This window comes from Anas platyrhynchos, chromosome 2 (genome assembly GCF_047663525.1).
Source record: "Anas platyrhynchos isolate ZD024472 breed Pekin duck chromosome 2, IASCAAS_PekinDuck_T2T, whole genome shotgun sequence".
In the NCBI taxonomy this organism is placed as follows: Eukaryota; Metazoa; Chordata; class Aves; order Anseriformes; family Anatidae; genus Anas; species Anas platyrhynchos.
The window spans coordinates 43,650,870-43,722,958 of NC_092588.1; positions in this window are offsets into that span (position 1 = coordinate 43,650,870).

Here is a 72,089-nt window from a genome sequence, read left to right on the forward strand (position 1 = left end):
CACATATTCACTTGGGTCATTAGTGCAAAACCTCTTATATAAAATATAAAAATTAAAAAGCCAGAAAAATATTCTGTGTGTTATCCTTCAAAAAAGGATTATGATCTCTGGACTACAGAACATACTCTTATGGCTAGCTTCCTCTGTTGTAATGTAAATAGGTAGGACTAGTTGCAGGTTTTGTTTTAAATGTTGTATCTATATATGTGTTTTAAGTGCATATGCAAATCTTTGTATGAGATACGTGTGTATGTATTCTTATATGTATGGACTTTTATTATGCAGACATTTATTATGTATGTATAATTTTTATTATTTATGCTTGAAATACATTTTTTTCCTGTTCTTGTTTTAAAACTAGCACTTGTCGTTGTTTTGTTCTAGCCTGTTTCACAATAATTGATTTTGTGTTCACTTGTTAATTGGTTTAGTTGTTTCTTTATTGAAATTCATGGATTTGATGATGTCCTGAGGAGGGTGTGTTTTCACGGTAGTCACTAATTGCACAGTGTAAGCATTCATAAGCTTGCAACTTCTTCATAAAGCAATCAACACATTTTAATAACTTCCCGAGTCTCTGCTCTGCTCTCTGAATCTACAGTATTTGTGATCCTGCTCTCAGCTGAAAACAGGTGCCATATTTGTATAAGAAGAAACTCTTTGAAATGAACATATATTTTACTTTTAACAGAGTAATTTCTTGGAGACAAATTTCTGTAATTATTATTATTTATTTCTACAACAGAAGCTTTGGGAGTTTCATAATCAGAGATACATTATTTTACAAGCAGAACAAGAGAATAAAAAACCTTCAAAGCACCATGGAGCCTACAGAGTAAGGGTTAGATTGTTCCTAACTGTGTTAGTCACACTATGAGCTTAAAAATAAATAAAATAAAATAAAATAAAATAAAATAAAATAAAATAAAATAAAATAAAATAAAATAAAATAAAATAAAATAAAATATAAAATAAAATAAAATAAACATTTCGTGTACAGTAGCATGGCTTTCCAAAGGTAGTGTGTGCTTTCTGATAGGAATCCCTTCTTGGCTATTTCTTGGCAATGTGAGCAGGAGAAATATGGAAATAGAGAGAATAAACAGAGATGTTGTATGTCTCTCCCAGTGACCACCAAACAGGGGCAGAAATCATTAGTGTGTAGAAATACACACTGTCAGTCCTTTAGGAGAGCATCTGACTAGGAGCAATGACACATCCTATTACTCAATACCCAGTCCGAAAGCTTACTGAGGGTCTCAGCAGAGGCTGACCAAAGTCCACTTTGTCTCACAGGCTGAAAAGAGGGAATGAAATGAGACCTGGCCTGCTACTGACGCCTCAAAGCTTTTGAAGTTTTTACAGCTGTGTTGTGAAATAATGCACAAATCAAATCAGTCACAGGTTTCTTAGCTTCAGTTTCCCCTCTTTTCAATTCCTTTAGTTGTCTTCCTTACATCTTTTCCTCACCAAACCAGTGTAGCTGCTTTTTATCCTTCAGTAATCCAGTTAAAAAGAGAAAATTTAGGCTATATTCTCTACGTATTACTGCCTGTAGCATTCCCAAATCCTTGCCCTCCACTAGTGGGTTTTGATATTGTTCCCTGTTGCTCTCTTTGTCTAAATAAAATCAGACTGAGCTACACAGCTATATATTCCCAGCTTCTCTCAGCAGCTTTCTTGGTAATAAATTCACAAATAACTACCATATACAAAGTTATTGCTCACTTAGTATTATCATAGGTAAATATGTTAATTATAAATAAAAAATTATAAATATTTAAATTGTGAGTATGAAAGAGTACCACTTAGGAAACCTGGCTCAGGCTCTCACTTTAGCATAACCAGACATTCCATTGAATGATTAGCACTTCTCTGTATTCATTCTACTACCACTGGCCTGAAGAAATCTGCCTTCCTCCATAGACATCAGGAAAAGAAGGTGAAATGAACAGCTTAAAGCTCAAATTTGGCATGGTTGACAACATGCTCAGCTGAAAAAAAAAAAAAAAAAAAAAAAGAGAGAGACAGAGAGAGAGAGAACTATAAAATGGAGTTACATACTTGCTGAAAAATAATCCATTCCATTGCTTCTAACTCTCTTTTTAATTCCCATATATCTATCCTATACTTAAAGATCTTTTTTTCTTTTCTTTTCTTTTGTTCCTGTAATCCAGATAATTCAGACATGCATTGCTAACATATATTTTTTACCTTATCAGCGATTTTATGTAGCTATGTATCATGTATCTGTCCAGATGCCTGAGAAGGAAGACAGACAAACTATCAAACTAATTGGGAACAGAATAACCCATGTTCACTTAATACATTCACTAGATATGAAAGTTAACTAACTCTCTGGATAATTTCCTAGCAAGATATCTGTGGGGATATGTTCTGTTGTTATTGTTGTTGTTGCTGTTGTTAAGACTCTAATTATTGTGTAAGAATGTTTTTACCAGTTTCAATAATCTCATACTTTCTATAGAGATACACAAGAATATTTTGTACCTGTCGGCTTTGTAGGCAGACGAATCACATTCCCATTGCTGTGATTCTCCAATCTATTCTTTACACTTAATTCTCCACCATCCCTTTGTCTGACAATCCCTGAATCACATGTTTAAATCCCACCTCAAAATACCTTCTGAGAAGTGAATATCATTGCTTGCCCACCAAGGGAAGGGAAGGGAAGGAACAGAGTTGGTCAGACTAAATTTTTACTGAGAGGGAAGGGAAAGGAAAGGAAAGGTGTTTTCCAACTACTTCTAGAAAATGATTTCTGAGGAAAAAAAAAAAAAAAAAAGTTGTTTGTTTGTTTCTTTGTTTTGTTATTGTTTAGAAATATCCTCATAGTCTGATCATCAAGTCTTTATGTTGTCTTAAATAACACAATATTGCATGGGCATGGGGACTGTTCTTTTCTTTATTTCATGCACTGAGAGATCCAGTGGAAAAAAACACAGTAATTTATATCCTTCCATCCACACTGTAAATTATAAGCTCTGTGTTTAAACAAATTCAAAAACACTCTTTCTTTTGTTGTTGTTTTGACTTTACTTTCTGCCTGAAAAAGAAGTTACATACCTGGACAATGTTGGCACCAGGTGAGAAAAATACAGCTGTCCTTCCTGTGAAATATTCTTGACTCATGTGAGCATGCCTGAGAGCATATTTATGAAATAATACACTTGGAAAGAATTTTCTTTTTCTTGGGACATTGCAAGGAATCTGACTCCTGTTGTCATTACATGATATTCATGATAACTTTTTTAAGAATGCTGCTTCATACAAGTGTGCACACCCATGTGAATATGCATGAGGCATATTCATTGAGATCTTTAGTCAAAAAGATCTTCTCTATCATAACTTCATAGCCATTAATACCTTAAAAAATATCTAATTTGTGCAGCCAAAGAAATTATCTACTTCATGCTATTTCAGAAGCTGCTTACATCAGAAAACTTAAATTAGGAGTTTAGTTAGAAAACGAATACAGAAGAGATTTCAGACATACATTTTTGACCCAAGCTTACATGATTTTTTTTCTTTTTAATTCAAATCTACAAGTAATCTCGCCATAGCAGCTATTTATCCTCCTCTCATTTCAGCTCTGCAATGCTGATAGTTTTTGGCAGCATTTGTTTTTTATATGGTTTATAGACTTTCAGTATGACTATCTTTAGTTCAGACACAGGAAAACTGTAGAACAAAAAAAAAAAAACAACCCTCTTCACTTTAATAGCAACATGGAAATGCTAGAAAATCTTTTCATAGATGAGTTATTTTATGACAAAAAAATGGACAAATCTGTATATTACTTTCTTGAAATAAGAGGGAAGGGAAGGGAAGGGAAGGGAAGGGAAGGGAAGGGAAGGGAAGGGAAGGGAAGGGAAGGGAAGGGAAGGGAAGGGAAGGGAAGGGAAGGGAAGGGAAGGGAAGGGAAGGGAAGGGAAGGGAAGGGAAGGGAAGGGAAGGGAAGGGAAGGGAAGGGAAGGGGAGGGGAGGGGAGGGGAGGGGAGGGGAGGGGAGGGGAGGGGAGGGGAGGGGAGGGGAGGGGAGGGGAGGGGAGGGGAGGTGCAAAAGGAGCAGAAAAACAAAAACATGATATAATACTTTTCAATAACCTGTTTAGAGAAGCAGAGAGTTCCATATGAATGAATTATGACATTTTCTAGTTCCCAGCTTCTTACTTTCTGCTTTTTCATGGAACAGGAACTTTTATTAAGTAGTGCATCATATTTCTTAGATGAGAGACTGTTTCTTGTACTGTCTTCTCACAAATTTAGAATTGTGCAACAGACATTATTTACCCGTAACAGGAGCACTTGGCAGATTCTGAAAGGTGGCTTCCACAAATGTACACCTAATTATTAATTTAGGAATTATAAAGAAAGATAAAGGTGTCATGTGACAAAACACAGAGTGTTTAAATGGGATCTGTAAACTGTCAAATTTCTAAGTGCGATTTCACACATCATGAGTGGAACATGAAATGCATTTAAGTTATTTGGGAAAACGGCCATTGACTAACACATTTTATTTCAAACACTATGTTAAGAAATTCTACTGGACCAATACAAATGTTATTGTGCAAAGTCAATATTACAATCTTCATTTGACTGTGATCAAGTGTAATCCTATAATATGTCTGCTGGGGATAAGGTCAAGGCTGAGGTTCTTAATGCCTTCTTTACATCTGTCTTCACAAGGGGGACCAGTTATCCTAGGGGTACTCATCCTCATCTGGAAGTCTGGTATGGGGAGCAGAAGAAACCCTCCACAGTTCTGGCGGAAACAGAGACCTGCTGCTCCACCTGGGCTATTGAGAGTATGGTAGCAAACTATTTTCTTGGTCTCCAGTAAAATATTTTAATCAGTTTCTGATGATAGGGTGTGGAAATAGGTGCATAAAAAAAAAGGTTTGAGCATGATTTATTTTTTAATTTCTATTTTAATTTAAATCATTCCATATCCCCACCAACTCCCCCCAGACAGCTAAAGATCAATGAGCCAAGGACTCCACAGACCATTGACAAGTGCCCGTCATTCTTCAGAACTTCAGAACAAGCAGGGTGATTAATCCATTTAAAATTACTGCACAGGAAATATCAGAGGTGGCAGATGCTTTCCTCAATTGTGATTTACATTGAGAAGAAAATTAAAATTATCTCCATAACAATTAACTTACTGCTCCACTAAATCCAGTGTCATCTCTGGCTTTTTTGTCTTGTGGAGAATGTAACTATAAATGTTTCTAGCTTTCATGACATGAAGAGGTGATGGGCTTGGAGTTTTGTTTTGTTTTTCCCTTGTTGTTTTATTTCTTTATTTTTTTAATCATTAATGACATTCATTTGCTTGTTTTGGGTTATGATTTTTGGGGTGTGGAACCTCTAGGGATTACTGCTTTAGAAGCTGATTAATCTATAGTCATTAAAACACTTCACAGGCACTGCAGCAAAGCTGTCAGTATCTCTTCATTATCTCTAAGATAGGGAGCTCTATATAAGTACATCTAAACCTCAGCTGTAACATCTTCCTCAGGGCATATTAACAAGTGCAGGTTTTTACAGCATTTCAGGACTAATTTCCTGCTTATTCAGATACTTTTTCATAACAGGGAATTTACATAGCTACAGACATCTGTCTTAATAACACTTAGCATGTTAATATGGGTCTTGAGGACATCAGGTGATTGAAACTATAGCTAGTCAATTCTCCCCATCATTTTGAAATGATCAAAAGTGAATCCTTCATGGCTTTGGAAGATTTACTGAGTTGATTCATTTTTATTCTGTAAATTATATTCATTTTCTCCCCTTAAAATTATGGGCTGTGTATAAAACCTACAAGGTGTGTAGTGACAGTTCAAGGAGGAAGACCGATTACATTAAACACTACAACTACATGATAGTGAAACATGTGATCTTCCTCCTCCAACCCTATAAATCCCACAAAGCCACTCATTAATGGAACTCATTAGCATGATCAAAATAGGAAATATATAGGGAAAAACATGTCTTCCCTGACCTTTTCCACATGCTCTCATAATCTGTCCAACCTTTGTAAGATATAAATCAAATGATTTCTAAACATTACCAGTACGTATTTTTCACAAACCATCATTATATTGTTAAGCCAGTGGATTCTCAAACCTTTCCTAGAGTAGGCTGCAAATCAGTGAAGACAATCCCATCATGGATTATCTGCAGTCCCACTACAAGTTTCTGAGTTGAAACTGTCTGTGCTAAATTGAAATGTCAATATCCTTGACCTGTTTGTGCTCTTTTCTAGAAATCTCCTTCTAGCCACTATTGGAAACAAGATACTGAATTAGGAAGCTTAGAACTGAACTAGTTAATACAACCTTATGCTGATGGACAAGTACAGAAGACAAATCCTGACACAGCTGCAGATTAACTCTTGTGCATAACTGATATAAGTAGCCATAGTTGACACTTTTATAATCTCTCTATATACACACGTATTAAAGATATTTTAGTTACAATGACAATGTCCTGCTCCCCACCAGATAGACTCTTCTTCCACTGTGCAAGTATGGGAAAGCAATTTAATGAACATTAACTGAAAGTATGACAAATGCTTTGTGAGCACTGATTTTGATAGAGGGCATTTCAGAGGTATTGGGATAACCATTGAAAGCTCTTTTTAACCCTGCTACCAGGCAACCCAAAAAATGCTATCACTCCTGTGGGCTGCTGGCTTTTTCTTCGCTGGACAACCAATCCTTTGGGTCAGAGATATGATGACACAGACAAACTTAGTGAACCTAGTGTTTGTTTGTTTGCTTGCTTCTTCAAGAGGAATTCAAAGGATTATTATTTTTTTTTTTGCAAACCATGTACACATTTTTTGGAATGATTTTTAATTTCTGAAACACTAAATATTTAAAAACTTTCTTAAACACATATTGTATCACTGCAGCTATTCTAGTTTATGTGAAATTGAAAAGGATATGGAATTTTTCTTCTAAAGTGATGTATCAAGACCACAGAAAATGTGCTGTCTAGTGCTTGCAGAGCTTGCCAGATAAGGCAAAATGTAGGTAGGCAGCAAATCTACAGTGAGACAGAAAACAAGGACAAAAACCATTATAAGATTACAAAGGTTATTTATTACGGTATTTTTGAACCTGATGGTTCAACCTTATTGTAAACTTCTAGAAAGTGGTATCAGCAGTCCCCACTGGCCTTTTACCTAGCCATTATCAGTTGGCCATTTCCAAATCATGTGGGTCTCAAGACAGGAACTGAAAGATGAGAGGTTAATGGCTTTATGCATTAATTCAAGAAGTTCACTCTATTTGAAAAAGTGCTAAGACTCCTGTGGCAAAAAATGTCAAGTGAATAGTTTGGGCTACTATCACTGATGAAGTGAAAATGTCAAAGAGCAACTCATTAGAGTCAGAGAACAAATAGGTAGGGCAACTCAGAACTTTGTAAAGAATGACAGGTAAGAGCAACTAGATGAACTAGATGTGATGGGAAAAAAAAAAAAAAAAAGTCAGTGAAATGGTGTAAGGAGGAGTGATGAAGTGAAAAGACGACCTTGCTCATATCAAACAGCAAACAGAGACTGTACGCCATCAATCTGTTAATGTTAGTGTAATTAATTAATTTTGATTCTGAAACAGTATTCAAATATGTTTTTGTACATTTACATTTGAAAAACGTAGAAATATTGGCTGGAAGGGCTTTTAATGATAATATTGGCACCCCACACTCCCACTTGAATCAAGACTAGGTCAGGTCAAATGCTGTTTTGTCTGGTATAGTCCTGGAAGGATCTTTGTGGGTAACCTGTTCCTCTGCTTACTTTACAATGAAGTTCCTTCCACATTTTATAAATTTTTTTTTCCTAATGTCAGTCTGAAGATCCCAAGCCATGACTTGTTCCTATTTACTCTTTTTTATCATTTGCCACTAAGAAAATTTGCTTGTCTCAGTAAAGCCTGGCTGTGGCTTTTCTGAAGTTCTTCAAGAACTCCTCTTAGCTTCCTGCCTTAGCATCTTGTTTTTCTGTAGAACAGAATACTCTGCTCCTGAGTTCAAGTATTATTTATTTATTTTTTTATTTTCAAACCAGTCACCATCCAGGACAACTCTACCCCTTTTCATAGTGTTGTAGGGGATTCTTCACAGGAATTTACTGGAGTCTGTGGTCTAAAGTCCAGAGTCCTAATTCTTCAGCTGAGTCTCTCAATTAAGATTCTTCTCCCACCACCTGATGCAAGGAGTCAAAGCAAATCCTTGGGTATGTGGTGGAAAATTTGGACTTACTGTCTCATGCCTGAGAAGCAGCAAATAAAAAAGGAAGAGACAAAACTTGTTTGCTTGCTTTTCTTTCTATCTTTTCCTTTTTTTCCTCTCCTCTCCTCTCCTCGCCTCGCCTCGCCTCGCCTCCCCTCTCCTCCCCTTCCCCTCCCCCTTCCCCTCCCCCTCCCCCTTCCCCTCCCCCTTCTCCTTCCCCTTCTCCTTCCCCTTCCCCTTCCCCTTCCCCTTCCCCTTCCCCTTCCCCTTCCCCTTCCCCTTCCCCTTCCCCTTCCCCTTCCCCTTCCCCTTCCCCTTCCCCTTCCCCTTCCCCTTCCCCTTCCCCTTCCCCTTCCCCTTCCCCTTCCCCTTCCCCTTCCCCTTCCCCACTTTCTCTTTTCTTTTCTTTTTCTTTTCTTCTTTTTCTTTCTATAGCTATACTTCTTTGCAACCCTGCCAAATTTTATTGAAATAGTTCTATGATTATCATGTACTGTGTTCAGTTTTGGATCCCTCACTATAAGAAAGAAATTGAGGCCCTGGAGTGTGTCCAGAGAAGGGCAACAATACTGGTGAGGGGTCTGAAACACAAGACTTATGAGGAATGTCTGAGGGAGCTGGGACTACTTAGTCTGGATAAGAGGAGGCCCAGGGGAGACCTCATTGCACTCTACAACTTCCGGATTGTGATGTCAGCCTCTTTTCTCAGATAACTAATGATAAGACTCAAGGAAATGACCACAAGTTGTGCCTGGGGAGATTTAGATTAGATATCAGGAAAATTTTTTTTTCTCGAAGAGTTTTCAGGAACTGGAATGGCCTACCCAGGGAGGTGGTGGAATCACTGTCCCTCGCAGTGTTCAAGAAGTGCATGGACAAGGTGCTACGAGATATGATTAAGTAGCTTAGTGGATAATATTGGTGATAGGAGGACGGTTGGACTAGATGATCTTGTAGGTCCTTTCTAATCCTGTGTTTTGATGATTCTATGATTCTATTGATTAACAGAAAACTTACCATGAAATACAGAGTTCAACTCTATAGTTGAAACAACTCAGTATCTGTGAAATATAGAGTTCAACTTAATAGGCAGTTATACAGATTCTTACTTTCCTGAAAAGGAATGTTTTTGTTAAAGATCTAAAGTTTGCATTATTTAGCTAAAACACAGCATATTTCCTTTCATTTTGACAGTTAGTTATGTGCTTTAAACCAAAGCTTACCTCTCTGTGAATCATTTAAAATCAGGGATGTTTATTATTGTACCTTTCAGTGGTGATCCTAGTATAAGCAGTCTTTTCAGGACCCATGTCATGCCATACTATGTGCTCCCAGATATATATTCACATACCATATGAATAGGTATGTTATAAGAGATTGAGTGATAAGACTATGCTTCTTTTATGTAGCAACATAGTGGAACATGGACTGTTTGATCATTTTTTGCTTTTGTTGTGATCAAGCCAAGTGCCTTGTACCTGAGCCTAATACAGTATCTTCCAGTCTAGACATATTGCAGCTGAAGATCTAAAATATTTAATTTTAACTGAAGATCTTCTGGTCAACCATTAAAGTCTCTTTTTTATATGCTTCAGTCCAGTAATACAGAAAATTTACGCTCTTATAAACAAGGATAAATGCTTTTGTATATCCTTGATTTTTAGAGCATCATCATTCATCAATTCATAAATCATAAGAAACTGTACATTTGCTGAACTGTGCCTTTACACAGTTAAAAGACAAGCTAAAGACAATCTCCAAAAGAGTGTAGGCACCAGTTTAGGCTGGATAGGGAATGCAGAATGCTAGGGCAGCAGTTCAAAACCAACAAACCAACAATAACAACAATAAACACCTTTACCTGCTTGGAAGTTCTAATCAAGAAATCTATGTCAATAAACTTATACCATGCAAGACTACGGATAGGACAGACTTCATTTACTGAGGCTGAGCAGTCCATCTTCTGCCTCTAGCGGGGCAGAATTTTTGCTTGCCCTCTTTGTTTTCATATGGTTCCTGCATACATATCTGGACAGTAGCAAAGCTCTAATAAAGGAATAGCTTCTACCTTTCCTAGTCTATAACTTGATGGTTGGAGTAATTTCTTAGAAATGCAAAAGTGTCTTAATTATACTGGGTTGATAAAATGAATCTCTATTTTCTTGGACAAATGTTCTAACCTTTTTGTTATTACACAGAAGGGAGAAAACACCACTGTCCTTTCAATTAAGAGTATTGTGTATTCTAGTAAAAACCATGTTCCTCAAGGAATAGTTTCTAAGAGTGAAAAAAAACATAGGGTTACTACAGTAAGAGCTGCACTAAGGACAAACACAATTCAAAAAAGGTGTTCAGCATGTTGGTGCTGCCAGTCTCAATCATGGCAACTGAAATCTGAAATGTGGCATCTAAAATTTGGCGGATAATTTGGAATAAACTGTTTTACAGCAAGTCAGTCCTGTTCTAATCTGATATCAAGAGAATATATTAATGAATTATTACTTGATGGATAGAAATTAAAGGTATAAGATATCCATAAGAATCCTTAAGCACGTTGTTGAATTGTTCTAATATTTGAAATTCAAAAGCTCTTACCTTAAATTATACATTTAGACTAATGTTATTTAAGGGCCAAGGGAGTTTCTTTGTTTATAATAAACCATACCAACTATTTCAGAGATGTTGCATTGAATGCTATAAATGCACATAAGGAACATTAGGCTTTATGCAATATAATAAAATTCCGTATAAAACATTGTGAGAAGTTACCAGAAAAGACTAGTGCGTACTGCAAACCAATCACTTCCCATTTAGATTTTTTTTTAAATAAATCTGTCTTTGAATTATATTCTTATGAAACCACTTTAGACTCTGAAAGTATTATAACACTTCTTAAGTTAGTTTGAAGCATTCCAAAATAAGGGCCTTTATTCTCAACTGCACTAAGGACACATTCTATTCTTCTGGCATCAGTTACAGTTACAGACATTTTAAAGCACCTTTGCACTTGTGAAGAGGTATAAAAAAGGCAAAATGTAAATGAGAATTCAGTCATAATCTTTTGGGATGAATCATTTATAAATGGGAATAATTGACAAAAACATATATTTTCCTTCTGTTCTTAACTTAGGGCCAGCTCCTTCCATTCATTTTACTTACTTGAATACATATTTCCATGTAAGTATCCCTTCCAAATTAAGATTTTTATGTAATCATTTTAAAAAGAGATAAGGAGCAATTTCCATTTTGCTATTTAATTTTATCAGTATTCTGTGAGAAAATTGGTGGCTCTTTTTTCAGGAAATATTTCTCTTTGAAATCATAAAGAAAAAGAAAAAAAAAAAAAAAAGAGCTCCTATCCAGTTAAAACAATGAGGTTTGCCTAAAGGTTTTCAAGGAGTTTGGAGGTCCTCCAGTAAGTCTCAGGAATTCTCAAAGCCTTCCTAGAGCACCACTTGGGTAGGAATATCCAGTATTCTCCCTACTGCCTGCACTGAACTTGATGAAATAATTTTCACTGATTTTAAGGACAGAGAAATGTTAAGTTTTGTCACATAGGCTCCTGTTTAGGAGCCTACTTTTCCTCAGGTCTCTTTACAGTCAATGCAGGAAGACAGACATTCCCATAAAGTGACATACATTAAATGAGTTTATTTTGGAATTGCTTTTATGTCTCCATTGGCTACTTGAAAACCTTACATACACGGAAACCATCACTTCCTATGTTATCTGATCTTTATTCTTAACATCATAGCCAAACTTCTGTAATTACTCATCTAAGTATAGCCAAGGGACAAAGTCAGTTGTCCTGAAAGTACATTACATAATGTAACAATTAAAAAATAGTGATATATATATATTAACCAGTAGTTATATAAACACTCATATTACTACGGCCAAAGACTGAATAAAATTGAAAACCAGTATGTTAGAGTGAAATACTATTTACATTATACCATAAAATTATACCATTTATATATATATTTTTTTTCCTCTTCAAAGATGATGATAAAGTGATGAATATGTAATTGCAATGGGTATGCTGGCTGTGCAATGAAAAAGACTGGAAATCGCTTAATCAAGCAGTCCCTGTCAGAAAGTTTGCTACAGTAGGGACAGACATGGAAAGAGGAAAAATTATTCTCATGGGAAAAATAAGTTTTGACAGGTAAGACCTTGGGTAAAGTCTTAGTGACATTAATCATCACAATACTCTTTCTCTCTTCTAAACATTTGCATTAACATGAAGGTCTGGTAGAAATGAACAGACCAACAAACAAAAACAAAAGCAAAGCCATACAGATTAGTTAGATTGGGTAGATGGGTCAGAAATATATTTTCTCTCTCAAATGGATTATCAGATAACATAAATAAATAAATAAATAAAAATGTTAATCAGTTTCCTTAATCATCATTTTGTTATACTTCTTTTAGCAGAATACAAGGATGAAAAACATTTTGTTTGTATAATTTTCTGTCTGAGGCAATCTGGTTATAATAGAACTGGCTTTGGTAAATCAAATAAAGTTAATTGCTGGAAACTAACTCAGCATGGTATATCTTTTCGAGTAAATAAAATGGCCTATCTTTAGCAAGAGAAAAAATAGAATAAGTGAAAATTCGTGTTATACTACCTCTGAAGTTAGTATTGGTTGACTCTATATTTATTAAAATAAAGAGAATGCACAGACAATAATTTATCACATCTGTAAATATCACCTTTTCTTGTATTCTTTTACATCTTCAGTACAAACCTTTGTAAAGATGTAATTGGGTGGAATTTTCCTCCAAAGCCAATACACAGAACCTCTGCATGCACATCAATTCAAAAAAAATACTAATAAGCAATTCAAAAAATACTTTGTTACCATGCACACAGTTCAGCAGAAAGCCACCAAGGTGGACAGGGACTGGAGTACTTGCCCTGTGAAAAGAGACCGAGGGACTGGGTTTTTTCATCTTGGAGACAAGTTGGATTTGGGTGCTCTAATAGTAGTGCTCAGCAGTACCTGCGGGAAGAAGATAGAGACAGGCTCTTCACAGTGGTGTTTGGTTGGAGGATGAGGGAAAAATAAAAGCTAATAAATTGTTAGAAGAGAGTTTATAACTCTGATATGTATAACAGTCTCTCATGTGTTATAAATCAAAGTTAACAAGATGTTAAAAACTAACTGTAGAACAATGAACAGTAAAATCACCCATATTCATATAGCATATAGCATATTTTGATGGAAGATGGTGTCACCAACTGAATAAAATGTTATCTACGAACCTTCCTCTGTATAAACTTATAATCTTGTATGGTTATAACCATTTCCATTCATGTCTACTACAACAGTAGACAGATTTAGAAGTTTGCTTTCTGGCCTGCCACTATAATTTAGCCTGAAATCTGCTATCTGTACCACATGAAGAATTTTGCAATGCCCTGTTGCAATACAAACATTCAGTTGTGCTTACTAAAACTGAAAAAAACAAACAAACAAACAAACAAAAAAAAAAACACAACTAAACTAAACTAAACTAAACTAAACTAAAATATCTAAAGTAAACTTGGCTCAGCCAATTCTCCAAACCACTCAAGGGTGAACAGCTACACATAACAGAAGAATAGTTCTATTTTTTTTTTGGGGGGGGGGGGATTTTTTTTTATGATTGTAATTATTTTTGTTTCTGTTTAAGTCACAAACCACATATACAAAGACTAATCTCATAAACAATTAATTCATTTGGAACTCATACAGCTCTAGCAAAAAATGTAATACCATCTTGCAATGACCAGCTAAACCCAAATATTTGGGTTTAGCAAATAACCCAGCAAACTTTATTTGTACTTTTTTCATCTAATGCTTAGATGTTTTATACATAGATAGCTATTAAACAGAAATTTCTTTTTATATTCTTATATTTCCATAATGAATCATTTGATGCATCATTTTCCACTGTATATTCTCATTTGCCTGAAATAGAAGGCAGAAATTCTACTCTTTTATTGATGTTTGTTGTTTGGCTAGGCCAATGAAGAAATCTTTCATGTATAATTCTGATGGCCAATTTCAACAAAACTAAACTTTGTTGAACTTCTTCAGAATCATTCAATATTTAAATATGGTTCACAGTTTGCCATATAGGTAGTGAGATTATGAAAAGGTAACCATAAATTAAATAGACCAAAATTAGCGTATCTATTCCTCACTTTTCACAGCTTCTCCTCTGCATTATTCAATAGTGTGCTAATTCCATAGACAATCTCTTCAAGCAGACTGAAATAGTTGCTATATTTAAAACAGGAAAACAATATCTCTCTTCTCTCAACTGTAAGAATCCTTATTATAAAAACACCGAAGTCCCAAACAGAAGGGATTCCTAATGTCAAAATTCAATTCCAATGCCAAAATTTAGAGCTAACAGTGTTTTAAAGTTGTACACTGAATCACAGTTGCAATGGGGAAGATTTCTTTTTGGAAATGAAGATTAATTGAATTTGGAAAAATTCCTGGCTTTACAAACTGTTGGGGAAAAAAAATAAAAATAAAATAAAAAAGGCATTCAACAAAAAAATGCAAAATTATCCAAGATTTATAATTTATTTCTTTTGTTTGTAACATACGTATTATATTCAGACACATAATGATGCCTTGCAGTTGAAAACCTCTCGTCATTTTTTTAATGTCTTGCATAAGTAATCTGAACCATCTTTTGAATATCCACTGAAATTAACAGAGATTTCCTTGTTTTTCAGATCAAGCTGACTGTGGTGTTACAAACAGATCAGATCATTCACAATTTTTGTTGTATGCTTGTGTAACTGTTGGATTTCTTTGGAGTCATTTTTACTTATTGCAGGAAATACCTTTTTTGTTGTTTGTTTATTTTAATAAAAATGCTCTTGCCATAAGCATCTTCATAAGGGCGATTAAAGGGTCAATGAATTTATTAGTTTCAAAACAAATATTGTAAAGGTTCTAATTCCAGTCCTTGAGTTTCTGTTCTTTTCCACACAGCTAAAATTTAAATTAATGAAAACGAAAGATAATACTGTGGAAATACTTTAACTACAGTGGAGACAAAAGACACAACCATGACACAAAGTGCAGTTACTCTAACGTAATGGAAAGTCTTCCTGTTGTCCCCCTGTTTTACTGTAAAAGAATTCAGAAAGCTGTGGAAAATGCTATGAAGACTATTAAAATCCTTATTCATTCAATGGCATTACTATATATAAAGGCTATTTCATCTGAAAACCTAATAGCAGCTGACACTACCAGTTACTCAGGTGTTGAAAGTGACATACGTTTGATGACATTAGAGGGAATGATAACAGAAGCTTAGATTGTGACATTGTATAATCATTAAATATAGACCTAATCTGGCTGCGAATTAACCCTGGAATATTATGTTGTGGGCAGCCTAGGGAAAAAAAAAAATACAAAAAACTTGTAAAGTTGTTGACTGAAAAATAGAGGTGGAGGCAAATGTACAGGGTATAAAAATTTAGGTCAATAACAGTAAAGACACCGTTGACCAGTTTGTATTGTCATTTAAAACCCTTGCCTGTGCTGTCTCAACCAACAAATGCTGAAAGAGAAAGCTGCTGAAGTCTGTTGCAGAACTATTATTATCTGTTCACTTTATTTCCATTGCCAATTATCCTTAATTATTGGAAACTTTTTTCAATCTACAATTGTTGCTGAAACGTTTGTATGCTCATTAAATTGAAGCTCTACCTCAAGACATGGATTTTGATAAGCTACTTAATGTCATATACCTGCATTTTCAAGTACTGCATCCTCCATTAACTTCAGGTCCATCTTTGCACATTTCCTAAAATATTTTTTTGCATTTATTTATTTTTACAGGATAAAGGGAAAGAAGGCCAGGTTTCCTTGCTGAAAGATGACATAATTAGTATAAAAAGAAGTGATCAGAAATTGCTAGCAGCTAGGGATTAAATATGGACAAATGTTGCTTCTTGAGGGCTAGCTGATGCTTGGGACCTTTGGAAAGGCAGAAGGAGATTTATCACGAATCTTCCTGTTAATAGATTCCTGGCTCATTGCAACCTACTGTATAGCCTGTCACCCACACTGGGTGCTGTGTAAGGGGGGAGATCTCGAATCCTGTTTGTGTGAGCTGAAAAGAAAATGAAGACACAGCTATCTTTGTGTCATATACAGAGAGCACAATCTTGCCTGACGCTTGTGTGGACTTCATAGTGGAGGGGTTAAATATCCCAGGCATATATACATACCCCCAAATATGGGGTGAATACCTCATGCCACATGCATACCCCCCAAAATATTAGGGAATGTCTGGATAAAAAAAAAACATACAAATGCACACACACACACAAACACAAATAAAACAAACCAAAACCAAAACCAAACACACCTAAAATATGATAAGAACTCAAAAAAAAAAAAAAAGTCTTTTTCTGTACTGTTTGCTCTGGCCTTCCTTTCATGTCTTCTGGCATCACCCACATGTATCTCCTCTGATGACAGAACATTTTACTATAAAATCTAATTAAAATGAAAGCAAATAACTGACAAGATGCAACAGTATTTGAGTATACAGCTCTTTCTTTCCTCATTCACAATCAATCTTTTGTTTGCCTTTTTTTTTTAATTGTTATTTCATAATTATGAGATCTGATTTAACTTGTTTAAAATCACCTCTCTGCCTTCATACACATCATAAACATGCACAACATAAAAGCAAACAAAAATATTGAGGTGACAATTCCAATTTATATTGGAATTGGAGTTGGGACTGTGATGCTAGTTCATACTTCCTTGTTCAGAAAAATTCATAAAAGACATAGTTTTAGAGTGCAATCTTATCTTTAAGGTTTATTTTTTAAGGTAGCCTTCCTGTGCCAGACATATCTGTCACACTGTCTCACAGCATTATATAAGAGCAAGAAGTACATATTTCTAAATGAGACAGGGAAAATAACTGCCTATATAGTTTACTGCTGTTAACTTTTAATCTGTATTAAAAGTTCCATTTGTAAAATTGAGTTAAGAGTTTATTTCATTGTACCTCCATTCTGTGTGATTCAGTGACATGTATATATGTAAATGCCTTGAGATTTTATATATAAAAACAAACTCCCTCAAAGTGTTATTTTTGTTTGTTTATTTGTTTGTCTGTGGTGGATAAAACTCAGTTATCATTCTAGTTCCCAAATCCCAGGGAAATCCCCTTTAGGAATCAGGAGGATGAGACATGAGGAAAAGACAACATTAATAAGTCAAAGAGCCTTAATGAGAACTGTGAGTATCTCCTTTATAACCCTTGAGTCATCAGATAGAGTAGCTACACCATTCCTATAGAGAGAACTTACAGAAATACCTTATTGACTCTGCCTATCATCACACCCACATTTCCCATCAACTGAGTATGTTCCTGCTGTTTCTGAGTACTCACTCTACAGCTTTTCTAGGGACAAGGCTTCTATTCCAGATCAAATAAAATTCATTTTCTCATGAATAAATATTACATATACATGTTTTGATATAAAAGCCATGTTTATGCATCTCCTCACATCTTTGCTGACAGCAGAGTCAGAACAACTTTAATAAAACTGATTCTCACAGTGTTTTCCACCTGATCTGAAACACAAAGTACTAGCAAATGTGAGGTATCTGGGCATACAGTGCTCAAAAGAATGCCAGCTTGGTTTTGCAGAACCATGGGATCTGGAAAAAGTTCAGAGAACCATTTAACTTTTGGAGCTTTATCCAGAACAAAGTAAACTGCCTGGTCATTTAGCTCTGCACAACACTAATCATCACTTGTAGAAAAATCTCTGGAATCAAAAGCTGGATGACAATTTTGTCGATAATATGTGAGGCAGAGTGCAATCCAGTTTGCTCTTTAACAGTTATATTGGCTGTGCTGAACTGACAGTAATAACAACTTGTTTTTGTCAGTAAACTAAGCAGATATGATTAGGAAAACACATGGGGTAAATTTTTATAGCGATTCATAGGGTTTTAGCCATGATTTTGTCATTAAAGTCAATAGAAACTGGGCAGCTGAAACCCCAGGTAACTCTGACAATTTATACCACAGGGAGAAACTAAGTAAAGTAATAAAATGTTATTTATTTTTTTTCCTTTGAAACTTAGTAATCATGAAAGTTACTAGAATGACAGCCTTGCAAAACAGAAATTCTTTGCAGTATTTATCCACATGACAGGTACAGAATAAGTAGCAGCAATATAGATTTCTTTCTCCTACTGTACAAATGTGTTGCATATTTTTTCAATGGCACTCATTATCAACATCACAATCTGGGGCACTATTTGTCAAATGTGAGTTCAGTCTTCTTTCCTACTCATTATCAGTACTCATTCCTATATCCAGATCCCCTGGCAATGAGAGGGGTTTCTTTCTGCTTTTGCACACAGTCATGTAGTCTGTTATACAACTGTTACGCAAACTATTGATCTGTTATCACATGAATAGCCTCACTGAAGTCACCTGCAGACATCAGCTGTTTATTTTCATGGTCTGAATATGTTTCCTTCTTATGAGGTGTTAGACATTTCCTGCACTAAATAACCTAGGATGCAAAGTACTAATGAAATTACTTTTATATGTGCTGTTGATAAAGCGAGGCTTTTTTTTTTTTTAGGCTATTCCTTTTCCTATCCTTCCTCATCCAGTTGCTCTGTTTCTTTCCCCCTAAGTAGTCAGATCAACAAAACAAAAAAAAAAATTAAAGTTGCTAAATTTGGCTTTAGGAAAAAAAATATATTTGGGACATTGAATTTATGAATCTACAATTCTATCAATTATGAATTTCCTTTATTTTGACACACGATCCACCAAAACCATCTCCTATGTCTGCTTGCCTGTCTGAAAGGATCTTTACTTTACATTAGTGGAGGCGTACTCCTCTAAACAGAAAGGGGAGTTTTAATCTTTCAGTAAACAAGCTCTAAAACAAGGAGAAAGTGCACCTGATTCAGACCAAACAAACAAGCAAACAAACAAAAACAAAAACAGAGTTGCAGTTATCTGAGTTGCAAATGTTCTGCCGATTTTCAAGAAGGGTCAGAAAGAAGACCCTAGCAATTACAGGCCTGTCAGTCTCACGTCAGTGCCTGGTAAAATCATGGAGAAGATGGTTCTCGAACTTATTGAGGCGCACCTGGGGGACAAAGCAGTCATTGGTCCCAGCCAGCATGGGTTTGTGAAGGGTAGGTCCTACCTAACTAACCTGATTTCCTGTTATGATAATATCACCTGTATGGTGGACCAAGGGAAACCAGCTGATGTGATTTTTTTGGACTTCAGCAAGGCTTTTGACACGGTTTCCCATAGGATCCTACTGGACAGAATGTCCACCATACAGCTAAATAAAAACATCATACGATGGGTGAGCAATTGGCTAACGGGCAGGGCCCAAAGGGTTATGGTAAATGGGGCTGTGTCAGGCTGGCGGGCAGTCACCAGTGGGGTCCCTCAAGGCTCCATTTTAGGGCCGGTACTTTTCAATATTTTCCTAAACGATCTGGATGCAGGAATAGAAGGTATTTTGAGCAAGTTTGCTGATGACACCAAACTTGGAGGAGTTGTGGACTCGAATGAGGGTGGAAAGGCTTTGCAGAGGGATCTGGATAGGTTGGAGAGCTGGGCGATCGCCAACCGCATGAAGTTCAATAAGAGAAAGTGCCGGGTCCTGCACCTGGGACGGGGAAACCCTGGCTGCACGTACAGACTGGGCGATGAGACGCTGGAGAGCAGCCTAGAAGAGAGGGATCTGGGGGTCGTGGTAGACAGCAAGTTGAATATGAGCCAGCAGTGTGCCCCGGCAGCCAGGAGGGCCAACCGTGTCCTGGGGTGCATCAAGCACGGCATCGCTAGTAGGTCAAGGGAGGTGATTGTCCCGCTCTACTCTGCTCTGGTGCGGCCTCACCTCGAGTACTGTGTGCAGTTCTGGGCACCACAGTATAAAAAGGACATGAAACTGTTGGAGAGTGTCCAGAGGAGGGCTATGAAGATGGTGAAAGGCCTGGAGGGGAAGACATACGAGGAACGGCTGAGGGCACTGGGCCTGTTCAGCCTGGAGAAGAGGAGGCTGAGGGGAGACCTCATTGCAGTCTACAACTTCCTCGTAAGGGGGTGTTGAGAGGCAGGAGACCTTTTCTCCATTAACACCAGTGACAGGACCCACGGGAACAGGGTTAAGCTGAGGCAGGGGAAATTTAGGCTTGACACCAGGAGGTGGTTCTTCACAGAGAGGGTGGTTGCACACTGGAACAGGCTCCCCAGGGAAGTGTTCACTGCACCGAACCTGTCTGAATTTAAGAAGAGATTGGACTGTGCACTTAGTCACATGGTCTGAACTTTTGGGTAGACCTGTGCGGTGTCAAGAGTTGGACTTGGTGATCCTTAAGGGTCCCTTCCAACTCAGGATATTCTATGATTCTATGATTCTATGATTATTCAGGCTCTTGAGATCAGGATATTCAGATCTTGATGATCTTTATAGTTCCTTCTCACCCAAGCCATTCTATGATTCATGTCTTTCTTATGCTAGGGGGTCCAGAGATGAACACTGTACTTGTATTGGATTTACATGGCTCCAGCTTGCTACAAAAGGGACCTGCAACTGGCCAGAGCAGAGCCAGTGAGTGAGGCTGGTTGAGCCTCTGGGAGAGCAGATAGAAGAAAGGGAAAAAAGCAAACACACAAACAAACAAAACAAAACAAAGCAAAACAAAATACCCTGCTGGGCAACAGCAGCCGGGAGAGAGAGGAATGAGAACCAGCCCTGCAGACCCCAAGGTCAGTGCAGAAGGAGGGCAGGAGGTGCTCCAGGCATGCAGCAGCAGTTCCCCTGCGGCCTGTGGAGAGGCCCCTGGTGGAGCAGGTGGATGTGGCCTGGAGGAGATATGGCCTGAGAGCCCACACAGGAGCAGGCTCCAGGCCAGAACTGCAGCCCATGGAGAGGAGCCCACGCAAGTGCAGGGGGTCTGGGGGGGAGCTGCCACCCACCTGTGGGGGACCTGTGCTGGAGCAGTTTGCTCCTGGGGGATAGACCCTGTGGTATGGAGCTGTGTGGGAGCAGTTCTCAGAGAGCTACTGCCTGTGGGCAGCCCCCAAAGGATATGTTCAGGAAGGACGGCATCCCATGGGAGGGACCCCACGTGGAACAGGGGCAGAGAGTGACCATGTAGGAGCAGCAGAGACTAGGTGTTATGGACTGACCGTAGCTCCCATTCCCCATTCCCCAGAGCCACTCAGGGAGAGGAGGTGGAAGAGGTTGGGGGTGGAGGTGGGAAGATGTTTTTATTTTGCTTGTAGTTTCTCACTGTTCTTGTCTGCTGGAGATAGAAAATAAATTACATTAATCTTCCTATGCTGAGTCTGTTTTGCCCATGACAATAATTGGTGAATGATCTCCTTGTCCTTGAGCCCTTTCCATCATATTTTACCGCCTTTTCCTTTGAGGATGGGGAGTGAGAGAGCATGTGTTCAGCTCATGAGAGCAAAGTAGAGAGGGAGAATCACCTCACTCAACCTGCTAGCTGCACTTCTTTTTACGTAGCCCAATTCAATGAGTGTTTTGAAGCAAATATCAGCAAGTTATTAAACTTGCTGTGAATGTTTCTACAAGAAAATCATTCCTTATTCAGGAACTGCAACAGACAAAACTTTAGTGTGAGCAATACATTCAACAAGGTCAAAACATTATCGTTTAACTAATTCATCAGGGAGAAGTGTCAAGCAACCTCATGGAGCGACACATGCTGGGAGCTACCCAGCTGGAAAGCAGCTTGGGAGAAAATAACCTGGAAGTCTAGTGAAGTGCCACAAAGCTAAGGGACTAAAGCATCTCTCATATGAGAAGAAGCTGAAAGAGCTAGGACTGTTCAGTCTATGGAAGTGAAGGCTATGAGGGGGATCTCATCAGTGTGTGCAAATACCTGAGGAGAGGTTTCAAAGAAGATGGAGCCAGGCTCTTTTGATCAGTGCCTACTAATAGAACAAGAGGCTTCCTGGAAGTGGTGCTGGGTAAATGCCTCTGAGTGGCCTTGGTTGAGCAGAGAGAGCTTTAGATGGCCTCCAGAGGTCCCTTTCCAACCTCAACCATTCTGTGATTCTATGATTTCAAAGAAAGCTACTTGGAAGAGGTTGCAATTCATAGGACCAATGCTTGTTATTGATGGGAGCAGAAGGATCCAGAATAAAGAATCAGGGATAAAGAACACTAGCTTGTAGAACCTTCATTCAATGACAGTTAAATCATGTTGTGATTTTTAAGTTATCTTTCAGTGTCTGTAACATAGCTATTATGTCTACAAAGGAATTTTTTATTTTTATTTTTTACTTCTGTTTACTTCTTTTACATCTATTGTTGATGTTGATCTTAAAATATTTTTTGCCATTTGATGGAAAAGATAACCTAACCCATGAATTCCCTTATCTACAATTAAACACAGTTGTCAACTATCTGTCTCTGTGTAGATAGCATATGTATCTATATATGTAGATAATGGCATGATTACTTTGCCATATGGGTTGCTTCCAAGGCTTCCCATTTCTCATTAACTTTGTATGTTCCATGCATCACAGGAATACTTTTCTTAAGGATATAAATCAAGGGTTTCATCCAGCAGTCCTCACGAAGTTAAGATTTGGATCATCTGAATTAAAGATATATAGAAGTTATTATACAAATCTACAGCTAAGTCATGCTTTTAATAGTTGTTTATGAAGTATCTACATTTTTCCATTGAGCTGTGGAGAAATGCAGGAAATACAGGAAATAAAACACCCAGCTACGCTACTTAAAGCATCCTAGGACAGGTAGAACTCTAGAAACACAGAAGTCTATGTCCAGTCTAAAACTGCAGTTCTTTCAAATTGTGCTAAAGACAGCTCATATATTTATACATATATATATATTTGAGATTTACCAGAGTCATATTCTGACACTGTTTCCTGAAAGTATCTTCTGTGATTTTTGACACCTACTTATGCAATAAGATAATGCATAGAGGCCATATAGGTGGCAGAGACATTTTATGAGAGATTTCATTTTTGTACCACAGGTAAGTGGAGGTGGTATAGAACAGTATTTGTGTAATGTGAAACTATAGAAAATGAGTTATTAATAACCTTAATTCATTTGGGGATGAAGAGGGAGTCAAGAACTACTCAAAGGTTCCTGGCGTTACCATGCTGCTACTAAACCATATTGACACCAAATAACTTATACGGCAGGTTAGTCTCTGAAAGAAATGTTTTTTCACAAAGACCTCCCAAGCTAGTCCGCTGCATCATCTTTTGGACATCCTGAAAAAAATGTTTGGGAATGCAGGACACTGCAAGAATACTGAGTTTCAGTCTCAAAGTTTATTATGTCCACTGAGAAAGCATGCTCTGGCACTAACATGTACAGTCACACCTTTGACTGGGGTTTGTTATTGTGTTTAAATTCAGGTAGTCTATTGCTACTTCCTTCTCATGACACTACAGGAAAATAGTGCTCTTTGCCCTCTGTGTTCTTGATAACCTCACCACCTTGGAAACACTTGTTAAGCATATTTTGGTATTTCCTATGCCTAAGTCATCGACAGATCACTAGTTCAGTGAGAAAAAACTATCTTCTTGAGGAACCACACAGATCACAGACTGACATGCTCTCAAGTTAAACATCATCTTTATAAAAAATATATGTTAATAATGTTTTTTACTGCATACAAGCACACAGCTATCATTAATTTATGTATACGGTTCATCACTGGCTGAGATTAGTAATAAAAGTAAACCAAATATGGAATAAGTGGAACAAGAATGGATTTCATGTAGTTGATCTTGTCCCTGTCTCTGCAAAATGATGGCAGAGAAATGAATTTGTCTCATTAAACAAAAATTGGAAAGTAATTCGTGTGATTTAGTGTTTGCTGTTTTGCATTCTTTCTGTAGTTTAAGTCAAAATATTGGCATTCTAAATGATCTGGATTTTTCTAGCTAGTTTAAAAATCACTTTAAAGATCACTTTAAAGATCACCATATACACAACAGTGGAGTTTAAATATAAATGTATGAATTTTACTATTTATTTATTAATAAAATATTTATAAAATATAAAAAGTATACATATATTTATGTATTTATTTATGTTATATGTATTGAGATATATAAAATATTATTAATATATATGCATATATATATGTATGAATTTTATTTTTTTATTTTATTTTCTCTCCATCCCAACCCACCCATAGAAACAGCTAGCAATCAGCACATTCAACAATGAGATTCATTTTCTCCCTCAGTCTTCTGGAGCATGTATTGATTGATCTACAAGGAATACTGCAAAGTCTACCTATCTTCTGAGGCTTTTCCTCAGGTGGGACAGTATAAAAAAAGAGTGTATGGATACACAGAATATGGAATAATTGCTGTGCAGATGGGCTTGATGAATAGGACAGAATAAGTGTTTCCAGTAAATACTGTATTCCAAAAATCATTCTTTTTTTAATATATATATCAGAAAAATGAAAATAAAAATGAATGATATACATAATTTATTTATTTTTATTTATTAATAAGCATAGATTGCTAAATTGAAGGTTTTATAACACATTTTATCAGATAAAAGCATTGTAAATGGAAACTGAGGTCCAGGTATGACCCTTGGCTTTTCGGATGAGTTTTAAATATAAACATATTTAGAACAAGAATTTATGGCTGAGAAGACAAGTTGTCTGGCTGTCAACTGAGAAGGCACAGACAATTGCAATTGTCAAAGAATAATCTCAAACATAAAACATCTACAGAAGAGTAGAAAAACTTTTGGAGGGCTTCTGTGTTTTGCTAGTTGTTTTTTTTTTTTTTTTTTTTTTTTTTTTTTTTTTTTTTTTTGTTAAAGAGAGTGTTTGCAAAAATTTTTTAATGTTTTTTATAACTTGACTACCAGTGTAAAGAATAGAGACTGCCTGAAGAACTCAGATTGGTCTACTTTATCCATATCAGTCAGTTGCTCCCTTGAGCATAATCACACTTGTGGAAGACAGAAAGATAATGTCTTAATGTACCTAAGATTTCATGCCATCTGAGAATATAGTAAAATGCCTTCCAAATACATAAGAAACAAGCTATCTGCCTAGAAATAAATTGCGGAGGCAAGTTTTTCAAATAATCAGAGAGAGACTTTTTTTTTTTTCCTCTTACTTTAAGTCAAGATGCATTAATCACATCACAGAGCTTTGAGGTTATATGATATGAAAACTTAGCAATCCAAATCAGTACATCTCAATTAAATCACAAAACAGCATGTAGATATTATGTCTCATATTTCCCTTTCCCTGTAACCCAAAGTCAAGCTAAGAATTTTTAGGTAAAGAATAAAGCTATGTACTGCATATACAGTACTAGCCCTTGTTTCTCAGGGCTCCCTGAACAGCAGATCTTGTGCTATATGGCAATGTACCATTTATGCATGTGTTCCATAGGATGTGTTGAATATAAACTTGTAGTATGAGCTTAGAATTTGTATTATTTCTTCTGATTTTTATACAAATATTTATTTTAGGATATAAATGGTAAACTTCAGAAGAATTCAACACTTTTTCTAGAACCCTAAACTCAACAGTGCTTAATGAGGCTATTTCACCAAGAAAATAAATATTTAGACTGGTTATTCTATTTGCAATTAGATCAGGGCTAGTTTTGATTCAGTCTTTGCTAATTATCACATTAAAATATTATGAAGGAATATTAGAGAATGTTCCACAGCACTTCAATTCTTCCTTTAATTATTTCAGTTTTTCTAATCTTTAATGGTATTGTACAATACAACACAACACCTATAAATAACCCAGCAAGTATCCTTAAGTTCATACAAATATATGTAATATATTCTTCAAACTATTTTCATTTACTTAATGTGTATGAATATTTAACTTAATTCTACAACTTGTATCCTTATCTAGAGTTTGTAAAAAAAAATAAACATAACACATTCAACACTGTTGATCAGAACATGTTTTTGTTTGCTTGCTTACTTGCATTCTACAAGGAATACCATGAATAAAGAGATATGTAGAGTATGTCGAAATTTTTTAAGTCTTGCAGAATCACCTAATATGTGGTGGTCCCACACTAGCAAGTGTGAGTATGGTCCAGACTCACACTAACAAAACAACAGGAATGATCCTGTTCCCCTGGGATAGGTGTTGGGGCCCATGCTCTTTTATATCTTTACTGATGATATGGATGAAGGAATTGACTGCACCCTCAGTAAGTTTGCAGACAACACAAAGATGGGGGGAAGTGTCAGTCTGCCGGAGGGTAGGAAGGCCTTGCAGAGGGACTTGGACAGGATGGGTCGATGGGCAGAAGCTGATGGGATAAGGTTCAACATTACTAAGTGCCTGCACTTTGGCCTCAACAACCCCTGAAAGGAAGTTGTAGGGAGCCAGGGGTTGGCCTCTTCTCACAGGTAAGTAGACTAGGGACTAGAGGGAATAGTCTCAAGTTGCACCAGGGGAGGTTTAGGTTGGAAATCAGGAGACATTTCTTCTCAAAAAGAGTAGTCAGGCATTGGAACAAGTTGCCCAGGGAGGTGGTGGTGTCATCATTTCTGGGGGTGTTTAAGGAAATGTTGGACTTGGTTCTTAGGGACATGGTTTAGTGGGTGACATTCATGGTAGGGGTATGGTTGGATGAGATGATCTTGGAAATCTTTTCCAACCTTAATGATTCTATGAAATATGTATTGTGACATGGTGACTAAAAGAATGATTCTAGGAAGCTCTGTATTCAAGTCCTTGCAAACTAGCAGAATTCTTCTCCAAATAACTAATGCATTATGTATGTTCTTATTTGCACAAAAGTTCCTCAGGGCTTTATGGTGCCCTGAAAATAAGCTACCTGAGTTCACCTACCTGTGTCCTACCACTCCTTGGCCCCTCGTGCCCTCCCTCCATCCAGGATCCTCTTGAAAAATGTAGATATGTGCAAAAAATGATGCTAGGAAAAAAGATCAGCAGAAATGAGTTATTAATGCTATTCCTTGTTACCATTCCTTTTGGATGGAAGGGGAAAAGACAGTGACTGCTGCTAGGGTCATCTTAAGCAGTGGTTGTGGACTATATCCCTCCTTCAAAAGAAGCAAATTTGGCAGTTAACCTGACCTGCATTTTCTCAGTCAAATTATGTAGCTGAATTGTAGCAGTATTTTTCTTCCATATGCAAGTAGCTCACCTACAATTACAGCCAGGCTTTTATACATGTGTGCACATGAACTATGAATGCTATTTATATTCGAGGTGCACCTGAACATTTGAGATCAGGTGTTTTATTCAGAGGTCTTCTTCCTGTACAGGTATGTATGAAACAAAGGCATAGAATTTCTTCACAGTTAGGAGGGTGTGAAGTCAGGAAGCTTGCATTAATATTGCTATTAATGTAGCAGAGAATAAACTTTAACAGTAAATCCACCTGTTTTATCAACCTAAAACAAACAAACAAAAAACACCAACAACAAAGACAAACAAAAAAACAAACATCCCTTAACCCTACAACTTACTTGCAAAACTGGAAAAGTGAAGATTAATTCTACTAAGCACATGATCACAAGAGTAAAAGATACATTATGCAGAATGGAGAGGAAAAACATAAATCAACAATTGAACCTCTTCATATGACATCAGGAGAAATGAAAAATACTTAGGAGGTAAATGATTGATTAAGACAGTTTCTATTTTGTGTGGAAAAGTGGAGCCTCGGAAAAAAAAAAAAAAAAAAGAATCAAAGCATTTGAGATTATTGCAACTCCCTCCTTGTGTTCAGAAGATATAAAATGTATGCACTTTTACTTTCTCATTTTTTTTTCTGAAAATTTGAAGAAAAGAGTTCTGCATGACTGGAAACAAAAAACAAATTAAAATCCTGAACAATATCAAATATAATTAAATATATTAATTTTATAAAACCTGACAAATGTAGAAATTAAATAATGACTCATAAAATTCTACTGAAACTAACACTAAAAATTTAAAAAATCTTCTTATTCACTCAGATGTCAGTCAATGTTGGAAAACATATTCTTTTATATTGGGAATAACAGATTCTTTTCCCTGAATAAATTATAGATGTTATGATTGTTGTTAAATATTACATACTTTAATACAGATGAGACTGAAACTCAGTTTCTTTAGACTCCTACAAACTATTTCCAGGATGCAGGATTTAGTAGTGAAGAATATTTAAGATTAACATTTTTAAAAAGATAAAAATATGTATTTAATGGTCATTGCATATCCTTTACATCCAAACAAACCACCTTTTGTCTTGGAAAAACAGTATGGGAGGTTATCTTTCCTAAGCCAATGTAAATATACATATTTATAAAAGTGAAACAGAAGATCATTTTGCACTGTGTAAAGCTATCAAAGACCTTAAAGAATGGAATAGTTCAATTTGTTGAACTATTGAAGTTCAAGATACAATAATGGTCAAGTTGATTTTCAAAAGATGATACTGAAAATTTATTATCAAAAGACTGCTTTGATGCCATGGATGTTTCAACAGATGGTGGTTTGCACTTCAGCTCTTTCTAGTTGTTGTTTTTTTTTGTTTGTTTGTTTTTTGGAAAGAATGTGATGAAATGTCATATGTTTTTGACATTTGTTTTTTGTTAGAGAACTATTTCTCATCTGATGGTGTTTGTCTTTTCAGATGCTTTTAGTGATTTGATGTCAATATGGACTGCAGTTTATATTTTATTTCTTTCACTAATTTGAATTATTTTCCAGGTCATTTTGTGTTTTAATCCTTTCTTCTCCATTGCAATTGTTATCACAAGCATTGCTTGCCATTCCACAATTAAAGCTGTATTGAGATAAGAAGAATATAAGTGTAAGCATGGTGTTACTTTTAACATGAAACTTCCTGGAATCAATCATCATGGTGAGTAACAGAGGAAGCAGTTCATTTCACGACTGGTAGAATACTAACTGGTAAGGAACTTGGCTAGGTATAGTGGGTTGGTCCCAGCCAGCAGCCAAGCACCTATAGTTTCTTCCCATCAGGATAGGGGAGAAAACAGGAAGAAAAGGAGAAAGAAAATTCATAGGCCAAAATAAAGACAGGGAGATCACTCATCAGTTACTGTAACAGATAAAGCAGACTCAGTCTGGGGAATTTCAGATAACTTGTTGATAACTAACATAAACATTTAGGTATTGATTCCTGGGAAACAGAAAGATAAACATTTAAACATCTGGAAAAGTATCTTTTCTTCCTCTTTCCCACACTGAGCTTCATTTCAAACGCCTCTCCTTCCCTGGTGTTATTGCTGTAGGTTATACTCAGTAACCTCACTGAGAGGTAACTTCACTCAGTGTACCTCACTTATTTATCATGAAGACAGAGACAGTATTTTTTAGTAAACAACAACAACAACAACAAATCTTCTTTTGGAATGGTTATTTTACCACTTAAAAGAAAATGGTAGTCAGATAAGCAAGCTGTTTTCCATCCTGGCTCATCAGTATGATTTCTTATACACGCTACTGACTGATGAGATGGGAAACATTCTCTATTAAGCCCACTGGGAACAAAAATGTAGATGGTAGTTACATAGCAGTGAAATATGACATGAGTCATGAAAAAGGCAGAACTCAAACAAAGATCTTATTATTCTCAGGGTGAGAGGATAAGGGTGAATGAAGAAAGCAAGGAGTGCCTTGGAAATATGGATACTGAAATCACATAGTCATTTTGAATGTGGATTCATTCCTCTGGGGCAGCTGATCATATAAGCATGAACAAAGGACATGAGCAAAACTATGAACAAAGCAGAAGGAAGATAAGCTTGCATTTTTCTTTGGCATCCAATGTACTTTTATCATTACAAGGGGATAACCACATGGTGCTCCATTTCTAGGAAATACTGATCACGTCATTGTAAATTAACAGACAAGCTGTCAGAACTTAATCTCACACACATGGATTCTACATTGGAACACCCGTAGTATTGCATTAATTAATTAAAACCAGAATAAAGTCTTAAATCTGTTCGGTCTTAAAAAATAAAAGAAAAAAATCCAACAAAATAAAAGAAAAACAAAACAAACAAACAAAATATTACCAGATTGAGATGTGCTATTGTCAAGAACAACTTCAGTTTTCCAGAAACAAAGTAACAGAAAAAATATATTATTTGTACTAGCCCTTTGCTTTGAAAATATATGATACACATCACATCAAACACATCAGCTCCAAACTACTGTATTTGATACTTTGCTTTCCTGCTGAGAAGTGGGAAAATTTGATTACTAAGCTTTTAAGAATTATTGCACCAATTCACTTTTCTGTGAAGAAATTGACAACGATGGTTCTTAGAGCATATAGTCAGTATAATTAAACATGAATGTATTTTTTTCCATGGAATGTCTGAAATATATAAAAGAGAAGTTTCTCAGCTAATTAAGAAATCAAGAATGTATTGTTCATGCAGAGCAGAGGACATGGCAAAGAAGAATGCCTATGCATTCTTATTGATGTATATTTATATTTACTTTATAGATGATGGTCTCTTTCCATCTATCTTATTAATCTGACTTTAGCTAGTTTCAAATGAAAAGTTTTAAATTATAGATTGTAATGGTATTTTGGCATGATATAGCACTGTGAATGAATTCACTTTATGGAGCTGTTATGAAGTTAACCCACATACCACACTGACTCTGTGAATATTAAAATTCTGATTAAAAAATGTTGACCCAATTCTTTCTTTCTAGTTCACATTCTACTAGTCTTATACTAATGTTAATCAACTTAAATGAATGGATTTCAACTGGCATAAGACTGGGATAAGTATTTAGAACTGGCTCTGATACATACACAAAGGGTGACATTTCTAGTGTAGTTTGCTCTGGAAAATATAGCCAGAGCAAAATTCATATAACATAATGTCAACTTTTTGATTATATATATGCTTACAATATCTTTTTGTATGTGTGTGTATATATATGCACACACTTTCACTCATTGTCTTGTGAATTGATATTAAATATCTGCATTGATACATTACATTGACTGAATAATTGAAACAATTTTATCAGTATTTTATAAGCATTTGTAAATGGCAGATGACTTTCAAAGGAGGAAGAAAAGTATTTCCATGTAGTTTTTGAAAAGAAAATGGAATTCGCTGTTCTTCAAAGAATATTATTTTTATGAACCCTTCAGGTGTTCATAAATCATTGGCACATTGTAGTCATACTACAAACAGCAAGTTGTCTGTGCAGTTACGGCTTCTATACTGAGCCTCATTGTGAGGCCGCTCAGAGAGGATAAAAAGCTCCAGGTGATTCCACAACAGGGCAGCAGGGCTGCCCTTCTGCCCTTCTGTCCTTCTGTTCAGCCTCAGCTACAGCTGCTTACAATATCCATCTGCCCTTGGGGCATATATCAAAGTTATTCTAGCAATAACCTATGGTTGCATTTTCTGCCCAACATTCCCATTACAATGCCACTTTAAGGGCAGAAGGGATAGGTGGAAATGGTCTTTGTCACATTTAAATACAAAACTAATCTTAAGGCCATTTAATATATACAGCATAAATTAGATTGTTCTTTCAAATGGGAGTCCGTAGAGTATTTGTTTCATTCCCCTTGCAAGATAGACACATAATTTTAAGACTAAAGAAAGAATTGAGAAAAGGACTTGATAAGTGATGAACATAAATTCAATATCTGGCAGAACTGTATTTACTCCCTTCACTAAAATATTAGAAAGCTTATCACACAAAGAAGAATGCAATAGGATACTTTATTCTACACTAAACCAAAAATTTTCATGGGTCTAATTGCTGAAAGGCTATTGTATAATCACAGACAACTTTCCATTGATGGTTATCATTCTAAATTTGTAAAATGAAAATAAAGGAATTGTCCTCTCAGTATTTGCAAATTTTATTGAAGTATCAGCATAAATATACATGCTTATATTTGTGTGCTCTTCTCTATTTATATATATATTTATGTAAACACTAAAACATATTCATATTTATGAAATAGCAGAAGTATCTTAGAAAGACATGAATAATGTTTTAAACTATGTGCATATACTCTTTTTATGTATGTGTTCATGATCTCTCTCTCTACATATAGCATATGTGTGTATGTATATTTGTAATCATGCTTTTACACACCTTAGAAATACAATGAGTACATAACTATAATGTTTTGTTTATTGAGCTTTGGTACTGTGCAGGGTTATATCTAACTGCATTTTTCACCAAAAAAAAAAAAAAAAAAAAGTAATTGTGGTTATTTCTAGTTTCCATTGAAGCAGAAATTCATTAAAGTGTATATTTGGGAAACTGGTAGTTCTGTGTAGAATATAATATGACATAGGTTGAAAATTTATATATTTATATATGTCTTTTTCTGGCTTGCATTACTTACAAATTTACTTTCTTTTTTTTTTTTTTTTTCTTTTAGTTTCTGATCAAAAGCTATAAATTTTACCAAATGGACTTTCATATATGTCTACAAATCACCAGGCAAATTTACCACATCTAAGATTGAAGAGCATTTGAATCTATATCCCCAAAGTCCTTGATCTCCTTTACCTACTGTAACCAAACACTGATATTTTATAAGGTCATATTATTCAGTGATGTCAGTTTCCCTCTGACTGAAAATGTGGGAAGATCCATTTGTTGTTTTTGCATCATGGCTGTTTCTTCCTATATACAGAAGTATATAAAGGAGGAATGGATGGGACCTAGGAGACTACTAGTGCTCGTTAACTCACTAAATCTGTAATTCAAAGACTGTGGAGGGAATATGAGGTGGAGTAAGAAGAAAAACAGATTTAACACCTCTAATTATGCCTCCCTTGATCCTTATTGAAATACTGACTTGCCTGTTGGTGATCTTTTTTCCACTGAAGCTAGTATTTTGATACTATGCATTTTAACACCATAATCCCTTGTGGCCATCTTTCTACTTCTGACTGACATTTGTATAGTACACAGTGCAAATTGCTTGATATGTATTTTGAAACTTGATGTCAAAAGAACAGCCAAGCTATTGATGTGGGTATTCTTATGCTGTGTGACACTTGGAATTCTTTAGAAAGACTCTCAGGAAACCTCCAAATATTTATTTGACAGTCCTTAACTTTGATGCAACTTGTACGTTTCATGTCTGTTTGTTTTACAAATGTTATCTTATCCTGAGTTGTTTTTTAAAATGCACATTTAGAGATGTGTGTGAACACCCAGTTATAAAAAGTAGTAGTAGCAGAAATAGAAACAGAAGAGAAAGTTTCACAATTTATTCACAGAAAGTGAGTGTCATTTCTTTTGGGATTTCTAAACAGACATAGAGAAATCCATTATTTTGGGGACAGAAGGATATAGACATAGATATACTGCTAAACTGTGGCTACTTTGCTCTAATGTATAAGATTATGGTTAGTTGTTATGATAAAAAATAGAGCGAGGCATGGTGTCATTGCTTCATTAGTCCTTCAGCAGACCTTACTTTCAGTCTTGATTTATGAGGATTCAGCTCCCTCAGTTTGCTTTGTGATCTTTCCCAAGTTTCAGTTTTCAACTGCGTTGCATGAGACAGAAGATATTCACAAGGGGACATCTTCAAAAGGCACAAGTGGCAATTCAAATATAGACAATCTAAGTTCCACTGCTCCTTATGTTGAACAGGATTTTTAAAAACGAGAGCTTAAATTTAAGTTCTTAAAACTACATCTCAGCATTTGATTACTTCTGAGGAATGCTTAGTGGGCATTTTTGGCCTTTATTCTTCTCATCAGTATATTTATCAGACCTGTCCTGCATATCAGAGGAAGCAATTTTCAAGAAGAGTACTTGAAGAATCTTAAATAATAATCAACATGATTATTTTCCTTTGGACTGGTCCCAAAGTGCTGAATTAGGAATTACTGTGTAGATATCTTCCCACTTTTTAAAAAGACACAAATATCCACAAATAGACAAAAATTATGCATTTTCCTTTCCCAATAAAACTAAATTTTTTCATTCTTGCACTATCGTATAGTAGTGGAAATTTCCAGGTGCTACTTCCCATCCTATTTATTTTTCAGGTACTTCATCACTTCTCTACAATCTCATGATCTATTAAGACAGGGAAGCCTGATACAAAGGTTTTGTGTAGAGGCTCACAGACTTCAGTGGAGAGAGCCAATGACAATACTTATTAGAATTAAGCTTTGTGCAGCTATTCATGTATGTTGCCATTATTTTGACTCATGAGATCCCTCAGAGGGAATATATGAATATTTCCTTGTTTTTGTTTTGGTTAGAGCAATATCTCACAATACAATTTTTATTTTAAGACAGTGTAATAATGGCAGGCCTTAATATATGAGTGTATTGCATTTACTTTATCTGACCAAATATGTAACTACCTATCACTGAACCCTTTGGTATAGACACATCTCTAACACACTGTTAATGTTAGCAACCTTACATTCTGAATCTCAAGACAATAATTTTCTGTATACTAATAATTTTATAGAATGCAAATACTTCAGATTTGTTCTTCCCTTGGTACTGTACTGGGTTTATATAGCAAGGGTTTGGTAGCAGGAGGCTGGCTACAGGGTACGCCTTTGTGAGCAGAGCCCAGCAGCTGCCCTGTGCAAGATAAGAGCCAGCTCCAGACAGCTCCAAAAGGGACCTGTTGCTGGCCAGAGTGTGAGGCTCATTGGGCCTCTAGGAGAGCAGATAGAAAAAAGGGGAAAACAAACAAACAAACATCGACAACAACAAACCTGCTGTGGCATAGTAGCTGCGAGAGTGAGGAGTGAGGAGCAGCCCTTTAGACCCCCAGGTCTGTGCAGAAGGAGGGCAGGAGGTGCTCCAGGCATGGAGCAGCAGTTCCCCTGTGGAGAGGCTCCTGGTGGAGCAGACTGTCCCCCTGCAGCCCATGGGTCCCACATGGAGCAGATCTCCACGCTGCAGCCTGTGGAGGAGCCCCCGGTGGAGCAGGTGGATGTGGCCTGGAGGAGGCTGCAGCCCATGGAGAGCCCCCACAGCAGCAGGCCCCGGGCCAGAGCTGCAGCCCATGGAGAGGAGCCCACGCAGGAGCAGAGGGTCGCGATGGGGGTGGGGGTGGTGGGGGAGAAGCTTCTGCCTGGCATTTGGACCCCTACTGGGGCAGTTCTTGAAGATTTTCTGCCTGTGGGAAGCCCAGGTGGCATCAGTTCAGGAAGTATGGCATTGCATGATAGGGATCCCATGCTAGAGCAGGAGCAGAGAGTGACTGTGAAAGAGCAGTAGAGGTAAAGTGGTAGGGACTGACCACAGCTCCTATTCCTTGTTCCCCTGTACTGCTTGGGATGGAGGAGGTAGAAGAGGTTGGGGGGGTGGGGAAGGTGGTTTTAATTTGCTTTTAGTTTCTCACTTCTAGTCTGTTAGTGATAGGCAATAAATTATATTAATCTCCCTATGTTGAATCTGTTTTGCCCATGATAATAATTGCTGAGTGATCTCCCTGTCCTTCTCTCAACCCTTGAGCCCTTTCCATCATATTTTCCCTCTCTTTACTTTGAGGAGGGGGAGCGAGGGAGAGGTTGTGGTGGAATTCAGCTGACCAGCAAAGTAGTAGCACCACCAAGGAGAATTCCTTTCTTTCAACCCAATTAAGTTTTTTTTTTTCTTCTTCTTCTTCTTTTTTTTTTCTCTTCTATCAATTACATCTCTTAATTTAAGAGCTGTTAGAAATTATTCTCCACAGAACAACTAATTTCTCTCTCTCTATATATATAAGACCTAATATCATATTAAAAGAACACATTCCCAAATCCAGATTTTAATTTAATGTCTAATTATGAGACATTGTGACTTTTTACAAAATTATTTATTTAAAGAGAGCATAAGAATAAGGAATTCACTGCAGTGACTACAGTTGACAGCATTACCCTCCAAGCACTAGATACCTACAAATGTATGGGGCTGAAGCCAGGAGACAAAGACCTGATCATATTAATGTCCCGTTATTATCATATATCTACTCCTTTATTATCATATATTACTTCATCTTTGTGACCATGTTGAATTCTATGGAATCTGTAATCTGAAAACAAAACAATTTACTCTACAAAAATTTTGCAAGTGAAACTTAATGGCTTGTTTCTTTTTGCTAGAAAGTATTTGAAAAATTCAACACTTCTACAAAATACACATACACTGTCATTTGAGAGTTAGAACTCACATTACTACACCGGGGTTTGCAATCCATTGTAGTGGAGTGTCATGGTTCCGCTCAAGTGGGCAGCTGAGCTCCATCAAAGCCGCTCTCTCACTCCCCCTCCTCAAAGAGGAATGGGGAGGAAATACGATGAAAAGGGCTCAAAGGTTGAGATAAGGACAAGAAGATAATGCAGTAATTGTTGTAACGGGCAAAACAGACTCGGCATAGGGAGATAGTATGATTTATTGCTTATTACTAACAAGCTAGAGAAGTGAGAAACAAAGGAAAGAAACCAAAAGCACCTTCCCCCCACATCCACCCTCTTCCACCTCCTCTCCCCGAGCGGCGCAGGGGAATGGGGGAATTGGGTTTATGGTCAGTCTACAGCGCTTCTTCTCTGCCACTCCTTCTCGGTCACTCTCGTCCCCTGTGCTGTGGGGTCCCTCCCACTGGATGCAGTCCTTGACGAACTGATCCGGCATGGGCTTCCCACAGGCAGCAGCTCTTCCAGAACTGCTCCAGATATGGGTCTGTACCACAGGGTCCATCCCTCAGGAGAAAACTGCTCCAACCTGGCTCCCCCACGGGCAGCAGCTCCTGCCAGGTCACCTGCTCCTGCGTGGTCTCCTCTCCACGGGCTACAGGTCCGGCCTGGAATCTGCTCCGGCAGGGGTCTTCCACAGGCAGCAACATCCATCGGTGCAGGGCCACCTGCTCCACCATGGTACTCCATGGGCTGCAGGGGGACATCCTGCTTCACCATGGTCCTCACCACAGGCCGCAGGGGACTTCTGCTCTGGCGCCTGGAGCACCTCTCCCCCTCCTTCTTCACTGACCTTGGCGCCTGCAAGGCTGTTCCTCACTCCCTTCACTCTCCCAGCTGCTGTGTGGCACAGCGTTTTTTTCCCTGTCTTAAATCTGCTCTCACAGAGGCGCAAAACAACATTGCTTATTGGCTCGGCTCTGGTTAACAGTGGGGCCCTTACCAAACATGGGGCAGCTTTTAGATCTTTCTCACAGAAACTACTCCTATGGCCCCCTGCTACCAAAACCTTGCCACGTAAATCCACTACATGGAGGCACGAAAGGGAAGCAACATATTGTCAAGTTGTTTAAAAAGGAATAAGTTATGCAAAGAAAAATTAAATCCCTCCAAGATCGGTGCTGTTTTGTAAATGTGAAAAATAAATATAAGACTTAAAAAAAAAACAAAAAAAAAAAAAACAAAACAAAAAAAAAAAACACTTTTTAAAACACTTTTTAACACATCTATACTTGTACAGATTATTAATTTCTGGAAGAGACCTAAAAAAATGAACTGGAAACAAACATTAAATTGTTTAAATTGCTGCATAAGGTGTGATTTTATATAAGTTTTGTGTCATCATACCCCATGAAACAAAGCTGGAAAAATTCAGTGAAATTCCAAATCCCTTGTGGATATTAAGGCTTAAATCCTCCTATTTTGGCCTACTGTGTAAAATGTCACAATTAGAAGGTTCCAAAAGAATATATTTTAATTCCCACATATTACCAAAAGTATTGCTAGAAAGCTGCTTTAAGAATGAAAAGAGAGGAAAATATGAACCTCTCCTATTTCAAGAATATCACACACATGCTATATCCGTCCAGTGTGTCTCTGATAACTATATCATATAGAATCACAGAATCACAGGATTTCTAGGTTGGAAGAGACCTCAAGATCATCGAGTCCAACCTCTGACCTAACGCTAACAGTCCCCACTAAACCATACCACCATACATATCTAAATATGAAAATTATTTAAGCCTCTATATTGTTTTGCTAGTGACAAATTGATCAGAAGTGGAGGATGATTTAAAACATTCTTAATGTTATTTTTCTATAGCACATTTTTCAAGCTCAGATGTCAAGAACACTTGGAAGATGGATATTTTAAACAGGGCCATTAAGCTTACTGCTTGATGATCTTGAGAGAAATTAACTATAGGCTGTCTCTGATGCTTATAAGTTATGCTTTCAGGTTGCACTAGATACAGCAGAGTGTGACAGTACTGAAAGCATCTTCAAGAACAATAATTATTTTCTGCATGGACAAATGATCTATCTGCAGTTAAAGGATCTGTTCTATACAGATCCTTTCTATACTAGATCTTTCTATACAGAAAAAGTCAAAATTAGGGAGATCTTAAATATATGATCAGCATCACCATTAGTGCCCACATTAGAGGTGGTTATAACCTATAATGCCTTTAGATAGTAGAACGTGCAAAATTTGTATGATTATTGGAGAATAGTTATTTTTTTTTTTTTTAGGGGGGTTATTTTAAGATTTTGGTTCTGGTTTGAATCAAGATCTAAAGAAATATATTTTAAAATGCATTTGTCGAACTTATTTTGTCTCTCTTTTATCAAAAAATTGAAAAGATGGGTTGTATAAATGCAGATTTGCATACCAGCGGTAACTAGGGTATGTAGGTAACTAACTAAAACTGCATATCTCTGTTACCTACGTTGAGTTTATTGTTTTGTATATTAGGACGTTACATAGAGTGCTAGTAGGAAAAACACATATTTAAATTATATAAATTATATTATGTGTATATATATGTGTGTGTTTACATATAATTATGCATTTACTTGTTCACCATTCCGTTCTATGATCACATTCATCATTTACAGAAATGGTTTCCCTTTTGCATAAAATACAAAAAATAAAATAAAATCCATTCTTAGTTTGTGCAGAACAAACTGAAAGGTCACTTAAAAAGCTGAAAACAAGTATATATAATTAATTAGGAGGTCTTATGAACACTTAATTCATGTTGGAAGCTAAAAACATTCAGAGTCAGCTCTTTCCAGTTCTGAGACAATGTGAATGGATCGGCTGTTGGTGGCCTACCGAATTATGTTGTTCATAAATCTCATGCTGAAATTAGTAGTTTACTGCAGGTCACCCATGTATGCCACTTCCAAGTTGTTACATTAAGCTTCCATCTGAAACAGAATCAAAAAAAAAAAAAAAAAAAGTGAGGGGAATAGAGTTTACAAATGAAAAGACCAGATTTTTGGTAGTTTATTTTTTCTTGAAAGTTTGTGGAAAAAGCGATGATCAAAATTCAGAAAATTAGACTTGGAGAAAGACTAACAGTTCTGGTGAAAAGCTCCCGACCACCATCTAGAGCAAATTATTTTATGCTTAGTGGAGAGATCCTGGGGAGATAATTTTCATTGGTTTACATAAGTGACTGTAAAGGCAACTGATTGTTTTAGAGGTCTTGTGAAACCTAGAAACTCCCTATGATTTCTAGGTACAGGCTGGCTGTGCTTATAAGAAGTTAGTGTTAGCATTCTATTAGCACTACCTTTCTGTAGTTAGTTTTCTTATGAAAAATTGTCATTTACTAGCATCAACTGAAATGTCTGATAACTAAAAACAAACTACGGAGAAGAATGTATATGATGCAGCTTACTCCATTTTATACATTACATGGAACAGACTGTCTGTCTCATAATTCCCTACAGAAAGCCTGTAGCAACATGTAATTATATGCAAAATTATTCACAAGCCAATTCTGATAGAGGCCTATGAGATCTCTCATTGGTCCTCAAAGGTGGGTAGGACTGAATAAGATTGGGAAGGGCTTATAGTCAGGTAATATCTAGACTTAGATGTTTCCTCAAACAGCCTGTTCTTGTTCTGAGCCTTCAGGAATGATGATGAGCTCCTCTCAGTGATCAAACTTCTAGTGAGAGGGCAAAGAGGAATTGATTTCTCCCTTTGTCAGGTTATACAGAATTCTTCCTTGCATGCACTCTTGTAAAATACCCACAGAAAAAAAAAAAAAAAAAAAAAAAAAAAAAGATAAAAAAAAAAAATCTGTTGTAACAGAAAATAACAGATCTGGAAATAGTACTACATGGAAGTATATGAGGAATTATGTCTCCAGCATAGATGTATGTGAAGTCAGATTCAACTATAATGCAGATAGCATGCCATAGAGCTTCACAGACTTCTGTCTTCAAATGGTTGGGAACACTCATATGACATCAACTGACTAATGCGGGAGTAAAAGCTTCCTGGGCTCTCTGCTAAATCCAAGCATATCTTTCACTCAGAAGCAGCAAGGCAGTCCCGTTTGCACTATAGAAACAGTTTTTTTTTTTACACCAAATGCTGGCTTTTTATTTCTTGTTTTCTTTTTAAAAAATTAATAACCATAGGGTACTTTATAAATAATGCCCCAAGATCTACAGGAGAAAAATAAGAACAACAAAACAAAAAGAAGGAAAAAAGATGGGAAGGGAAGGGAAGGGAAGGGAAGGGAAGGGAAGGGAAGGGAAGGGAAGGGAAGGGAAGGGAAGGGAAGGGAAGGGAAGGGAAGGGAAGGGAAGGGAAGGGAAGGGAAGGGAAAGGAAGGGAAGGGAACTGGAAAATAACACTATGGTTATAAAATCTTTCTATCCTTCTATCCAAAAGAATCCTATTTCATTGTGCCAAAGGCAGTATTTTCTCATCAGGTGAAGAAGGTGGGGGTGAAAGCTGGCTGTTGTTCTTCTGGTACATATGCACAGAAATTTCTGCTTTGTCTTTTAGCACAGGAAGAAACAGAGGCCATTTTAAAAATGAAGGTAGAGTATGAGTGAAAATAATATACACCAGTTTCCCAAGATTTTATTCATCAAGGACATTTCGCAAGGAGGTGCTTCTAATGTTGCTGAAAATGTAAAGTGGAAAAAAGAAGGAAAAACAGATGGACAACAGGACCCCAAGTAAACCATACCTTTTGAAGGAGTTAGATCATCTTGGCTTATTTAGTAGAAACAGAGGCACTTCAAAGATTACAGTTCTCCCTAGCTCTTTTGTGGGGGTTGAAAGTGATGCAGAATCAAAGTCAGGGATTTCCAGGTGTCCAAAATCATCTCCTGTAAGCTCTAGGATTTCCTCAGACATTTTATTTTGAACTGCTGGATCCTGTTTGGTTTGGAAGGCTTGACAAGCTGACGACTCAGGTGCAGTTGGATCTGTAGAAATAATAATTGTAGTCATTAGGGAAATAGTTCATGGAATGGTGTAGTGGCAAAACTTTGCAAGTGGGATGACAGAAATGTAGAAGAATAAAGAGACAATGCAAATCCAGTACAGTATGATTTAAAACATTAGACAAGCAGTGGCTTTTAAAATGTCTGCCATTGGAAGTAATGGATTTTATTTGTTTTTAAGCCCTGTTGCAGAGGACAGGAATCAATAATGCTCCTCTCCATTAAATCAAAACTGTTTCTACTCTGGTATTCCTTTCAGTATTGCACATAATTTTATTACTCCATGCTTTTCTCACAGGCTTCAGTAATTGACTAGCAAAGCTACAGCATTTAGGAAAGTTTTTTGCGCTTGGCATCAGGAAACACAGTTACTAAGCTCATTTCATTTGTGACTCTTGAAAGCTTTCAGTCAAGTCATGTCTTTTAAGCATGAAGCTCCAAGGAATTGCACAGATAAAGCTTGAAGAGCACAGAAAAGCTAAGAGATAGAAAAAGCAAGTGGGACTAGAAGGAGATACAAGCAACACAGAAGCAACGGATAGCATAAGCTTCAAAAGAGAAAACATGGAATCTTATGATACACAGAAAAAAATATTAAAAGAAAACAAAAGGTAACATTTTGGTGCTCACCTAAGGCAGTGCTCACCATAAGGCAGCCTAAAGAGGCAACAAAGAGTTCTTAAAGCTATGTCTGCCTCTGAAATTTAATCCTGTGTGAAAGCTGTAGATTGAGATGAATAATAAGATTGTCAGCTCAGGACCAAGACTCTGTCATCAATCAGCTCAATAAATAAATAAAGAAAGAAAGACAGCAACAAAACCAAACCAAAACAATAAAACAATATTAACAATCCCATGTTTATCATTGATTCAGTTAAATATGTAATTAGCTATTTTCTTTAATGTTTCAGGCAGCTTCACTTGTCTGATTGTGTCTGTTTTGCTGTCAGACACTCGGCTCTCTTTAATGCATAGCATCCCCAGGACACCTATCCTTTACCCAAAGTATACCCAGGACACCTGTCCTTTGGAACATTTATCCTTTACAGAGTATCTTCCTTCCTGTAGCAGAAAATGAAACTTGCTCCTTTCTGCATGCTGCCATAATATGTTCTGATCAGTTGAATTCACATGTCATTTTCATTTTCTGCAGTAGCAGGGCACACAGCTGGTGCTGGGAAACCGGTTTCCCATTACTGTTCTCTGATGGGAGTTTGTTGGTGACACTGCATGCTCTTCAACAGAGCCACTGAATTATAATACACATGTGTATCCCAATTATTTTTCCAGTGCCATCAATGACAAAACACTCATGGACTGTACAGAAACCTATGTAAAACAATTTGACAGTATCAGGACCTTGCCTTTTTATTTTTTATTTGTTTCTCTTTCTTAATAACCTATATCATGCAAAAGAAAAATAATAGGCAAAAACTGGACAAGAGGTATTAGAAGGAAGTAGTAAAAGGCTTCCTATGGGATAAGAATGGCTAAGTAAAGTTTTGGATGAGGTTATGGTCAAGGGCTAGGACCATTAGGGCTGCCATGATATAGTTCTTCAAATGTGCTTGGAGCCGGACTGCATCTCTGACATCATGAGTCAAGAGTAACCCCAGAATAAATACACTTTATCAGAGATTTTTCAATTAAAGTAGGAAAAAAAATAAGGGAAGGGAAGAAAAAAAAAAGAAAAAAAAAAAAAAAAAGAAAAAAAAAAAGAGGGAAGGCAAGCAGTGAACTGGAATTAAAGGAACTATTCCTAAGAAACCTCATAAACAGTGGATTAGGATTGATTTCTTCTTCTATTTCCTTTAAATGAATATGAGCTACAAAAATACCCTTTATTTTGCTCTTTACCCTAGTTAGCACTATGAAGGACTCTCAAGTGCATGTTACAATTTAGCAGTGTTAAAACGTCTAAAACAATGTGACTATTTCTTAGTTTAAATAGAAGTCCATATCTTAGCACAGATACTCATTCTGCTGCAAGGAGAAATGAGAACCAGTACTGGCAGAAAACAATTAAGATTTTTATCACAGGATGGCCAAGCCTGCACTTTTGAGTATGTCTCAACAGTTTACAGATGCTCTCAATCCAGGTCTTGCTATAAAATATCAGAATGTGATGCTAAGAAGCTATGGGAAATTAAAACAGTATCTAAAAAGGTAACACAAGTAGGTCATTTGCAGAATAAAATACTTAAAAGGGAAGGACAAAAGGTTTCTTATACTTGTATGAAATGAATAGATACTTCAAAGAACATATTAAAGCCTTTTGAAATTACAGGCTACGTCAAGTAAGAGTAGTATTGGTAAAGCAGAAAATTTTATCTCCTTGGAACAAACATGATACAGATTATGCGAGGTGTTGGTGGGGGGATAAAGAAGCTTTTTACTTTTTGTGTAGTACACAAATTATTCTAATTTCCCTGAGGCAGTCTCACTTGAAAATGCCTCATAGTGAAATAGATATTAACATATACATAATCTATTATGTGAAAAACATGTAAAAAGGCAACATGCCAAACACACTGAACTTTTGAACAGAAATCATACTTCATAAAACATAAATTCATGTAATTTTCAGGTAAGTAGAATTTTAAGCACATTGGTGTTAGTATTCATAATGCCTGGTCTGACAGGTAGACAGAAACTGCAGTCAGACAGAGTTTGCTAATAAGTATATGGACTAAGGCTGTGATTACTTTTTAAGGCTGACATTAAGAAACAGCATCATTAAACTAAGAACCATTAGCTGTCAACACACTGTTCAATGGAGCTAAAAAGAGTGGTTTCACTGTTAGAGATCTGGTGTTAGAATCACTGGGGATTTGAAGAAAGAAACGTAAGGCAAGACAGAACATTAATCTGATTGGGGATTGAAAGATCTACCTTCACTTAATGAAAATAATGCCATTATAGCTACAAGAAGAAGAAAATTCACAGTGTGAATTTTTTATAGTGTGTGAATATGATAATTTTGCCACAAAAGCACAACTTGTGGGGATATAGGCTGCAAACTCCCAAAAAATAATTACAAGAAAAAAAGTCAGCAACAGCTTCAGCAATTTGAGACTCCTCATTTCCACAATATGTACAAATGAGAGTAACAGACTTCCTACAACTTCACAACAGTGCTTGCTGTGGCCTCAGCAAAGATCTTAGAAAGGGATCTTAGAATCACAGAAATATTTGGTTCAGAAGGAACTCTCATCCACAGTCATTTCATCACAGAGTGCAATCAGCTTCATTTGGCAAAATTCACCCGTCTCAATCTGCATTGAGAGACCCAAACACTATTTTGCTTCACAAACACCTTTTTCTCCTTCACATGGTTAGAAATTGCTTTTAAGAGGCAGAATATTCCTCTATGCACAAAATCTTATAACGATTAATTATGACACATTATACTTTTAAATTCCAGTTGGTACTAAAAATGGAAGATACTGAAATGCAAAGATCATTCTAATGCAAATAGATTGAATCAAAAATCTTTTTCTAAGAATAAGGCAATTTTCAAGGCAAAAGTTTGGTGTGGTTGTATAGTCCTCAAGGGAATGAGAAATGGAAAGCAATTCACGAAGTTCTAAAAAACTCTCATCCATTGTTTCTCCCTTCTTATTTCTTTTTCTCTTTCTCTTTCTGAATATTCTGTCCTTCTGAAGGAAGTGAGTATGTTCTTTGAACCAGTGAAGCTGGAGGACAAGAGGTGTAGGTCCAAAGCAAGATCTCAAACTTGAAGGAAGATTGAGGGATGGAAAAACATACTTTTGCAAGCTGAATGTCTCTGTGCTGGCACAGGGATTGAGAGAAAACTTTGTTGGTACACAGAGCACAGCCACATCTGGGTTTTCTAACCAAGGCCTCATAAAGTTCTCTAGGCACTCTGGAAAATGATGCTAAATTTGATGCTAAATTTAAATAATTTGATGTTAAATTTAATTTGGTTGAAGCCAGGGTCATGTTTTTTAACAGTATGCTTAAGACTGCAGAGTGATTGCAGATGACACTTTTTGTTGGTGGAAGATGGTGGGACTGCATGAGTGCATGTATGTATGTAGACATGGTATGTGGCAAATACCTACAAAACATATAGGACATCAAAACATATAATTTGAAAGCCACTCATGTAATACATTACTTTTAAATTTACAGATGTAAAGCTGGCAGAAATTAGTACTCATTGTGTGTTTAAAACTTAAAAATGCTTTCATCTGCTTTTTGCCTGCACTAAATTTTTTACTCTCCACTATTTAGTTAGAAACTATGTGGGTCAAATTCTACAGAAAATCTATCTATATATTTTGTTTTTAAATTATATGTTGGGGATGTGTGCCTTTTTGACAACTTTGCATTGACAAACAAAAGACACGGAGTACAAGCATCCATGGAGCTATCACAGCCTTTGCCATGAGGAGGCAAGGAGAAGCTGCCTCCCTCTGATGGGGCTGCATGTTCCTAGAGCTCCCTATACACTTTCCTTACAGCTTTCCTGATCACCTTGAGAGGCAGTGATGAGTGACATTGGCCCACTCTGTCCTCCCCTGTGCTGAAACAGACTGTGTTTTTCAGCCTGACTTTAGCATGGTTCATTGAATTTCAGTAAACATTTTTTTTTTTTTTTTTATGAGCCTGACAAACATTGAGAACAGTTTAGAACCATGCTCAAAGAAATTTATTCCCAGTCAGCCAATCGTATGCCAGGGACTCCCATGTATTTCTCCCATTCACAGGTCCCAAGTCTCCATTTAATTCCTACCCCTTGAGGCCGTGTATCTCAGAAGTATTGAAGTTCTGTAGTGTGGACTATTTTGCAGAGAAAATGATAAAAAATAAGTTTATCAATGTCTTTTATTCTCCTAATGTTCTTTTCAGTTATAAATTGCTCTTTCCTTCTTTCTATGTTGCTGTTATCTAGCCATGTAGCTGATAGTCCAGCAGAGAGTCCACTCACATATGTTGTCTACAGCAACAACAACAAAACAAGAATGTCAGAATAGTAGCAAGAGCAAAGCCAAAGAAAGGTTTCTCCATCTCAATCATTTTTGAATATATCCTAAAAAAATATTAAGAGTAGATTTGGGATATTTTCAATACTCACAGGAATATTATTGTCACAACTCCATTGCAGCTCCCTTCAATTCATGAGTTCTATTGCTAGAATTAATACTGCATACAGAATTAATGCTGCATGAGAAAATATAGTGGCTAACCAAGTAGATCAATAGGTATTTTCATTTCCCCATATTTGATCCTTTCTGAAAATGAATTTTCAGCAATTTTTCATTTTCAATAACTGATTTTCATCTTTATAATGTGTCAGATAAAATATAACACTGTTACAAATGTGCATGTGAATAAAGTCTGGATGACTTTCCAAATATCTCTTTGTCACTTAGAAATAATTTTCCATACAAGAAACATATTATCTGTACTTGAATTCAAAACATTGTGGTTTAAACCTGGCTGATAGATAAGTAATACAACCACTGTCTCACTGCCCCCAGGGGAGATGTGGGAGAAAAGTTGAAGGCAAAAGTGTGATAACGCATGGGTTGAGATAAATGAAGTTTATTAGGTAAAGCAACAGCTGCACTAACAAGCAAAGAAAAACAAGAAAAACATTTGCTACTTTCTATTTGCAGGCAGATCATAGAATCATAGGATGATGGAGTCATAGAATCAATCATAGAATGGTTTGGGCTGGAAGGGACCTTAGAGGATATCAAATTCCAACCCCCCATGCCATGGGCAGGGACACCTTCCATTAGACTAAGTTGCTCAAAGACCCATTCAACCTCTCTGTGATCACCTCCAGGGATGGTGCATCCATTACTCCATAACTTCTCTAGGAAACCTGTTTCATTCAGTGCCTTACCACCCTCTGAGTAAAGAATGTTCTGCTAACATCTAATCTAACTCTCCCCCTGCCCACCCCTACTTTAGTTTAAATCCATTCCCCCTTGTCCTATCAATATCTGCCCATGTAAATGTCTCCTTCCGTCTCTTTTATTATGTCCCCTTTAAGTACTGGAAGGCTTCAAGTACTGAAAGGTCTCCCTGGAGCCTTCTCTTTTCCAGTCTGAACATCCCCAGCTCTCTCAGTCTTTTTTTCATAGAAGGGGTGCTCCGGCCCTCTGGTTATTTTCATGATGCTCCTCTGGACCCACTCAAAGAGATCCACATCCTTCTTGCGCTGGAGGCTCCCAGACCTGGATACAGTACTTCAGGTGGGTCCTCAAGAGTGCAGAACAGAGGGGCACAATCACCTACCCCAACCTGCTGACCACTTCTCTGTTGATGTAGCCCAGGATGCAGTTGGCCTTCTGGAATGCAAGCACATGCTGCTGGCTCATGTCAAGCTTTTCCCCCACCAGAACTTCTCTGCAGGGCTGCTTTCAGTGAGTTGTTTTCCCAGTCTGTGCTTATGTCTGGGATTGCCCTGACCCAGGTCAAAAATACTCTAGTCTGTAAAGCAAAGAAGTTAATAATGTGAAAGTTACTAAACCATGTTGGTGGCACAGAGAAAATGGGCCAGCTGAACTGTAGGACGTCTTTTATCTTTATTGTGAAAATGCAATGAACACCCTGGCTAACTCTTTACATGTGGGTAGGATGTTTGATCCATATGTTAAATAGAAATGTGTCCTTTGAAATCAGTAAATACTGATTTACACAATAAGACAAAGGCATCATTCTATCAGAAACAGGTCCAGAAAATTAAATCTAAAATCTTACCAGCATTTCTTTCATGATGTCAGAAATAACCAAGACAGTAACAAAGTAAAGTAAGTCCCTAGCACTTGTGCATTAAGGGGACAAAAATAAAGTTCTTGTGAGGAATAAACTTGACTTTGCAAAGATTAGAAGCTATCAAGAGTGAGGAATGGGAATTGCAATTATCAATTTTAACTGAAGATTCTGCAGTGAAAGCAAAGCTCGAATAAGTTTATGCAGAAGAAAAGGTATCATAGGCAAACCAGAATCAAAACCAGATATAAAGACCAGCTTTGTTAACAAAACTTTAGAGGCTATCTTCAATCAGGTGTCATGGATTTAATGTAAGTAACACTTTTGTTATAATGCAGTTTTCTTATTCGAGTATGTTAAAAAATAAAATGTTAAAGCTTTACTAAAGATCCATTGCTGGGTTTGGGGGGACAGGGGGATGGGGGGAGAGGGGGAGAAGGGGAATTCTCTAATTTTAGGATGTTATATTCCAGATCATTATCATTTATCAAAAGCATACATTTATCAAAGCATACAAATAAAGTTTCTGCAATGGATTGATCTGTTGTACCAGTACAAAAATCACTAGGTTATTATCATGCATCAGCAATACACAGAAGTTTAGCTGGCAGTAATGAATTCTGCTGTCTTAATTTTGGTGGATCAACCTGAAACAGTTAAGGCTCTTTGGTTATATGTGATATGTGAACACATAAAAGCTCCTACCTTTCTATAGAAGCTAAGGCAGAAAGGGAAAGGTATATACAGGTCTGATATAGCAGAAATGAAGAAGATACAGCTTCCTTTTTTTTTTTTTTTCCTTTTTTTTTTTTTTTTATTCCCTTCTGAAATATCTGTCCTAATATTTATATATATATATATATATATATATATTTAACTTTTTTTTTTTTTAATCTAAGAAGGATACTTCATTTATTTATACAGTGCTGCTGCTGACTCGTCTCTTTCTTTTCTTTTCTTTTCTTTTCTTTTCTTTTCTTTTCTTTTCTTTTCTTTTCTTTTCTTTTCTTTTCTTTTCTTTTCTTTTCTTTTCTTTTCTTTTCTTTTCTTTTCTTTTCTTTTCAAGGGAATTATGAAATGCCTGTGACAGTTAAAGTGGTCAGAGCCTTAGGGTTGTAACTTACATAAAACATCTATAAAAAATAAGAGAGGCATACTTTGTGTAGTACCACAGAATGAGGTTTTTCCTCTGTAAAGTAAACTATAGTTATATAAGATCTCTGTATCTCATTACTGTGCCCTTTACAATAAACAAGAAAACTGATAAGTGCATGCATGATCATGAGTTTTATATATAGGAGATTTTCGGTGCTCCTATTGAAAAGTAATTTTGTGTTCAGTTGGTCACATATATGTGACATCTATATTCATAATGTCAAAGGTATTTAAAAAAGATAGCATTACAGGCTTTTCTATGCTACTAAAATATATGTATCACATAATGTCTTATTATGCTGCAAAGAAGGTAAAAAACAGATAACATCTAATTTTTATCACATTTTTAGTGAGAAATCAAGTGATTGATTTCAGTAGTGCCTGTTGGACTAATGAATGTCTGGAATTACCTGTAAACCCAGGTGATAATAACTTAGTAATATCAATATCCATGGAGTAAGATTTTATCTTTAAAAGTCAAAATCTGGAAAGTAAAGGGAAAAACAACAACAACAACAATAAAATAATCTGAAATAGAATTACAACGGTGCAGAAATTTTCCTCCCAAAGGCATCTGGTACTGCTCTTAGTTGAATAATATCTTGAAATTGACAAAGCATTGCAGTCATAGGCTTGTCATGGTCCTATACTAGCCTTTCATGGCTAGATCCTGGAAAATTCTCAGTCTGTTTAAAGTGTCATTAATGGACACCCATTTTTGTACATCCAGACATCAGGGAATAGTGATCCCACAGGACAGAAAATGTATTCTTTCCTCCAGATCACCCCTTAGGGTTTCTCCCCTGTTACAGAGGATCTCGTCTTGAATTTTATATAAAATAGGTAAATGCTGAAATAGGAAGGCTGTATACACCTTGGTTGCTGAGCTTGCACAATTCGGAAAGGTTTAAATCAAAAGGCAACAGAGCAGCAAGAATATGTGTCTAGAATAATGAGAATGGAAATGAAATAATGAATACATATTTTTAAAGAATATATTATTCTGATACGTTGAGGGATATTTGAAACAGCAAGGAGGCTATGACTTGCTGCAGCTGAGCAAACCAAGCTACCAGGACAACTATGAGAAGTTCCCATGACAGTGTTCCCACATCACCTGACTGAGAAATTTAGAAAAATATTGTTGCCAGCAGCTGGCTTCAAGGATGGAATCTACGTGACTGCTAATCACAAGGGGGTTGCTTTCTTGCAGGTGGGGTTGTTTTCTTGCAGTTTGTCTGAGTGCTTTTGACCAATAATCTTGAATGAGACACTATCCGCCCCTGTTAAGTTTGCTATAAAAGTCAGGCTATTTGGGTAATAAATGGAGAGCATGATCTGACCACACTAGTGTCTGTCGTGTTTTTGGCCGTTCTTCCGGCAACACTGATATACCAAAATACTGAAGGATATTAACAAAATCTAATGCAACCTACTAAATTTACCATTTAATACAATTATTTACATAAATCTACCAAATATAAGTGTATTAGCATGTTCGAGGTTAATATGTTTGCAGTGAAAGAAAAAAATATAGATACAATATTTTACAGAAAATAAAATATCTTTTCAAAAATACAAATTGAATAAAAATTAAAATCTGTATCATTATATTTATTTGAAATACTGAAATTTCAGCATATTGATAAACTAGCATGTTATAAAACAACAATTTCTCATGTGACTGCAAAAGGAGGAGTTAATTACAGTTTAACCCAGAGTCATAGAAACAGCTGGGAGAAGCCTTGTATTCACTAGCTCTTGTTCTCATGGGGGACTTCAACAAGAAACAGTCTAAGAGGTTTCTAGAGTGTGTGGAAAATAGCCTCCTGACATGACTGGTGAATGAGCCAACCAAGATGGTGCTCCCCTTTTGCTTATAAATAAAGAGGGATTTGTGGGTGATGTGAAAGTTGTAGGTGATCTTGGGCACAGAGATCCCAAATTAATAGAGCTTTTGATTCCTGAAAAAGTAAAAAGGGAGTTAGCAGAACTGGACTTCTGGAGGGCAGCCTTTGTCCTGCTAAGGACACTGGTTGATAGAGTCCCATGGGAGACAGTTCTGAAAGACAAAGGAGTCCAGGAAGGCTGGAAAGAAATCCTAAAAGCACAGGAACAGGCCATCCCCGCATGCTGAAAGATGAGCCAGTGCAGAAGAAAAGCAGCCTGGCTGTGGTGTAATTGCCTGAAGTAACTAGGAAAATAAAACTAACATTCACATTTTAAAGAAAAAGTACAGCATTGAAGAGGCTTTCAGGGTAGGGCGTAGCTGCATTACCTGAGCGTTCCCTAGGCTTCCAACCTTAGATGCTATCGCGCTGGGGAAACCTCATGTGCTAGCTCTAAGGAACTGTACGGAGCGTGGAGTGGAGTGGAGACACCACGGCTAGGCTCTGTGACCAGGTGGGGACTCGATTGTTCTTGTGCACACCGAGACTGATAAGCTGCACTTTTTGCTACCCTGAGCCAAGGACCTGTCATGTTTTGACAAATGCTGTACCCTAGTGTACTTTTGCTCATTATCATATCATTATAATACCAAAACACACCTCCATCCCAAAAGCTACCCACCTCCAAGGTGCGACCACCCCTCACGGAGCATGCGTTCTGAATTTCTCAGAGCCTATTAAACAGAGATGGGAGAATTTTTCACCAATCATAACTAAGATATGCTTGACTAGAGCCACTCAAGGCTCCACCTAAAAGATAGAAAATAATATAAATTGGCCTAAGAGAGAGAAGATGTTGGGGAAGATACCATCCCGAGGGAATACAACATCCTTAGGACCCCCTGACTCCTGGGACCTGTCGATGGGCTGAAACCCTCTTACCCCCCCCCCCAACACACACACACTGGGATGCCTTTGGGTGAGATTTGAACACTTGGTTAATAATCTCTCTAGATTATTTGATCCTTTTAATGCATTAATTTCTAGGCTGTGCACCTGTAACACCTGTGTATTTCAGGCATGCTAGCTTGCTTTTGCAGTCACTATTGCCAGCAATCCAAAGAAGCTGTGCACCTGTTGCTGTTATAAATCACACTTGATTGCATTGTTATAGCTCTCATTAAGCATGACTAGGGTAAGGGTGGTTATACGTTATTGGTGAATCCATGACTGTGATAGTTCAGTGTTCTGAATCCAACCAGACTCCTAACGGTTGATGCATTATTGGTGAATCCTTCTGGACCCCTAACGGTTAATGCATTATTGGTGAATATCCGACTGGACCCCTAACGGTTAATGCGTTATTGGTGAAATCTGTGATTGTGATAGTTCAGTACCCTGAATCTGACCAGGCCCATAACGGTTAATCAGCTACACCCCTTAATATGACACTGGCACAACAGAGAGCTGTGGCTAGATCTCAGGAAGAAAAAGAGGATTTATGACCTTTGGAGGAAGGGATCACAGAATCAAAGAATCGTCTAGGTTGGAAGAGACCTCAAGATCACCTAATCCAACCTCTGACCTAACACTAGCCAGTTCTCCATTAAACCATATCATTAAGCACTACATCTAAACATCTTTTAAAGACCTCCAGAGATGGTGACTCCACCACTTCCCTGGGCAGCCTGTTCCAATGCCTAACAACCCTTTCGGTAAAGAAGTACTTCCTAATATCCAACTTAAACCTCCCCTGGCGCAACTTTAGCCCATTTCCCCTCATCCTGTCTCCACGTACATGGGAGAATAGACCAACCCCCACCTCACTACAGCCTCCTTTAAGGTACCTGTAAAGAGCAATAAGGTCACCCCTGAGCCTCCTCTTGGGTCAGTCAGGAGGACTACAAAAATGTTGTGAGGCTGTTCAGGGACAAAATTAGAAAGTTGCTCTTCTCCTGTCCACAAGCGCTGTAACCCTGTTGTAGATGGCCATCAGATATGTCAGGCACGAGCTACCCTTAGTGTAGCCATGTTGGCTGTCATCAATCACCTCCTTATTTTCCATGTGCATAGTTTCCAGGAGGATCTGCTCCATGATCATGCCAGGAGCAGAGGTGAGACTGACTGGCCTGTAGTTCTCAGGGTCTTTCTTTTATTCCTTTCCCCTTTTTAAACATTTCCCCTCTTTCAGTCAGTGAGAAGGTCACCAAATGACCATGACATCTTAAATATGATGAGCAGTAGCTTAGCAACTTCATCTACCAGTTTCCTTAGGATCTGTGGATGTATTTCATCAAGCCCCATGGACTTGTGCACCTTTAGGTTCCTTAGATGGTCCTGAACCTGATCTTCTCCTACAGTGGTTGTTCCATCATTCTCTCAGTGCCTGCCTTTGTCTTCTGGGGCTTGGTTTATGTGTCTGGAGCTCTTACCAGTGAAGACTGAGACAAAAACGTCATTGAGTACATCAGCTTTTTCTGTATCTCAGGTAACCAGGCCCCCCATTTCCTTCTGGAGAGGGCCCACAATTTCCCTAGTCTTCCTTTCATCACTGTCATATTTATAGAATCCTTTCTTTTTTTCCCTTGACATCCCTGATTAAATTTAATTCTATTGGGGCTTTAGCTTTCCTAACCTGATCCCTGGGTGCTCGATGTCTCTATATCTCTCCCAGGCTTGCTTCCACCCTCTTCAGGCCTTCTTTTGTTGCCTGAGTTTGGCCAGAAGGTGATCTTTGCAGGCCTCATGGAGATTTTGCCTGACTTCTTTGTTGGGATGCATGGTGGCAGCTCCTGAACTCTTCTTACAAAGACTACCTCTGCAGCCCCCTGTCAACGCCTTGCCCCCTACACACAGTACACATTTATATATGGGCAGAGAGAAGGAAAAAAACACCACCATTTGTAATGTTAATTCAGCATATGAATCATTTTGTTAATAAGATTTCAAGTACAGGCTAAGGCTATTCCACTAATGAGTTTAATTCAGTTTTTTTTTTTTTTTTTTTTTTTTTTTTACTGTGTTAGCACTATAAAATAATTTCATTCCTGTCAGTCTTGCTCTCATAACTTGTTATTGCACTTGCATTTGCTGTCTTATGAATTGTTCCCATGGTGGTAAAAGTAAGATATTTCATTCACTTTGACTCCTTTTTTTTTCTATTAAACTTGAATCACTTATTTTTATTGTTGAAGGATGGCAAAATTAAACAGCATTATGAAAATGCAGTAATGTACTCTGTATGTTATTGGTTCATATCTATTTCATTTTTAGTCATTGCTGAATAACAATTGCATAATATCACTTTCCATTACAAGCAGTCTTTATTAACCTTTGGGAACTATTTTTATCCATTCCAGTTCCAAATGTTTGATAGAAACACTTGCATTGGTTTTAATTTTTTTGTAGAAGAGCTGAGTTAGCAGCTATGGACAAAAAAAATGAACTAAGAGTAATTTTCTGTATTATTTCTAACTCTGTTTTCAGCTTTAATATTTAGTTTTACCACAGAGAAAAATTAAACACTGTGTAATAGTCTGATAGCTTAAGTTTCATTAGAAGCCTAATACTTCTCACACCAGTATTAGTTGAAATTTTACTGTTCATATTGCTGGAAAAGGAGGAAGACACATTTGTGTACACCTTTGAGTTAACATGTAAATAAAATATCCTCGAGTTAAAAAATTTTGCAAATCTCTTTCAGAAACTGCATATATATGACAGTCTAGCTAATACTTAGAAAATGTGTTCCTTGCACAGTGAACTGTGCATCAGTTAAACAATACAAACAAATAAATGAAGTTTCACATCTGTCAACTTCAACAAAAGTTAAAAAAACTATTGTAAATCCTGAAAGGTGTTAAACAGTTGCAGTTTAAGAGATAACAAATGTCAAATAATTTGGCCAAATGAAATGTTTTTTGAAGTCTAACAATTCTGCTTGCCAATTGTCGTGGTTTAACCCGGCTGGCAGTTAAACACCACGCAGCCGTTCGCTCACCCTCCCCCCTCCCTCTCTGGGACGGGGGAGAGAAATGGAGAGTGAAGCCCGTGAGTTGAGATAAAGACAGTTTAATAAGACAGGAAAATAATAATAACAAAAATAATAATAACAATAATAATAATAATAATACAATGGTGATAATAGGAAAGTAATAATAGTATGTACAAACAAGTGATGCACAATGCAATTGCTCACCACTCGCTGACCGATGCCCAGCCTAACCCCGAGCAGTCCGGCCCCCTCCCCCCGGCTAGCCACCCTATATATTGTTCAGCATGACATCAGATGGTATGGAATACCCCTTTGGCTAGTTTGGGTCACCTGTCCTGGGTCTGTCCCCTCCCAGCTCTTACTGCACCCCCAGCCTGCCCGTTGGCAGGACAGAGCAAAAGGCTGAGATGTCCTTGGCTTAGTATAAGCACTGCTCTGCAACAATTAAAACATCAGGGTGTTATCAGCACTCTTCTCATCCTAAGCCAAAACACAGCATTCCACCAGCTACTAGGAAGAAAATTAATTCTGTTCTAACTGAAACCAGGACAGGATACAAGCACACACTGCTGGCTCATATCAAACTTTTCATCCACCAGAACCCCTGAGTCCTTCTCTGCAGGGCTGCTGTCAGTGAGTTGTTCTCCCAGTCTGTGTTCATGTCTGGGATTGCCCTGACCCAGGTGCTGCATCTTGCACCTGAACTCGTTGAACCTCATTAAGTTCATGTGGGCCCACTTCTCAAGCTTGTCCAGGTCCCTCTAGATGGCATTTTTTCTGTTGTATTGACTGCACTGCTCAGCTTGGTGTCATCTGCAAACTTGCTGAGGGTGCACTCAATCACATTACCTATGTCATTGATAAAGGTATTAAACTGTACTGGTCCCAAGACAGACCTGAGGTGCCGTTCCTGAGGGACACAACTTGTCACCATTTTCCACCTGGAAATAGAGCCATCAAGTCAACTGTCTGGGTGTGGCCTTCAAGCTAATTTCTTCTCCACCAAATGGTCCATCCTTCAAATCCATATCTCTCCAAATTTGGAGACCAGGATGTCATGTGGGACCATGTCAAAGGCCTTACAGAAGCTGAGGTAGATGATGTCAGTTGGTCTTTTAGTTGGTCTTCCCTTGTCAACTGATGCATTCACTCCATCATAGAAGGCCACCAGATTGCACAGGCACGTCTTAGTCTTGGTGAAGCCATTCTGGTTTTATTGGATCACTTCCTTCTCTAACATGTGTCTTGACAGGAGGAGGATATTCCAGGAGGATATTTTTCATGGTCTTCCCAGTCATAGAGGTAAGGCTCACTGGGCTGTTGTTCCCAAGGCACAATCTGCACAAATGATGCAATTCAAAATTAAATGTGTTTATTTTATTTTATTTTATTTTATTTTATTTTATTTTATTTTATTTTATTTTATTTTATTTTATTTTATTTTATTTTATTTTATTTTATTTTATTTTATTTTATTTTATTTTATTTTATTTTATTTTATTTTATTTTATTTTATTTTATTTATTTTTTTATTTTTTTTTTCTCTATAGGCCAGATCTTTAGTGCTCTGCAGAGTTAATAAAAAGGGTTCAAAAATATGTATCTCATAGTAATATTATTAAGTATTATAGTTTACAGATTATGCTTTTCTTCTTAAACACTAGGCATTGTAAATTTTTCCTGATTCATGAAAAAAAAATTAGAAAAAAATTCATTCACATTTTTTATTTTCAGGTACTATATGAGGTGCATATATATATAACACATACATGTGTTTGTGCTAGGATATAGATATTTATATGTTATGACACAATATTTTTGAACTTCCATAGGAAAATCTGAGTTTCTTAATGAACATGTTAATACATTTAGCATCTTTTAAAAAACAAGTTAAATTGTTGTTTTGTCCATAAGCTCCAGGGATCATGTTTACATGTGAGGAGAACATCAGTGTAATTTGTTTATCTGGGCTATTTAAAATATTTAGGCAGTGATTTCAATTTCAATGGTCCATTGGGAAAACCATAGACACAACAAAGAATGTGGGCAATACCATTCTTTACTTCCTCTGACAAACTGGACAAGCCAACATTAATGGCTCCCCATGTTCTGGAAAGAGTGAGAGAGGGTCTTATGGAGACCCTCTGATATATATCATTTGTAGGGATATATATGAGATCTACCTTCTTCAGCTATGAATCAAACAAAAGGCGGACCCTTTGTCTGGTTGTCTGGGGTATGTAATTGCCTTGATGAAATAATTTAATGAAAAAGGAACAAAGTACCTCACGCAGATAACAGCTAGAACAAACACCATCTCAAAGGACCCAGTCTTTTCAGGGCATTTTATAAACTACAGAAAAGGAAAATATTTCATGCTCTTTCCCAGACTCTTTGTATGTCTGGCTGAAGTTAGTTTACAAATTAGCCTTCCAGTTAAGTTAAACAGGATAAAATACACACTTAGTAAAACCTAATAGCACTCCTGTGGCAGTTCATTCACAAATCTGAAGCACACATATTGGTCGCATTCCTTTGTTAACAATGGAAGGTGGCTTGTGCCAATATTGTAGAAAGAGCACTGTTTAAATTATTTTTAAACAATTTAAAAAAATATTTTTCTCTCAAGAGCAAAGTTGTTTCCCTTCCTGAAAATTTCCTGTTGCGCATATACATTTATTTTTATAACAGAGAGAGCATAAAATTCAGAATTTACTCTGTTTTGTGAAAGTATAGTATTTCCCCCAGAGTATTTTTTAAGTAGCTATGGGCTGCTGCATGCCACCTAGAATCAGTACATAAAAAGAGCCAAAAACAGTAGACACAAATATACAATATATGCCTAGTTCTTCTTTTTCCTTGACCCTAGCACTCCTGGAGGCTTTAAAGGGGTCAAATTAAGTTATAAGCAAGCAGGAAGAAGCAAAATAATAATAAAAAGCCTTTCTAATGATTTCATGTCTTCTCTCTGAAAATCTTATTAAAAATATTTTTTTTTTCTATATAGAATATATTGAACTACTGTCATGATGAAAAAAATCATCACTTGGAACAGTTTAAATAGATATTATTCTGTGATTCAAATTGTCAGCTTGAAGATAATCTTCCATTTTGAGAGTGTTTACGCCAAGCAGTGATTGATTAACCAAAGTAGTAGTAAATGGTAGTAAGGGTAGGTATTTTGCTCAATCCCTTCTATCTGACATAATAAGCCATAATAATAACCCTTTAACTATAGTAAAATATTTTGAAAGTTATAATTCATAATGTGATCCTGCTAATCACTGTTTTTGTGGTAGTGTTGAGTTAGCTATTTTCCTTCCTACTAAAACAAAAAAATCAGGTTTCTTATAAAATAGGTCTTATAAAGTAGGTCAGGTGATTTTATTAGAGGTGTTTTTATTTGGTTTTGGTGTTTGTTTGTTTTCTTTTTCTGTACTGGGCATGAAAGTACTGGATATGGTGTGCTTGCAGCCCAGAAGGCCAACTGCTTCCTGGAATACATCAAAAGAGGTACAACCAGTCGAGGGAAGAGATTGTCCCCCTCTACTCTGCCATCATGAGGAGGGTGTACTGCATCCAGGTTTGGGGCCCCCAGCAAAAGAAAGATGTGGACCTTTTTGGGAGAGTCCAGAGGAGGGCTACAAAGATGATCAGAGGGCTGGAGCACCTCTCCTATGAAGAAAGGCTGAGAGCTAGGGATGTTCAGCCTGGAGAACAGAAGGCTCTGAGGAGACCTCACTGTGACCTTTCAATACTTAAAGGGGTCTTATAAAAAAAGATGGAGAAGAACTCTTTACTCAGATACATAATGATAGGACAAGTCTTAAGCTAAAAGAGGATAGATTTACACTAGACATTAGGAGGAAATTCTTCACTGTAAGGGCAGTGAGGCACTGGCACAGGTTGCCCAGTGCTGTGGATGCCCCATCCCTGAAGGTGTTCAAGGCCAGGCTGGGTGGGGCCTTGACCAACCTGATCTAGTGAGTAGCATCCCTATATATGGCAGGGGGATTGGAGTTAGGTGATCTTTAAGGTCCCTTCCAACATGAGCCATTCTATGATATGATTCTATGAAGATGCTCTCAGAGCATCTTGAGAACATCTCCAAAGCTCTTCTTTATGTGAGCTGATTTGTCACATCAAAATTAATTTCAGTTCATCACCTTGGCTTGTGTATGGTACACGATTACAGTTTGTGTTTAATGGCTAGGTGAGCTGCATTTGCTACCTGGCCTTGAATTCTGAATATTTTCACTAAGCTGGTACTGCTGAATTTAAAAATAAAGGACAATAACAACAAAAAAAATATATTGATAACTAAAGAAAGCTGAAGTTAGTTTATTATTGTAACATGTCCCGAAATGAACATTCTTACAGAAAACTCATCTTTTCATTAAAAAAAATAAAATAATTTGTCTTAATTCACTGAGTGGGAAGCTAAAAGCAATTATCTACAGATTGTTACAGCAGTAGCTGGTACATCTATAGCTACAAGAATATCAGTGTTTCCATTATAAACCCTGTTATTCTAGGTTCTAAACACTGGAAGATTATTGAAACTTGACACAAAAGTTGGAAGATTAGAAACAACCTTTCTGAAAAGAAATCTTGGTATCCAGCTATTTGCGGATTACATAATTGAAGAAGGGTAATAGTTTGCTATTTAAACACATATTGTGCAGGCTGTTCAGTTTAGAAGGAGTATCGAAAATAATACCATTTACCTTAGACTCAAGTCTCCCTATATTATTTAAAACATAATTGAATTATTTTATTTACAGTATATTTATCAGGAGTGTATAAATGTTACACAAGAATTCTAGTAACATTCTAGATGACATCACAGAAGGTTATATTTTATCTTCTGTTACAATAATTGCCTCTTGATTCCTTCTGGTAATGATTCTGGTTCTGTAGTGCATTCAACCAAACTCCATTCAGAAAGATGCGGGGTTCTTGTTGTGCTGACTTATTTTGTCATAAACATATATAAAGACATATTCTTACATCTATGGAGTTATTCTGAGCTTGGGAAAAAAAAAAAAAGTCCCAAAACCCATCAATTTCCATGGAAATATATAGTTAACTTTCTAAAAATCTAAAGGAGGGGATAATAAGTCAATTAAAAACTATCTAACACTTTCTACAGATTCATGTGGTTAGGAAGGCTCTTTTTACCCTTATTACCTTATACTTCTAATGAAAGTATTGGGAGAAAAAAGGCTTGCTATCTGAGGTACAATAAAGAAGACAATAAAAGGAGAAGGTGGCAACTGCAAAAATTGTAGAAATAGTACCAACGAAGCATCAACTCTGCAGCCAATCCCATTGAAATTCCCATATTTCTTGCTTCTCTTTGAAGTAGGGGAGAGACCATAAAGCAAAACAAAACAAAGCAAAACAAAAAAGACTAGTAACATTCAAATGAGCTAAATCCTGCAAACCAGAGACAGGACATGTTAAGACAGTGGTATCTTGTAGCTATAATATTCAGTTATGTCCTAAACCAATATTGTGGTTTTTTTTGCATGTCAAAGAGCATGGTTTATGCATTTAATTTTTATTCCTGGATTGTCTAAAAATAAAGCAAATATCAGCAGACGGGTCTTAGTCACATCAAGCACAATATACAGAAAATTTATGAAGGAAAATATAAATTATTTTTTATTATTTGAAATTTCATAGTGTAACTGTTTTTAAAACAAGAACGTGTTATCTAAACAGATTAAATCAGCAACAGTCTATCTGAATAGTCTATCTGAAATGAAAATAAGATGAAAACTGAGAAGAAATTAAATTTGGCACCAATGAGACAGACAAATCCCATATTTCTGAAAGAAACTTCTGGATCATAATGTAAATATTGTCCAAGTTCCTCTGCTAGCAACCACCTTTTTTCTCCTGAATCTTTTTCTGAGGTTTGTGAGACCTTCTTGTCATCATCAGTGCTGACCAAGCCTGTATGTTGAGGGTCTGTAAACATGAGATGTAATACTGATTGATTTTCAGAAGAATCTTATTTTAGAAGCAGGAAGTGCATGCTTACTAAGAACAAGTAAATGCATATTCAAAAATTTTGTATGATAATCTTTTTTAGTTGAATTAGACTTGTACAAGATGAAAACAGTGTGACAGATTTGCTAAAAATCAAGAGCAATGCAATATTTCATTCTTATATTTCCAGTGATTTTTTTTTTTTTTTTCTGCTTACATTCAATTTCAACAGACATTTTTGGAACAATTCTGAGAAAACCTAGCTATCTTGCTTGTATTGTCTGTGGCATGTTAAGTCTTGCTGTAGAGGAAAGCAATGTTAGGATGTTGTATTACATCCACTTTTGGTAGCTGTGGTCACTCAGCTCCCTGCAGGCAAAAGTACTCCTTAAAACAGCTGTCTCGTGTGCACAAATTGACCATATCACATTGTTTTGATTATTGAGTTTGGCAGAGACAGCTGATGAAAGTTACAACACATTTTCAGTAAGTACTCATAAATGCATGTTTGGAAGATTCATTTTTACTCCTTTGATTATCTGTCTTTGATAAAAGACTATGTGCTTAAGTGATAGCAGGGAATTTTATTGTGGCAGAAATGCTTTACAATATAGTATTATACTGTTCCATATGATCTCAATTAAGTTGTTGTGGCTACATTAGTGGGCGTGGTGACATCTTACATTGAAAATTTGATGACTGATTGCTGATGCTTTTCTTTTGGCTCTTTAACAGATACTGTGTTGTCAAACAAGTCAAAGAGAAATTACTTCTCTTCAATATAAAACTCTGGCATTCAGGAGTACTGTTTGGAACACTTCTGCAATACTGGGGCTCATCAAGAGGATACATGACTGGTACATATGATTAATCTACTGACTGATTATATGTCTCAAGTGTACTCTTATGCCTTCCAAAATTTCAAGACAATTTCACTGTCCTAAAACTTTATAACAATCACTGCTTGTTTCCAAAATCTGAGAAGTTTAGCTATGCTTTTACGAATGCCATTGTGGGCCTACTTTTGAAGATAAAATTGAGATCTGGGGGTAGGTTCTGATTATGACAATGACATCCTAAACTTACATAGGAGTTAAAAAACAAACAAACAAACAAACAAAACAACAACAACAACAACAACAACAAACCTGAAGAATAGTGTAATTACTATTATATACACTATATATAAAACACCTCAGTGAAATGTAGAGCAAAAAAGAATTTTGCTACTGACCCTAATCAGTCTACTGACCCTAAACCTAGAATTCATAGACAATGTCACCAAGTTGCTGCATGTTGTGGTTTAGAAGGTTTGGAATTTGCCATCAAAGAATGATGTGACTGTTGTCTATGACCTGCTGCTCCCTTTACACTTCTCATCCATCCTGTTCAGTTGCGTCTAAGTTGGGAAAATCTTTAGCCTTATGGCAGAAAGTTTAAAGGGACTTTTTCAATATTTATTGAAATATCATCCTCCATGCTGCTGTAAAACTGAAATTATGCACTATACAAAATCACAGCATCACAGAATGGTTGAAGTTTGAAGGGACTTCTGAAGATCATCTAGTTTAACCCCCTTGCCAAGCAGGATCACCTAAAGCACATTTTGCAGGATGGCGTCAAACAATCCATATTAACAATCAAACCATCATACAATCCATATTAACAACTTTGATTGTCAGATCATATTCATGCTTATCCTGTTTGTTGTCGTTGGTTTGATTTTCTCTCAGAACAAGAGTTCTGGCACACAAATATTCACACATCACACAAAATAAAAAGTCTGGAAAACACTATAAAATCAGATGAACAGATTTTATTCAGAGAAATGTTTACAAATAATCTTCATGTTATCTATCCAGTCCTTAAAGCAGGAATATACAAAATGAAAAAATGTCAAAGCTCTGTCTCTTCTCTTGTTAAAACACTATTTTAAAACACATTTCAAAAATGTAATTTTATTTTATTGACATAAGCAGAGCAGATGTATTTCTCAGCATTTTAAATTTCCACTGAAATCATAAGCAGTACAATTACATAAATTATCTGACCAAAAACATATATAGTGGTTCCAGTTGCATATTCATTGAGAATATTGCAAAGTTTATACATAAATACATGTTCATCATTTGTGTTGTGTTATTAACAAAAGTAGGTTAGTAGGTTTTTTCTTCTCCTTCACTGACCAACACATTATGAACATTATTATTAAAAACGATTATTTTTATTAAAAACATTATTAAAAATATTGCTGTAAAATATGAGATATAGATAACAATAAAATATACTAAATTTCAAAGAAGAAACAGAACATGAAGAAAATAAGCAAAACTGAATGAACTGTATAACATGAATACTAAAATGAACTATTTTAAGAAAGTCTGTAAACAAGCTGTTGTTGTTATTTTGCTTAAGCTTTTTGTGTTGTGCATAATGTTTTATTTTTATTTTATTTTTATTTTTTAACCTAAATTAAATATTAATTTGTTTATTTTTAGTTCAGGTCATATTGTGTTTGCTCAATATGTATGTTTTATGTGTCTCATTTTCTCAGAACTCTGAACATTATCTTTTAAGTCTGTAGAAGATAATTGTAATAACTACTTGTTTTCCATGTACTCTACTAGTTATTATAGATGGTGCCACCTTTGTTGATTACATAGCAGATGCAAAACGTAATCATAGGGGAAGGGAAGGGAAGGGAAGGGAAGGGAAGGGAAGGGAAGGGAAGGGAAGGGAAGGGAAGGGAAGGGAAGGGAAGGGAAGGGAAGGGAAGGGAAGGGAAGGGAAGGGAAGGGAAGGGAAGGGAAGGGAAGGGAAGGGAAGGGAAGGGAAGGGAAGGGAAGGGAAGGGAAGGGAAGGGAAGGGAAGGGAAGGGAAGGGAAGGGAAGGGAAGGGAAGGGAAGGGACAATTTTGGGGCTAGCTAAAAATCCTAAAAATGTAATAATGAAATATATAAAATAATATAAAAATTAGGAAAGGCTTGAAGTTGTTAAATCAGATGACAGAAAAACTGGCAATCGCAAGCCAAGTGACAAGTATAGTCAAAATGTTTTGGAAGCAGACTTGAAAACAGATTTATTTCTGCTGTATAGCTTTCAGAATAGCCTTTTAATGCAATGCATTTCAAAGCAGATAGATATGTACCATTATTTTCATTATACACAGCTGATTCTTGACACCGACTAACTTTTAACACCGATGTTTTTATACCTTAAAGTGAAACTCCCATTTCATCATATATCAGCTTATAGATCCTAAAAACGTTCTTTCTCCTATCCTTTCCTCAGCTATTTTATCATTTTCAGTTGAAATATCAGAACTTATTCGGTGTATGATTGGCTGAAGAAAAGGAGTAGGACCACCACCAATCTCCCACTAAATTCTTCAATAGAGCAAAGAAGATGTCATTCTTCTACCCATTCAGCGAACATCACTGAAAAATGTACAGAACAAAAAGGACAGAAGTAAGAACAGAAGAAGCAGTTTATGAACACAGATGATTAGAAATTTTGTTCTTTATTCCCATTTGTTTTAAAGCCAAAGATATTTAATATGCATTTATACACACATTTAATGAGATGATCAGAAGTCAGTTTGAATTATAATCTGTAGCCCAGAGCTGAAACAGTTTTAAGGTCTTCAATACTGATCCAAGGTCTTAACCTTTATTCTGGAGGGGTAGTTCTGTCTGTATTTCTTCCAGAGGAGGAACTGCTTAGCAGTAGAACATAAAAATTTTTAAAAAGCTCCTTGATGTCATTGCATACATTCAGTTCTCTAAAAGAACGAGTCATGAACAAGAACTGAATTGCACTCCAACTGCATATCTGCGGTCTACATAATCTGAAACTCAGGACAGGGTTCAAATCCCTTTAGACACAGACTATTTGATTGGGGAAAATATATTTGATCAGAAGTACAAATGGAGTTATGACCCTGATGGTGGAGCACTGATAAAAGGAAACTAAAAAGGAAAAAAGGAAACTAAAAGGAAACTAATTTAGTGAATGTGTCCGTATTCCAAACAATGTTGGAATTCAATGTTAGTTTATCTAAACTAAACTAGTTTTGTTTTTGTTGTTGTTGGTGGTGGTGGTTTTTTTGTTTGTTTGCTTTTAACAAGCTTTTGTGTAATGATTGATATAGCATATACTGAAAAAAAATCACATTCCCTTAAAATAAATAGATACATAAATATAGATAGATAAATAAATAAATAAATAACATGCTGATGTTTTAATTGTTGCAGAGCAGTGCTTACACCAAGCCAAGGACTTTTCAGCTTCTCGCTCTGTCCTGCCAGCGGGCAGGCTGGGTGTGCAGCAGGAGCTGGGAGGGGACAGAGCCAGGACAGCTGACCCAAACTAGTCAAAGGGGTATTCCATACCATCTGATGTCATGCTAAACAATATATAGGGGTGGCTAGCCGGGGTGGGGGGGCTGGCTGTTTGGGGATAGGCTGGGCATCAGTCAGTGGGTGGTGAGCAATTGTATTGTGCATCACTTGTTTCATACACATTATTACTATTATTATTATTGTTGTTGTTGTTATTATTATTGTTATTACTATTTTCCTGTCTTAATAAACTGTCTTTATCTCAACTCATAGGTTTCACTTTCCCATTTCTCTCCCCCATCCCAGAGAGGGAAGGGGGAAGGTGAGCGAACGGCTGTGTGGTGTTTAGCTGCCAACTGGGTTAAACCACAACACAAGGATACAGAATACTTCTAACAGACCCTTCCATTTCACACACTAACATGTGTACAGATACACAATTTTTTTCTGAAGCAAAAGGAAAACATTAAAATATCCAAATTAATTATATGAAGCCAGATTTTATATTTTCACAGTTAAGAAAGTTAGCTTTTAGAATGCTGTGATACATCTAGTCAGAATGTATCACATCATATTCATATGTTCAGCATTATATTCTACAAGAAAAAACAAAAAATCTAATCATGTTTAATAGATGTTTTATTGGTTATTAGAATTAGGCCGATTTGTAAATAAAAGAAAACATTCCAGTTAATTGCTTGTGTTGGGAATATACTTTCAAGTGTCTGACTGAACAGTTGGTATGAACTAATGTTCTTAAATTTCTCAATACAAAGCCTTTTTAAATGGGGAAAAAAACAAAACAAAACAAAAAACAGGAAAGAAAAAAAAAAGACAAAATCACCACCAACTTGGTATTTTGATCCACAATTCTTTCTCCAACTCTTGACTGTCAGTTGGTGGCAGTTCATATGATTAAAAATGGTACTGGGAAGTATTTTGGCAAAGCTATTTTTTTCTTTCTAGTTAATATTCCTGAAAGTAGAGAGTCATATCTTACTTCCTGTAGACACATATTTCAAGTTGATGTTTTGGCCTCTCAAAGCCTACATTTTCCCTGAACTCCTCATTTTCTCATACTTTAAGTAACAAGGTATTAATTTTTGAAAAACAACAACAATTAAAAAAAATAAAGTTTCCAGTTATTATGTAGAAAAATATACTTGACATTCTCTGAAAACCACTGCCAGGTTTCAGAATGCACCACTGACATCTGCACCCTTACAAAAACCTCCTTATAAGGATAGAAATATGCAATGATTGCCAGGCAAGAACTTACATTTCAGAACAGAAGCACATTTATATCTATTCTTACCAAATTCATAGAAAGGTTAGTTCATTTTGTTTTATTTATTTTTTTTTTTTTCTGAAAAGCCTAATATTTTATTTCTTTATACTAGAATTATAATGTTTTCAACACAGCACAATTTTTTTTTTCTTTTTCATAGTTCTTTTAAAACCACAACTAGCTTTTCAAGTTTAAATTTATATAATTGGAGCTGACATTAGTTTTATTGGCAGACAATGGAGCAGTGTTAATTTGTATTCCCTTTATGGATATAAATGTTCATTATAGCCTTCTTAATGGAAAGATAGCAAAGAAAAGAGAACTTGAGATAGTAATATATTTAAGTATAACATGAGAAACAGGTAAATTCTTCAATTAGAAAGCAATTAAATTTAGTAATTATTCTAAAATGACTGATACTTCTTTTAGAAAGTGCCTTTAACAAGAAGAGTGATATTAATAATCCAGTCTAAAGAGGTTGTTTCCATAGATAAAATAGCAGAGCATTAGCTTAAACTAGTTCTTCAAATGTAATCAAATATGTAAGAAAAATACCTTTTCTGCCAACATAGGTGTGATTATTTATTTATTTATTTATTTCTAACCAGTCTGTTAGGACAGCAATGTTTTACACTCTAAATAAAAAGAGTTATGCTTAATAAATAAATGAATAAATAAAGTGAATAACCTTTGTCAGATCTGACAAAATATTTGAAATCGTACATGATAAATTAAAGGTCTGGAAGGACAAGCCTGAACAGGTTCAGCAGCTATTCTTTTTGAAAGGTGTAAACTTCACTCAGTGTATAATATATGTGCCTGTAAACATGACAAGAGAATTGCAGATTTTCTGCATTAGATGTGCAAAGAAACCTGAGCAGCAAGACAAAATATATCTATATCTATATCTATCTATCTATATATTTTTTTTCATGCAAGCTTGGAAATCATTGTTCATTTCCTCTTAATGAAAAATTAAACATATCTTGAAGAATACTATATACGATTTTTATGAGAAGTAAAGAGGGAAGGGAAGGGAAGGGAAGGGAAGGGAAGGGAAGGGAAGGGAAGGGAAGGGAAGGGAAGGGAAGGGAAGGGAAGGGAAGGGAAGGGAAGGGAAGGGAAGGGAAGGGAAGGGAAGGGAAGGGAAGGGAAGGGAAGGGAAGGGAAGGGAAGGGAAGGGAAGGGAAGGGAAGGGAAGGGAAGGGAAGGGAAGGGAAGGGAAGGGAAGGGAAGGGAAGGGAAGGGAAGGGAAGGGAAGGGCTTGTCTCAAAGCTTGATTACATTATTCATTACAAAACATTAATAGTCATGTGGACAAAGAATTGCATTATTTTCTAGTGCAAACCATGGTCTTCAAAACTACATTGCATGCTGAAACATCTAAATAAGCATCATGCACTGAATAAGATCAGCATGGGGAATAGGATTAAGGAAAGAAGGCTAACAAGCAGTTATGAAGGAAATAGTCTTTCTCCAGTTCTTGCAAAGCAATAGAGGCAAAACAATAGAGGCAAAAGACAAAAACCCAGCAAACAGAAAAAAAAATAATCAAAACTTAGTGAAAGAAAAGGATGAGATAGATGAGATGGAAAAGGAAAGATAATGACTTCTTTACAAAATCTGTTTATAAACACGAGCATAAAGAGCAGATGAGGGTGATGAAGAAGCAGATGTATAGTACAGAGAGTACAGTAGTTTCTGTTATTCTGCCTACATCTGTATGTCTCCTGTTCTGTATGAAGTGCAATTGTTTTACAAGCAGAAGTCTATGTGTTATATGCATCAGTTTACTCAGTGTCCTTAAGAAGCAAACTCTGAAATAAGGTTGAGATAGTTAAAATAAATTTGAGATATTTTTTTTTTTGAGCATACACACTGATGATATACATGATTAAGATAGCTGGATAGTAGCTTGCCCCATTCTTATGAAACCTTTACAACAATTTTTTCTTTGATGATGATATACATGATTAAGATAGCTGGATAGTAGCTTACCCCATTCTTATGAAACCTTTACAACAATTTTTTCTTTGACTTTATTTACACACAATCTTTGTTTCATGCAGTCTTAGACTGGTTTCTCACATGTTTTCAGTATTCCCTTCTAAAAATCAATTACATACTGCTTCTTAGGTTCTTTTCCTACATTTTCTTTTCAGCCTTCTGCTGACTTAACATAGCATTGTTGCAGCAACTGTAGATATCTTAATTTAAATTCACTCTTTGCAGAATTATTTTTCAGTTCACTTCTGTAAAGCAGAGATGTCCATCTCCTTTATGAATTTTTAAATACCACTTTTAAGATTAATGTTGGTCTCTGAAAAGCACAATTGTAGGAGGCTTCGATGCATTTTCTTGAGGAGGGAACACATCCAGGGTAACTGACCTGAACTGATCAAAGGTATCCCATACTTTATGATATCATGCTGAACAATGAACCTGGGGACAGTTGGCTGGGGATGTTGCTGCTGATGGGAGAGTGGCTGAACCTCAGTCAGCTGGTGGTTAGTAACTGTTGTGTGTCACTTTGTTGTTGTTGTTGTTGTTGTTGAAGAGTTTCTCAAATTTTTCCTTAACTTTTTAAGATAAGCAAAAGAAATCTACTCTGATTTCTGTGGATAACCAGGAGAGTTAAGTTAATTATGGAAGACGGTATTTGGGTATGCTGGTAGAAGGATTAGATTCTGCTTGCTTAATATTTGTAAGGTTTTAGTAATAATTTACTCAGCAGAGATGTGATCAAAGGATGTGGTTGTTTAGAATTTTGATAATTGTGAATCACGCAGCAGTTTGTTTATGGATTAATTTAGTAGATGCTTGTCGTGTTCTTGGTTGCATGAGAATAGACTTTTGTGAACTACTTGCTAGAAATCTTTGGATATTTCAAGGGCTTCAATCAAGCATTGTCATTTCATATGAGGGCTTCAAACTTCTGAGACTCATGCGTGTAATACTCCGAATATATTTAATATATTAATTTTCAAAGCATTTGGGTACTGACTTTTTGCTCCCAATCTTTTGCCTAGGAAAAAAATCGGCTGCATGAAGTGCTCCTGAGTTTAGAGGTTAAAGAACTGAAAATGAAACTCACTGACTTTCACACCTTTTATGTTCACAGAATTCTAACTGAATGGTGTACATCTCAATCTGCTAAATTTTCTAAAATTTTGAGATTAGACCCAATATAGCATAGAAATGTCTCCTTTCTCACTGTTCCCACATGCCTACTGATGTCTGAACTCTGTAATCTTTGACTCAATTCCACTTGTTTAAAGAGATTCATGAGACTGAAGTCAGGAAGAGAGAATCCTTCTCCTCCTTCTTAAAAGCACTATCTGAAAGATTCACCATCTTTCCACTTAATTAATGCAAGCATTTGCTAACCATTAATCGAGAAAATCTCTTTCCCTTAAACATGAATGACAGCTCAATGTCTGTGTCAACTATTTCTATCATGTGTTAAGCAGATGGTCTCAAAGGAATGCAGAATTTGTGAAGGTGTATAAAAATTGGTTTATGTGATAGTGAAATACATGTTTCTAGAAAGTGTAGGTTGGTGTTCTTTAATAAACTGCTCATGTGTATTATTCCTTCCAGAGAGAAGAAACCAGAAAAAGGAAGTGTCTCTTGCTCTCATAAATGAGATAATACATCAAATATTGCAACAGAAGAATGTATTGCATTTCACATATGCAATCCAGATTATCACAAGCAGGTTCAGAACAAGTCTTTGATGTCCCAGTGTCTCAAAGATAAAAGGGTAACATTAAAATTTGCATGAATTTAAAGATATTAAAAACAATAGGAATTTAAACTGTAAATGCAAATTAACCTGTCATGTTATCCCAACTGTGAGAATATCTTTTAAATTTCCAACCTGCAGTGTTTGAGTAGAAACTTTTTTAGCATTGTGAATTGGCATTTGTATCTAAGATGGTGAAGATAAGCAAAGAAATTCTTCTGTCTCAGATATGTCAAGGGCTATTGCTCATTAGCCAGCTACGCCTGGAATTAGCTTTCAGAATAAAGGGTTAATTTCTTTGGAGCTAGTGTCACATCTACCACGTTTGTTTGTCTGTCTGTGATAATCTTTATTCTCTGCAAGTCTTTATCAGAAGCTGTTCTTCAGTAGGGTCCTTGATTTTAATGACTATCAGGGATTTTGATCATTATATGGTGAATCTTTGCCTCTCAGATATGCATGGGTTTTTAAAGTGTTCCCAATTTCAACAAGTAGTCCACTGCAGAATAACACTTGTAAATTGGATATTATTGATTCTCCAGCTATATTACAGTAGGTTTCTTTTGTCACTAGAAATGTCTTTAAAAATCAGCAGTTTTGATCTTTTGGAAAAGTGGGTGAGGTAGCTGAGGAAAAGGGATAAATTTAAAAGTGATAAATTTATGATGTCCAAGGTGATAAATAGTGATGTATTGAGCCAATACATCACTATTTATAATATACTGGAATTTTCTAAATTTAATATTCTGACATTTGTTTTCATACTTTTTGCTGTCAAAAAAAATATTGTTTAACTTTTTTCTTTAGCAGAATGACCATGCATCACATACATACATGTACACCATGCTTCAGAGAAATATATTAATTTCTGCTGTTAGTTATTAATTATTGTTATTTCTTAATAATCTGAACTTCTAAACTAACTCTAAAATCAAGCATGTCTTCTGAAAAGCTGGTTTACTATTTATTGTTTAATTTAAACATAAATCAAATTTAATAAACATTTTCAAAAACATTCATTTAAACTGACAGATTTGATTAGGCAAGCACCATGAATTTCTTTTTCTTCAATATTTACCATTTATAGACTAGATTTGTCAAATAACTTTCTATCTATAGGTTACACAAACTTCATTCCAATTGTTCTTCATTGTCTCTTAGTGAAGAGTTTAAGATCAGTCTGCAGTGGTCTAACTCTACTCCCAGTCAAGGTAATGGATGCTTTACAGTTTAAAAATTCCAAAGTAGAAGCCTCTGTAATTCAGTGCCTAGGTCACCTGACAGCTTCTCCTCCTTGATTTGCTGACTGAATGTTTTAAGATGTTTGAATGATGAATAATGGTTTTAGATACTTGTATCGAATACATGCATACTTATAATGATTTAGTTAGTTTTGACTGCTGTGAAT